Source organism: Sus scrofa, chromosome 2, assembly GCF_000003025.6.
Source record: "Sus scrofa isolate TJ Tabasco breed Duroc chromosome 2, Sscrofa11.1, whole genome shotgun sequence".
Taxonomy (NCBI): Eukaryota; Metazoa; Chordata; class Mammalia; order Artiodactyla; family Suidae; genus Sus; species Sus scrofa.
The window spans coordinates 151,724,814-151,796,272 of NC_010444.4; the positions used below are offsets into that span (position 1 = coordinate 151,724,814).

Genomic DNA, 71,459 nt, shown 5'->3' on the forward strand with positions numbered 1-71,459 from the left:
TCAAGAGTGGGGTCTCTGTTTCCACCAGTCCCATGGAGCTCCTGTACACAAGCCCCACTGGCCTTCAACGCCAGATGCTCCAGGGGCTCTTTCTCCCAGTGCCAGATCCCCAGGCGTGAGGATTTGGCGTGGGGTTCAGAACTCTCACTTCTGTGAACCAGTTGCTTTCCAGTCTGTGGGGCTTCCCACCCGGGAGGTGTGAAGGTTGCTTATATTGTGTAATCACCCCTCCTAACTCTTGATGTGGCCTCCTCTTTGTCTTCTGGAGTAGGATGTCTTTTTGAAAGTTTCCAGTCCATTTGGTTGAAGGTTGCTCAGCATTTGGTTATAATTTTGTTACTTTTAGGAGAGAAGTTGAGCTCCAGTCCTTCTATTCTGCCATCTTAATCCCATCTCAAAGGACAGAATTTCTGTCTTCCTTTTTTTCAACCGTTTTTCTCTTCTCTGTTTCATGTCATTGATTTCCACCAATCTGTCCTCTACCTCGCTTATTCATTCTTCTGCCTCCTGTATTCTCCTTTTGTTTGCTTCTGGTGAATTTTTTTCAGTTAATGTATTTTGCATCTCTGCTTGCTTAATCCTTTGATCTGTATTTCTTTGTTCAATGCTTCTTGTAATTTATCAGTCTTTGCCTTCAGTTTATTTCCTGGATCTTGAATCATCTTTACTATCACCAGTCTAAATCTTTTTCATGGAGCTTGGTAATCTCCAGATCGCTTCGCTGTTTTTCTGTAGTTTTTTCCTTGCTCCCTTATCTGAGTCATAATTCCTCTGCCTTTTCATTTTGTGAAGACTTTTTGGTGTGGTCTCCTTCTTGCTTCTGATGTCTGCACCCCTTGTGGCTGAAGTTGGTATGGTGCCTTGCTGTGGGCCTCCTGTTGGGAGGGATTGGTGCATTGAGAACCACTGTTTTTTTTGGTAATCAGGCGTCCCACTGTCTTTGGCCTAGAACTGAACATGGTGGGCCTCGTCTGCCGTGTGACCTTTATCACACTGCCCAGCAGGATGTCCGATGTTCAGCGCCCCTTGTGCTGTGGAAAGTCTCACATGGCAGGACACTAAACACCCTGCTATCTCTTGCCAGGCCTTTGTCCCACCCTCAGGGGCCCTGGATTCCACTGTCCATATTCCAGTTCCTCAGAGCCCTATACATTTTGGAGGACTGTTTTTCAGATTCTGAAAATTAGACTAGCTTGTGGAGCTCTGTGTCCAGTGCAAACTCCAATCCCCAGGTTCAAACACTCCCCAGTTCTTTTAGCTTTTTAACTGTATGATTAACACTGAACACATTCTTGGCATACCTCTGGGAATCCACGTGGCAAACCTGAAAGTGTAAGAGTTAGCATTCTGTGGGACAATCCTTGATCAGTGTAGAGTGGGAACCTATGAATGAATGACCCCTTTCCTTCTCCTGGGCATTCTCTGTGGGTCTGTAGAAGGCTGCAGCGGGACTGAACCTTAGTTGCATACAGTGGTGTCCAGCTGGATAACGTACCCTTGACTGACTTTCCTTCCATCTGTTTGACTCTGGCTGGCTCCCTGCCTCCCAGCTCTCATGTAGTCTCTGCCTCCTAGGGCGAGATCCAAAAGTTGAATTGCCAGATCAACTGGTACCCACATTTAATAATTATTGGCAATGAGGCCTGGTGGGAAGCCGACCAATCTGCACTCTCACCGTAAGTGTCTGAGACTTCCATTTCCCCACTGTTTTGCCGACATGGAATACTATCAAATCTGGCTCAAGAGTTTTGTCCTCTTCAACTGTGTGATCGTGAAACGGCAATTTTCACCTCTGAGCCTTGTTTCATAACACGGAAGGGTAAAAATAATCTGTCTTGATGAAAGTCAAAAGTCAACATGGCTGTGAAGGCACTTTGTAAGCCATGAAGTTCCAGGCACATAAGCAGGGATACAGTCCCTGACTAGCCCAAGTATTCCTCTGGGGAATACGTCAGAGTAAAGTCACAATGACAACTAAAAAGACTGGAATGAGGCAGACTAGTTGGTCAAGTAGTCAGTGATCAGCTCGTTAGCTAGTCCAATGAGGTCTTGTGGAGAGGGCCTGGGGTTGGGCCCTCGGGTCAAAGCTTCAGGGTCCCCGCCCGCCCCGCTAGCTTCAGACCCTGTAGAACTAGTCTGACCAGTTCTGGCCTTCTGCCTTGTTTGGGTTTCCTGCTTGAAAACTCCATCTGTCAGATGGTAGGTGAACAGGGAGGGAGGAAAAAGGCCCTGTTTCCGCAAAGCCATCCTGGCCCGGCTGAGGGCCGTGCCCAGGAAACGCGGGGGACGTGCGGGCCGAGGCTTGGTTCCCAGGTGTAAGCATGGCAGTGGGCTGACGGCCTTCCCTCCGGGGACTCTGTGCCCAGACTCAGCTCGGGCTGTTCCCACATGGCTTAGCCTCTCCCCTGTTCCTGCCTCTTCAATCACAGCCCTGCCCCTACGCTCACCCCGCGGCCCCAGCCAGCCGCCTGGGCACTTCCTGGGGCGCCTTCCTTTCCGCTCTTCCTCTTGAAGATCTCGAACCCCTGCCTCTCTCCGTCCTCACGGCCACGGCCTTAGTTCAGGGTTTCAGGGAGGAGGCCGCGTCTTATGCCCCGCCCTGCAGCTCTCTCGCCAGCTCCAGGTTAACTTCCTGCGTGAAACCTCGCCCAGCCCTGCAAAGCGGGAACGGGCTGTGCTGGCCTGTGTCCCACAGTGTGTCCCGTTAAAGCAATCTGCCTTCGTTTTTAACAGTCTGTCCTCCCTGCCAGACTGTGGCCTGGCAGAGGGCCTGGCCCAGAGTAGGTTTCAATACATTTTGTTTGTTTGATGACTTTTACGTCTGGAAATACTTACTACACGCACAGATGCTAAAACTTGCTAACATTACCTTGTAGGTATTACTGGTAAATCACCTTACATACAACCACCCTGTAAAGCAGGTGCTATAGTTATCAACCCAGTATTACAGGTGAGGAAACAGGCTCAGGGAGGTCAAATAATTTGCCCAAGGTCACATCAATAGGACGTGGATGAGCCCGGGTTACCTCTGTATCCTCCTGTCTTAAAGACTCTGTTACGTCCCATTGGTTGGCAGACTTGTTCTCTAAAAGGTGAAGCAGAAGATACCTTAGGCTTCGCTGGCCAAGAGGCAAAAATCAAGGATATTATGTAGCTGGATAACGAGAGGGGAAACTTCTGTTCCACCCTCTGGATTGCCCGCTGCTGGATAGTGGGCACCCTTGGTTCCATGCTAGACACCTTCTCCCAGCAAAGAAGAAAGGCCAGTGGTAAACGGGTGGCAACAGTGGGAGAGGACAGAGAGGTCCCCACCATGGTCGGTCTGCCTTTCTTCCCCAGTGACCCTTCTCCCCCCACCCGCCATGAAAGCCTGGCCATCTCAACTGGGGCAGACTCAGATTCTCCGGCTCTGTGGCTGGTGTCACAACCAGCGGAATCCCCAGTGTGTCAGTAGTGACTAGCCTGGGCCCCAGGCAGCAGCGAGGCCTAGGCACTGGTCTGGGAGACAGGACCTGGGAGCAGAGGGAGAAGGTGGGGCACGGGAGGATACCTGGCTTGGTTTCCAAGGCCCACAGGGCCAGCCTGCCTCAGTGGTGCGTGCAGGCTTTACCAAAAGAGACCGTGGCCGCGGGTCGGCATTTGCTGACGCCTACTATAGCCTCCTGGGGTAGTAGACTGGATAACTGAGCATTATCATGTACTAGAAAGATCCTAGTTCAATTCTTGTATTTCCCAATGGAGCACATGAGCTGTTGAGCATCAAAGGAGCACGCTCCCAGGTTTTCTCACGCCTGCACAGTATTCTGTTTTCTGCTTCCATAAATGCAGTTCCCTGCACAAGACATCCGTTCATTTCTGTTCACAGCCAAGGAAGAAATTAGTTCCTCATCTAACAACACTTAAAGAGAGAAGAAAGCAAATGCAAGGGCAGGTGGGACATGAACGGCAGCCTGTTCGTTCTTTGCCCTGGAAGTCTGGGGAATCGCGTCCTTCCCATTTTGGGCATGTGAGTGTCACATCTGTAGAATGCTCTCTCTTTGGCTTCAACAGGAGTTCCCCAAGAGGACCGCAAGCCTAACCAAAGCTTACACCCCACTCCTACTCTCTCTTCCCTTGCTTAGTAGATGAACGGGAAGCTGGAGATAAATTCTGTGGCACCATAGACCGCGTCCTCTGTGCTCTGCCGGGAATGCAGGGAGAGGCGAGATGGGCGTCCTCTTTCAGCTGGGGAGGCACCGGGTGACCTCAGCTGAGCCGCTGCGGCTCTTTCTCAGCTGCTGCCAGTGCTCGTGGCTGCTGCCAGTGCTCGTGGCAGACCCCGGGTGCCTGAGGTGCTGGCTCACGAGCGACCGCTCGTGGCCATGGGCTCTCTGCGCCATCATCCCTTCGTCCCAGGCGCCGGCCCCCTCACCCCAAGAACCTGCAACCAGTGCGAGAGACCACAGCTGTCAGTGAGCTAAGGGGAAAGCCTCGGAACTGCAGAGCCGAAGGAGAGCTTCGAGGTTAACTGGTCCCTCCTGTCACTCGAGAGATGGAGAAGGAGGCCAGACACTGTGCAAGACCTAGAGGAAAGCACAGGCGGATGGCTCTTCGATGTAAATCGCAGCAGCGTCTTGTGTGAGCCACCTCCTAGATGATGACAATAAAGACAAAAATAAACCAGTGGGACCTAATTAAACTCAAAGGCTTTTGCACAGCAAAGGAAACCAAACGAAAAGAAACCCGCAGAAGAGGAGAAACTCTTTGCAAACGAAGCGACAGACAAGGGCCTAATCTCCAAGATATACAAACAACTCACGCAACTCAGGAGCAAAAAACCCCCAAACAACCCAAGTGAAAAATGGGCAGAAGACCTAAATAGACGTTTCTCCAAAGAAGACATACGGAGGCAACAGGCGCCTGAAAAAATGCTCAACATCACTAATTATTAGAGAAATGCAAATCAAAACTACCGTGAGGGCCACTTCGCACCGGTCAGCATGGCCATCCTTAATAAGTTACACATAACACATGCTGGAGAGGGTGTGGAGAAGAGGGAAGCCTCCTCCTGGGGGGAATGGCAGTTGGCACAACCACTGTGGAAAACAGCATGGAGGCACCTCGGAAAACTAAACACGGAATAACCACATGACCCAGCAATTGCACTCCTGGGCACACGTCCAGACAAAAAATTCATTTAAAAAGATACATGCACCCCTGTGTTCATCACGGCACTGTTCACAAGAGCCAAGATGTGGAAACAACCTAAATGGCCACTGACAGAGGAATGGCTTAAGAAGATGTCCATGTATGCAGTGGAATACTACCCAGCCTTAAGAAGGACAGACTGGGAGTTCCTGTCGTGGCGCAGTGGAAACAAATCTAACAAGGAACCATGAAGTTGTGGGTTCGATCCCTGGCCTCCCTCAGTGGGTTAAGGATCCAGCGTTGCCGTGAGCTGTGGTGTAGGGCGAAGACATGGCTCAGATCTGGCGTTGCTGTGGCCAGCAGGTGTAGCTCCGATTGGATCCCCAGCCTGGGAACTTCCATATGCTGTGGGTGCGGCCCTAAAAAAAAAAAAAGGCAAAAAAAAAAAAAAAAAGGACAAACGAATGCCATTTGTAGCAACATAGATTGAACTAGAGATTCTCATACTAAGTCAAGTCAGTCAGAAGGAGAAAGGCAAATACCATATGATATCACTTATTTGTGGAATCTAAAATATGGCACAGATGATCCTATGTACAAAACAGAAACAGATCACGGCCAAGGAGAATTGACGTGTGGTTGGGGGGTGGGGGAGGGAGGGGGATGCGGAGGCCTCTGGGGCTGGGGGATACAAACTGTTGCATTGGGAGCGGATGGGCCATGGGGTCCTACTGGGCAGCACAGGGAGCTGTGGGGGGTGGGTCACTCTGCGGTACCACGGAAATTGGAAAAACATTGTAAATAACCACACTTGAATAAAAAATATTGTGGAGCTTTGATTCCTGAATGACTTACGATTGAAACAAAATTCACCTAGAAAATGGAAGTTCAGCAAAGTTGTGATTTATACCATGTCCACTACTGAATTTCTATCAAAATCAAATTCAACCTCCAAGAGAAAAACAATCAAGCTGGAGAACTGAAGCTCGGAGGCGGGACGGGACTGGCCCAGGTTTCCGAGGACGTGGGAGTGAAGCTCAGGTTGGAACGCACGTCTTCCTTCCAGGTTTGTGGCCTTTGCTACACTTAGCTGGACCTCCAGCTCTGTACGGCTCACCACCCAACCCCAAAGCTTGCTCCTGGGAGACCGCAAGCGCTCTGCTTGTTGGAGTGAATGGAACCAGTGAAATCTGAATTCCGGCCTAACTCAAGCCTGTCAAAGAGCAGGAGACCAGCAAGGACCTGCTGGGTGGGCGGACATTACCTTCAGCTCTCCGGAACCGAGGGCAGAAGGAAGCCAGTAGCTAAAAAACATTTTTTTTCTTTTGATCCTTAAGCAATTCCTTCTGTTAGAAGGTACAGGAAGAAATAAGGGAAGGAGACTGGTCACACTTTTAAATGGGGCGATGGGATCAGCCTGGTGAAAAGCCAGGACGCGAGCAAAGATTTGAAGGTGGCAGGGCCTGGGCCGGATCTGGGGGGAGGGCCTTCCAACCAGAGTCTCAGGCCTAACGAAGGAACAGCAGGGAGGCAGCGGGGCCACGAAGGAACGAGCAAGAGGGACGGGCACAGGGCAAGGGGGTCACATGCAGGATTGTGACAGCGGTAAGACATTGGATTCAGCGGCGCTGAACGAGGTGGGGGAGCCGCCGCAGAGAGGGGCACGATCTAACCTACATTTGACAGGGGTCGCTCTGGACACCGTTTGGGGAGAGGACTGCAGAGAGACAAGGACAGAAGCAGGCGCTCAGTCCGCCGTGGCCCAGGTCACAGGCAGCGGCGCCACGGACCAGGGATCCTGACTGTGCGTTGAGGCAGAGGTCCCGGGACGGCCCCATCCCCAGCTCTGGGAAGACGGACACGCGGATGGTGGCGTGAAGGGTCGCTGGAGTCGCCCAGAGATGCTCTCGTTGGTCTGGGGGTGAGTCCTTTCATGGTTTGGCCAAATGCAGCCACGGGGAGTTTATTTCCTCAGGTGCCACCAAGAGCGTGTCTCCTCTGGGAGGTCGAAGTAAAAACAGGGCAGAAAGGGTGCGACGCGTTTGTGTTTAAAGGAAGGGGATGAAGCGAGCTTGGTCAGGCTCTGGTTTACTTTGGGCTGAGTCTCAGAGCTCGGTGATTGCCACACAGGAAACACATTTCGCAAGCGGCCCATGAGTCAGATCCCAGCGCTTGGGCTCGAGCCGAGAAGGGGCAGCTGGGGTGGGAGCACCCAACCGATGGGCAGTGGTGCCCAGGGCTCCTGCAAACAAGCTTTGCCCTTTGCTGTGCCGGTTAAACAGGTTAAAGTGGGTGGAGCACAGAAGGTCGTAAGGGGCCAGGTATTTGATATCAGGCCTCGGCGTTTAGTGCGGTCTTGTCGTTTGCAAGTGGGAACAGGTTCAGGGAGCGGGGGTGTTGGTCTGGAGGGGCACTGCATCTCCAGCTTCCTCGGCGGGCACCGGGCTGATGGCGTTTCTGATCCTGGGGTGGTTGGACGCTCCAGGCCTGCCCACACTCCCGCCAGTGCCTCTCAGAGCTCATTTCTGGGAAAAGCTCTCCTAGACGTGAGCTGTCGGCTCCCCAGAGAACACTTCCGCCTCCCAGGGAAGCTCAATGGGCAGTTTTGTTACTCTTGAGCACCTGTAGAAGCCAGCCTTCAAACTGGCCGTCACCGGTGTTCTCACTCTTGTGGACTCCCTGCCACGTTGCACCAGGGCTGGACTGTGTGCCCACAGCATACACCGCAAGTGGTGGTGTGTCGCTTCCGAGATTAGATGATGAAAGTATGGTTTCTTTCTTTCTTTTTTTTTTTTAGGGCCACACCTGCAGCACATGGAAGTTCCCTGGCTAGGGATCAAACTGAGCTACAGCTGCTGGCCTATGTCACAGCCACAGCAACGCTGGATCCTTTAACCCACTAAGCAAGGCCAGGGATTGAACCTGCATCCTCTGCAAACTATTTGGGCTTGTTACTGCTGAGCCACAACGGGAGCTCCAAAAGTCTGTGGTTTGTATGCCGAGTGCTCTCCTGCTGCGTTGGCTGCTTTCTGGGATTACTCGTGGGGAGAAGCAAGATGCCATTTCACTGAGCAGCCCTACGGAGAGGCTTATGTGGTAGGAAAGTGACCAACGGGCAGCGAGGACCAACGCCTGCCAAAAACCAGTGCCTGGACTTGGAAGTGGACTCGCCCATTCCCGGCAAGTAGCGACATGATGCCACTGGCTGACAGCCCGACTGCAGTCTCCTGAGAGATCCTGACTTCGGAGCACCTGCCTAACCAGCTCCTCGTCTCAGAAACTATGAGATAATAAATGCTTGTTTTGAGCTGTTCATTTTTTTTTGAGACAGGGTTTGGTATCAGTTTTATTTCAGTTCTTGCACTTTACAAAATGTAAATGCTAAGACGTTTTGTTCGTATAAACAGGAGAAGAACAGGCATGGTTTTTCTCCTAACACTGTCACGCAGTTCTTTGTATTTCCTTTATGAGTTATGTACCAAAAATCCCATCATCATTCTTCATCAAAAATTAATTTTCATGATTTACCAGCTGACAATTCCATTAGTTCCTTTTGCAAGTTTGTTGAGAGCAAAGAATTCAAGGGAGTTCCCATTGTGGCTCAGCAGGTTGAGAACCTGACATAATGACATGGTGTCCGAGAGGATGTGGCTACGATTCCTGGCCTTGCTCAGTGGGCTAAGGATCCGGTGTTGCTGAAAGCTGTGGCAGAGGCCTGCAGCTGCAGCTCTGATTCAACCCCTAGCCCAGGAACTTCCATGTGCTACAGACGTGGATATAAAAAGAAAAAGGAATTAGAAGCTACCTGTGTTACGAAAGGTCTTGTTAAGCCGTGATTTGGGCCGTTCCTTTTTCCATTCCAACACCCTTATTTTGGCTGGTCCTGCCGTGTGGTACCCAGAGGTTTCTGTCCCCACCCCAGGCAATGCACCAAGGTCAGATTAGCCACATAGGGAGGTGGGGGCAGAAGGGGGTTGTCTTTCTTCTCTAAAGTGGGAGAAGAGCTGTCAAGAAAGAGGAGGTGGGAAAGGCAAGCCCACCTGCCAGAGCCTCAGTATTCTTGGGCCCATCATCTTAGGAAGCTGAGACTAGAAACTGGCTTTTCTCTACAACTGAGCGTGTCCATGGACTCCTGGTCAGTCTTCTTGTGTCCCCAGTGATATGCCTAACCTAGTGGGACCTCACTCATCTCCCCCAGTTTGGGACTGACATTATCCAAATCACAGACTAGTGTGAGGCTGGAATGAAATTACAGGCCACATGTAAAGCACCGAGCACCATGTCAGGCACAGAGCAGGTGCTCAGCAAATGAGATTCCTCCCACCTTTCCCAACGGACACGCCCCTTCTCACACAAGTACAATTGATAATCTTTTTTCCTTTAACATCTTAAAAAGCATGTATAAAAGGTTATGATGGGACCTAATTGAACTGAAAAGCTTTTGCAAAGCAAAGGAAACCATCAGCAAAACGAAAAGACAGCCTACAGAATGGGAGAAAACATTTGCAAACGATGTGACTGATAAGGGGTTCGTTTCCAAAACATGCAAACAGCTCACACAAATCAGTATCAGAGAAACAAACAGCCCCATCAAAACATGGACAGAGGAGGAGTCCCCGTTGTGGCTCAGGGGAAACAAATCTCACTAGTATCCATGGGGGCACAGGTTCAATCCCTGGCCTTGCTCAGTGGGTGAAGGATGTGGCATTTCTGTGGCTGTGGTGTAGGTCAGCAGCTGCGGCTCTGATTCAGCTCCCAGCCTGAGAACCTCCATGTGCCATGGTGCGGCCCTAAAAAGACAAAAAAAAAAAAAAAAAAAAAAAAAAAAAGGACAAAAGACCTAAATTGACCTTTCCTCAAAGAAAAGAAGATGGCCAACAGGCATATGAAAAGATGCCACCATCACTGATTATTAGAGAACTGCAAATCAAAATCAGAATTAGGTATAGTGCCTCATACCAGTCAGAATGGTCGTCATCAAAAAACCTTCAAAAAGTAAAGGCTGGAGAGGGTGCAGAGACAAGGGTACCTTCTTACACTGTTGGTGGGACGGGAATTGGTACAGGCGCCACGGTACAGAGATTCCTGAGAAGACTAAAAATTGAGCTACCAGCAAGCCCACTCCTGGGCATATATCCAGAAAAGACAAAAAGTTTACTTTGCAAGATAAGTCACCCCAGTGTTCACAGCAGCTCTATTTACAATAGCAAAGACGGAAAGAAACCCAAATGCCCATCAACAGATGACTGGTTTAAGAAGAGTGGTATGTAGGTGCATACACACACACACACACACACACACACACACACACACACACACACGCACCACGCTGGAATATTACTCAGCCATAAAAAAGAATGAAATATTGCTGTTTGCAGCAACATGGATGGACCTAGAGGTTATGATATTAAGTGAAGTAAGTCAGACACATATTGTATGTTAACATATATATGTAGAATCTAAAAAATAATACAAATGAATCTATATACAAAACAGACTCACAGACTTAAAAAACAAACCTGGAGTTTCCATCATGGTGCAGCAGAAACGAATTCGACTAGGAACCATGAGGTTGCGGGTTCAATCCCTGGCCTCTCTCAGTGGGTTAAAGATCTGGCGTTGCTGTGGCTGTGGTGTAGGCCAGCTGTATCTCCAGTTGTAGCTCCAATGGGACCCCTAACCGGGGAACCTCCATATGCCGCCGGTGCGACCCTAAAAAGCCAAAAACAGAAAAAACAAACTTAGGCTTACCGAAGGGGAAAGGGGAAGATAAATTAGGAGTATGGGATTATTAGCTACGAACAACATACATACATAGATAAGCAACAAGGATCAACTGTACAGTGCAGGGAACAATATTATTTTGTAATAACCTATAATGCAAAATAATCTGAAAAACTATGTGTTTAACTGAGTCACTTTTCTATAAACCTGAAACTTACACAATATTGTAAATCGACTATACTTCAATTTAAAGAAAGGTTATGTGATTTGGCCACGATTACGTGAAACCCAGGAAAGTGTGTCCTATACCACAACTAAGGCAATGCCGGACCCTTAACGCACTGAGTGAGTCCAGGGATGGAACCCGCATCCTCATGGGTGCTACTCGCAGAGACGCTCAAGGAAACGGTGTAAACAGACTCTTTAAAATGACTCCACAGCAGCTGAGGGAGTGGGGGTGTTTGTCCCCTCGAGTCCTTGGCGTTGGTCCCTGGGTACATGGGGCAGCCAGCCTGGCAGACTGGCCTTTCACGGTCCTGGGAGAGCCTTCCGACGCAAAGATGCGGACGAGCAGGTGCAGGTCTGCGGAGCACACAGGGGGCTGAGGGTCAAAGGATGTGGTGGGCACTGACAGCGTCCCCTCCAGGGCCTGCTGGTGTGGGCTGGGGGTGGCACAGATGCTCGGCCGCGCGTGCCATGCAGAATGAAGTGTGTGGACGGTGAATCTGGAGGGACAGCTACTCCTGAGGTGCACCTCTAAAGTTATTTAGCATTACTTACCAACATCTGGAAAATTTAGTAGAACTATTTTTCCTTCTCTCTCTCTTTTTTTTTTTTATAGGGCTGCACTCGCAGCACATGGACGTTCCCAGGCTGGGGTCGAATCGGAGCTGTAGCTGCCGGCCTACACCACAGCCACAGCAGTGGCAGATCCGAGCTGCATCTGTGACCTACACCACAGCTCCTGGCAACGCTGGATCCTTAATCCACGGAGCCAGGCCAGGGATCGAACCGCATCCTCATGGATCCTAGTTGGGTTCACTATTGCTGAGCCACAGTGGGAACTCCAACAATTTTCCCTCTTGAATCTCACAATTACTGTCCCCCACCCTTTATCACTGTCCTGCATCTAATGGTCTGACTGTCACTACCTAGAGCAGGAATGACTCCATTTCATGGACTAGAAAACAGAGGCACAGAGAGGGTTTAACACAGGCGCATGTGCCATTTGGCCTCATCTCGGCCGTTGTCGGTTGGATAATCTTAGACACGTTAATTTATCCTCTTTGGAGGTGAAGGTAATAGCCCCGGGGAGAACAACATTTTCACGGAGAACTAACGCCAGGACTAATGCAGTGCTATGATGCATGTAAAATCCTTGCTACGTGCTAAGTGCTCTTAAAGAATGCTTTTTAAGTAAGCAAGCTTTTTTGGGGGGAAAAATGGGCACAGGCTTTTGTATATATTTTTTTCTTGAGCTCACAGTTTGCTTACAAATTAGACTGCGCTGAGGTATGTTCCAGTAACAGGCATTCTTTCTGTTTCAGCTACGTGACTGTGTGATAATTGAACACTCTGGAATTAAGCCATGAGAATTGATCTGAATAATTATAACCACATTAACAAGACCACGTGACCATCACTCCACTTGAAAGCTATAAAACGGAATCTTTCATTTCCTTTTCTTTCTTCCTGCCTTCTCAGAAACTTGTTTATCTCAAATTTCACATGTTCAGAGTTCTATCATTTCACTTCTTGCCTAATCAGCTACAGTAAAAAAAAAAAAAAAAGGTAATTAAAATAAAAACGTCCTGCTTCCAGTTTTTAGGCTAAAAGTATATTTCTTTTGAGAGTTCGCAAGCAGGTGGGGCCTCCCTAAAAAGTCAGAAAGCATGTGGCCCTAGGTTCTGAAGAGCAAAGCAACCTTGGAGTGTCTCCAGGTTGAAGGAGAGGGAGCACAGCGCCTGCAGAGCTCTGAGGCCAGGGCCTGACTCCCTGGGCAGAGCTGAGCTGTTCGGACACCTGCGAAGAGGGAGCTGCTGCACATCCTAAAAGGGAACAAGATGGATCAGCCTGCACGGATGTGCTTTAAACTCAAAACTGCAGTCGTTCTACGATCTGCGAGTCTTAGCTTTGAAAAGACCTTGGAGGTGCGAGTGGCTTCAAAGAGAATCTGAGTGCACTCCCTTCTTTTCACGTTTGGGGCCAAAAGACTTAGAGAGGGGTAGGGGCTGACCAACGCTCACACGGCAGACTAGTGACAAAGCCGGCGGGGCAGCCACGGTGCAGCCTGTTTCCTGCCAGTTTCGTGCCCGTGACCTTGGGCCGCCGTGTGCTTGCTCCCTCTGTCTCCTCGGCCCACCTCCTTTCCAGCAGAAGCCTCTGCGAGGTCTCTCTGCTTGTTCACCTCCCTCGTGACACTCCAAGAAAGCTCATTCTCTTCCACTCTCAGAGAAGCTCTCAAAAAATCGTTTCTTAGAATAAACTAGGAGCTTCTTCTCCTTGGGCAAAACGCTTCAGATCGGCCCTTAGAATGGCTCCCTCTGTCCCAGAGCAGCTCAGAGCTTTGTGCAGCATCCACACAGCCGCCACGAGCCCCCATCTCTACATCACACATCTTGCTTTCTTGGCAATTCTGTTTTTGTGTGTTTGTTTGTTTTTGGCCTGCTTTAGAAGCTGGGAGGAATGTTAGATTCTATATACACACAATTAACTAGTTAAGGTTTCCTTAAGACTTCGGTGGCCAGAAGGGAACGCAAATGTGATGGTTAATTTTGTGTCAACTTAGCGGGGCTATGGTAACGAGGTACTGGGTCAAACATTTCTGGGTGTTGCTGTGAAGATATGTTTTCAATGAGATTGACTTTTTTTCTTTTTTTTTTTGGCCAAGCCTGTGGCACACAGAAATTCCTGGGCCAGGGATCAAATCCATGCCACAGCAGTGACAATGCTGGATCTTCAACCGTGAGACCGTGGTGGGGGGACTCCTGAGATGGACATTTTAATAAGTAGACTCCGTAAAGCAGATAACCCTCCACAATGTGGTGGGCCTTACACAATCAGTTGAAGGCCTTAAGAGCAAGACTATCTCTGAGGAAGAAGAAATTCCACCAGCAGAGGGACTTTAGGTTTGAGCTGAACCATCTACACTTCCCTGAGCCTCTAGCCTGCTGGTAGATTCTTTGCTTGTTTGATTTTTTGCTTTTTAGGGCCACACCTATGGCATGTGGAGTTTCCCAGGCTCGGGGCTGAATCCGAGCTGTAGCTGTCAGCCTACACCTCAGCTCAAGGCAACGCCAGATTCCCAACCCACTGAGCAGGCCAGGGATAGAGCCCACATCCTCGTGGATACTAGCCAGGTTCGTTACTACTGAGCCACGACAGGAACTCCCTGGCAGGTTCTGAACGTGTCAGCCTCCACAATTATGTGAGCCAACTCCTCCAAATCAATCGGTCTCCCTCCCCCATCTTTTCTCAGCACACACGGACTCCAGAGGGTCCTGAATAATGCAGTGCTATCAGGTATAACCTTTAGGCACAACGCAGACCTGGAAAGACGAGTCTTGGTCGACCTCTTGGCGACCATCGTCCAACAGAGGAAGCTCTACTCTGCCCCGGGTGCTGGTGATAGAAAGGCGAACACGGCAGTGAGAGCTCTGAACCCAAGGCCTTAATACAATCAGACCCTCGCCAAGCCTTCTACAGGTTCGCATCTGGTTTTACAGAGTTGTAAGATGCCTGAACCCTTATTCGCAGTGAATAGCACATCAAAGTTATATATTTCTGGGGAATCAGGATCTTCAGGTGGGTTTGTCAAGTCACGCTCTCTTGTGATGCTGACAAGACATCTAGTTATCCTTTTGGCTTCGTTCTGGGTAAGCTTTCTTATCAGCACACCTGTGATCACAAACTTCAAAAACTACCGATGATCTTGAAAATGGCTGATTTCATTATATATTGGGGTTATTTGACCTGATTCGTTTGCACAGAAGCCTCGTTGTTGTCTGGTCAGCAAATCCAGAGCACGTGGTGCTGAAGAGCTACTACAGCCAGAGGATTCCTTTATGTCTGGAGATTTCGCAAGGCGCTAGGATGGAATGTTCATTTCCCACTATAATTCTGAAGTTGTCTTGGGATAATTTGGTTGAGATGTAATTCGCATATCATGCGATCCATTCGTTCAAAGAGCGCAACGCATGGTTGCTCAGCATGTTCACAGAGCTGTGCCACTGTCGCGACCTCAACTTTAGAAGATTTTCATCATCCCCAAAAGAAATCCCTGCTCTTGAGACGTTGCCCCCAATCTCCTTACTACCCCCAGCCCTGGGAAACCATGAGTCTTTTCAGCTCTACTGATTTGCCTTGTTTTGATATTTTATGTAAATGGAATCATATCATATATGATCCTTTGTGGCTTCTCCCATTTGGTGTGAAAGTTCCGAGTGCACGTTGAAGTCTGCGTCAGGCTCCATTTTATTGCTGAGTCATAGTCCACTGCATGGGCGTGAAGATTCACTCCTAGGACGGCCTCTCGGAGCTTTAGGGTTTTCACTCTTGCGTCAGTGTCTTTGATCCATCTTGAGTTTCTGTTTCTATGTGTCGTGAGCTAGGAATCCACCTTTATTCTCTGGCACTTGGATAACCAGTTGTCCCACCGCTGTTTGTTGAAGGGACTCTTCTTTCCCCACTCAATTGTTTGGACACCCTTGTAATCAATTGACCATAAATGTGAGGATTCAGTTCTGGACTCAGTTTCATTCCACTGTTCTATGCCTCCTCTCATTCCAGGGCTGCAATGTCTGGATTCTTGTATCTTTGTATGCTTTGAAATTGGAAAGTGAGACTACTCCAACTTTGTTTCTCTTTTTATTTTTATTTTTTTGTTTCTCTTTTTTAAAGACTGTTTTGGCTACTTTAAGTCCCACGCATTTTCATGTGAATTTAATTTATGAGTTTGTCCATTTCTGCAAAAAAAGACACAGGGTTTTGACAGAAATTGCATCAGATCTGTGTCTGTTGAGATGATCAAGTTATTTTGTCCTTTACTCTCCCAATGTGGCATATTACATTGACTTTTGGATGTCAAACAGCCTTGCATTCCTGGGGTAGGTCCCACTTGGTCATGCTGTGTGTGTGGCCTTGTTGCTAGATTCACATATGTTCATAATTTCCTGATCCACTGACCCATTATAAAACACGCCTCTTTATAATAGTTAGGTTTATAGCTGCTATTTCTTCTTTGTTTTTTATGTATCTCATATGTATTTTTTTGTTCTTTTATCTCCTCTAGTGTCCTTTTTTTGTTTGTTTGTTTTTGTTTTTGTCTTTTTGCCATTTCTTGGGCCCCTCCTGTGGCATACGGAGGTTCCCAGGCTAGGGGTCGAATTGGAGCTGTAGCTGCTGGCCTTCACCACAGCAACGCAGGATCTGAGGCTCGTCTGCAACCTACACCACAGCTCACAGCAACGCTGGATCCTTAACCCACTGAGGAAGGCCAGGGATCGAACCTGCAACCTCATGGTTCCTAGTCGGATTCGTTAACCACTGCGCCACGACGGGAAATCCTGTCTTCTTTTGTATCAAGTAATATTTTATAGGGTTCCTATTTCAGTCATTTAAGGATTGCTATTTTAAAACTGTTCTCTTTGCTCATCTATTCCAGTACAAGGAAACCAAAGCTAAGAAATTAACTTCCATCAGGCTTTATATGCAGTCTCTAAAAGTAAGTGGCTTCACTTTTCCTCAAGGTTCCCAACATTTGCTGAGGTTGCTGACCTGCCAGCAGCTGCCATTCTTCTTGTCTCCCTAGCACAATGCCTGCACGCTGGAGAACATGCCAACCAGACAAGACTCCCTGAAGGGTTTCATAGCTTTACCAGGATTGACAACTTTGTTCCGTAGCAGTATTGATCATGTTTTCTCAAATATTAAAAAAAAAACTCTTTGGATGGATTTGTTTGTATAATATACTTGTCCAAGTGCATCCCGATGAAGCTTAAGAGTAATTTCTTTGAATCGTGGCAATTACTCTTTGCAAATAATTACATTGCTGGGGGCTCCGTGAAAGTATTTGCTCAAATTCCGAAGGATCATTGGGAACAAAATGTCATTTAAAAATATTTCCATGGAGTTCCCGTCATGGCACAGTGGTTGACGAGTCTGACTGGGAACCATGAGGTTGCGGGTTCGGTCCCTGCCCTTGCTCAGTGGGTTGACGATCCGGCGTTGCCATGAGCTGTGGTGTGGGTTGCAGACACGGCTCGAATCCTGCGTTGCTGTGGCTCTGGCATAGGCTGGCGGCCGCAGTTCCGATTGGACCCCTGGCCTGGGAACCTCCATATGCCGCGGGAGCGGCCCAAGAAATAGCAAAAAGACAAAAAAAAAATAATAATAATAAAATAAAAATATTTCCTTTTAGGAGTTCTCTTGTGGCGCAGCGGGTTAAGGATCAGCTTTGTCACTGCAGGGGCTTGGGTCACTGCCATGGCAGGGGTGTCATCCCTAGCCCAGGAATTCTCATGTGCTGTGGGTGGAGCCTCCAGACAAATTCCTGTTAGTCTGCATAAGCACAGCTTGCTAAACTAGCGCTAGATCAAGAAGAAAGCAGAAAAGAATAAAAGCACATCCTCAGAGGCACAGCAAATATAAAACCGTGAACAGAACAATAGTCTCAACAAATAACCAGAGTCCACAACCACGTTCCCTCACTAATGTACTCGCTGGTGCGGTTTACTCCCGACTCGCACATCCCAGGTCAGTAACGTCCTCCCGTAAAGCGTCCTGCCAATCCTGACTCCGTACTCCGCATAGTGACGCCTGGATTCCGGGTCAGCTTGAGCAGCCCAGCCCAGGGGACCATGCCAGGTAAAGCTACTGGGGGGGGGCCTTCCCAAGTCCCTGGGACTGTCCTTTGTTGAAGTCTTGAGGCGAGCATGCGGGCAAGTAAAACTACCTGATGCTGATGAGAAAGAAGCCTCTGTTAATTTACGAAACAACTACATCAGAATAAAGGAGAGTGAAATCCTATCGGGTTGTGGGTTTTGTCAGCGTGGCCTCAAGGCTAAGAATATGCTGTGGACATGGGGATACTGACAAGGCTATGTTAAAAGAGGAACATAGGGAAGATGGAACATTATTTTTTGATAGGACAGCCTGTCCTATTTTGTGAGCTTAATATAAATGCATATCTTACAATACTATTAAGCCAATTAAGAAATACGGAGCATGGCAGACACACCGAATCAATCTACTGTCCCTCCTGAATTTGAAGGACAATGGGTGATCAGGTAAGAAACCAAACCTTTGGTATTTTAGGCATCCAGGAAGCAATAAAGATGGTTTGACATTTAACTGCACAGTAACAGTCACATTTTTAGAAACCACAGACAGATCTGGAAGGTGGTATCAAAAAAAAGTTTTCGAAAAACCATCAGTAGTTTAAGAAGACAGCACCGCTCTTTGCTGCATCTCCTGCGAGGAGGAAGAGCACTTGGAAAATGCCGACCCGGCTCTGAAAGGACAGGGCCCAGAGGCACCGAGGAGGGACCTCAGCCACGTCACGCGGAACTCAGTCTCCTTGGCAAGGAGGAGAAGGGCTGCGCTGGACGAGAGGCGGGAAACAAAGGAACGGGCTCCGCTTGGCAGCGTCTGAGGCCAGGAGCAGAGTCGGACGGAGGCGTCGCAGGGCTCCGCTCCCGGGGGAGGCCCTGTGCGCTCACTTCCCCATCAACGGCGTTCCTCAGGAGAGTGGTTCTCTGATTGAAATCCGAGTTTGGGGTGAAAATACACCCACAGGGTTCGGATGAGGCCAGGGGTTTCTCGTTCGGCATGTCAAGGCCAGAAAGAGGAGCTGATCTGAGAAGGAAGCGGCATTGAACTTGTATCAAATCAACTGCTTTGATTGAGCAAACCACAACAGTCAAGAACAAGGATATCAGAAAAATTTTGGATGGTATCTGTTTCTGAAAAAGGAACAGTTCAGCAGGCTGATGAGTAAGATCGGAGTGGTCCCAGCTACAGAAACAGCAAGATGCCAGATGATTCTTCAGCTTCATCATGATGTTTTATGATACAATAAAAAGTCTATTGACTTAGGGAAAAAACCCCAAAAACAAACCCCAAAAAACAGCAAAAAAAGAAGCAAGCACAGATGCCTGGGAACAATGAATGGTTATAGCTCAGCTACCTATTAACGACAAGCGGTAACACACTATACTAAACAAACATAACTATAGGTATAATTATAAGGAACTTCAGCTATTTAAGAAATGAGGAACTTTTGCTATTGTTTTGTTTTGAAATAATCAAAAGCATGACAAAATCAGCAGAAAATACAGACAGTTCTTCTGCTCAGATGTATAATATCTGCTGTTTGGGCAAATTACACAGAGGTTAAGAATAACTTTACTCGCTCCTGCTAAAGAACAAACTGAATATTCCAAGACTAGTTTGTCATTTTAACATTTAAAAAACCCCCAAATTCTACTCTTGCATTAATACAACACGTGGCAGCAAAGACCTTTTTGACAAGTCTTATGAGTAAGCCCATAGAAGCAGAGCTAACTTTGTCAGATTTTTATTTTATTTTATTTTATTTTTTGCTTTTTAGGGCCACACATGTGGCAGATGGAAGTTCCCAGGCTAGGGGTCGAAGTGGAGCTACAGCTGCTGGCCTACACCACGGCCACAGCAATGCCAAATCCAAGCCGGGCCTGTGACCGACACCACGGCTCATGGCAATGCCGGATCTTAAACCCACTGAGCGAGGCCAGGGACGGAACCTGTGTCCTCATGGATACTAGTTGGGTTTGTTAGCGCTGAGCCACAATGGGGACCCCCAATTTTGCCTAAAACTTTAACACATTTCATTGCGTCTTTAAGGCCTATTATTTCGTAGGATTATAAGTCAAAGAAGACAAAGTTTTGTTTTCTACAACCTTCTACAACTTACGCACTCAAATTTTGCCTCTTTTTAATCTCTCACGTTCTGGCACGGTCAGTCATTTATTTTACTTCCAGATAAAATTGCTCTTTTTACCTTGACGACAAAACCACACTCATAATCCTACATACGCATTTATGTTTCTTTGCTACTTCAATTCTTAGCATAGTCTCCAAGGCCCATGCAAAGTAAAACTCTTTAAAGTGTACACATTTATTGGAAGAGAATTGGCACTGTCACTAGCTTTTTCTTCTAGAAAAGTTATAGGTCCACGCATTTGTTCATATCTTATTTCACGTAGCTCAAAAAGATTTTTCTAGTTTACACCTCACTGAACAAAGTCGAGAACCCAGAAACCCATGCACATACCTACGATCAAGTGCTGTTTGACAAAGGAGGCGGAAGACGCCACGGAGACAAGGCCGGCTCTTCAGCAAGTGGTGTCAGGGGGCTGGTCGGCCTCTTGTAAACCAGTGAAAGTAGACCACTCCTCACTCCAGACACAAAAGTAAACTTAAAATGGCTTGAAGACTTAAACATAAGCCGCGACACCATAGCACTCCTAGAAGAGAACACAGGCCAAATATTCTCCAACGCAAATCGTAGCAATGTTTTTTTTTAGGTTGGCCTCCAGAAGCAATAGAAACAAAAGCAAAAATACACACACGGGACCTAATCAAACTTTAAGGCTTTGGCACAGCAAAAGAAACCTTCAACAAAATGAAAAGATAACCTACAGAAATGGAAAAAAATATTTGCAAATGACGTGACAATTAAGGGCTTCATTTCTAAAATATACAAACAGCTCATACAACTGAATATTAAAAAAACCCAATCAAAAAATGGGCAGAAAATCTAAATAGACATTTCTCCAAAGAAGACATACAGATGGCAAAAAAGCACAAGAAGAGATGCTCAACATTGCTAATTATTAGAGAAAGGCAAATCGGAACCACAATTAGGTATCACCTCACACTGGTGAGAATGGCCATCATTAAAATTTCTACAGATAACAGGGACTTCCTGTGCGGCTCAGCCAGAGCGAACCCAACTAGTATCCATGAGGATGCGGGATCAATCCCTGACCCCGCTCACTGCATCAAGGATCTGACGTTGCGGTGAGCTGTGGTGTAGGTCGAAGACGCGGCTCGGATCCTGCGTTGCTGTGGCCGTGGTGTAGGCCCGCAGCTGTGGCAACAATTTGACCCCTGGCCTGGGAACTTCCTTATGCCGCAGGCGCAGCCCTGAAACACAAACAACAAAGTCTACAAATAACAAATGCTGGAGGGGGTGCCCAGGAAAGAGAACCCTCTCACCCTGTTGATGGGAATGTAAACTGGAGCAACCACTACGGAAAACAGTGTGGAGTTCCTCAGAAAACTAAACATAGAACGACCCCATGACCCAGCTGGATCCAACCCAATATGCCACATTCTTTCCCACAACTAAGTAAATGGACATATGCAAATGAAACACATACGACAGGAGATATATCGAAGAGGAAAACTCTTCCGCAGATGTGATTCACAGAGAGGGCACCTGAGACTGGGCGCATCCTAGTGGGGGCCGTTTAGACGGTGATTTAGCCTGGAAGCCACATGTCGTTAGACTTACGACCCCTTTGATTCGACTTCCCCCGCTCTCGGGGGAATCGCGCAGTAAATATTCCTCATTTCTTTCAGTGTCTCAGTGTTCCCTTTGGCATACTTGTAATGGAGGAGCAAGAAAGTGAACTGTGAATTGTGCCCTGATTTTTTTTTTTTTTTTTTTTCCCTTTCTTGGGCCGCTCCCTCGGCATATGGAGGTTCCCAGGCTGGGGTCGAATTGGAGCTGTAGCCGAGAGCCACAGCAACTCAGGATCCAAGCCGCGTCTGCAACCTACACCACAGCTCACGGCAACGATGGATCCTTAACCCACTGAGCAAGGCCAGGGATCGAACCCACAACCTCATGGTTCCTTGTCGGATTCGTTAACCACTGAGCCACGACGGGAACTCCTTGTGCCCTGATTTTTGTTCTAACAAAAGCTTGTCGCTGAAATTGGCTATTTGCCTCCTCCTGATGCCCGACAGCATCCGCTATTCTTCCTGCCCAAAGCCCTCTTGGCCAAGTCAGCCCAGCTGGGACACCAGACCTGAGTGGGACCTCTCCCACAGGCTATTCAAATTTCCTCTTCGGCCTTGCTTTTGGGGTGCCAGGGCAAGCTGGTGCTAAAGAGAGACAGAGAGCCTCTCAGTGGGAAAGCCAGCTGGCTCCACCCAGGGCCTCGGCGATCCTGCCGAAGGAAGCCAGTGTTCACAGGACGCGTGGCGTTGATGTGATGCATTTGTAAACTGTAAAATGATTACACCACACGGAGAGGTAGGCCTGGGTCTTACTGTACCTGCCTGGTGGGCAAAGGAAAAACCGAGGCACGAATGGTCTCCCCAAGGCTACACTGACCCTCAGGGCCACGCTCCTATATTTCTGAGTAGTTGAAAGAACACTGGGCCATTGAATACATTTTGCAGGGGCCAAGACGGGGCCAGGAGTGGTGGGTCACAGAGGTGCGCAGGGGACTGCAGAGCAGGCACTGATCTGTGGAAACCTGGCTGGGGACTAGCAGGGCCTGGGAGGCCTCTCCCAGGCGGGCCTCCAATGGGCCTTCGACTGGGTCCTTTCACCACCATCGCGAAACCAACGGGAGGCTTAGTAGAGGCGCGTTACAGCCAAGCAGCTGCAACTTCACGCGGGCCCTCAGGACAGGACGTGGAGGCGGGAGTCAGGGCCCTGGTCTGCAGAGAGGCGCGGCCAGCAAGGCCAAGCCTCTGGAGAAGCATCCTGGGCCCCGGGCACCCGGAGTCGGGCTCCTCCGTTTGAGCCTCCTTCCAAACCAAACTCCATCCTAACGAAAGACCGGACTCTCCCACGTGCAGGGCTGCCTCTGGGAAGCATCGCGGAGGGCACACTTTAGGTCACCTCTCTCGGTCTGCTAACACAGGAAGGTGGGGACCCTGAACTGGGGCAGGGGTGGCTCCAGGGTCACGGGGCGAGCGCGTGAGGACACGCCCGCCCGGGGATTCCAAGACTCGGTGTCTTCTTTCCGCCGGAGGCTCCTGCCCCCGCGGCCCGGGGGAGGGGGCGGGGAGGAGCCGAGCGGGGCTGGGCGGCCGGGCCGGCGTCCCGGTGGCGGTGCCTGGCGGCCGCGCCCTCCAGAGCCACCCGTGTGGAGCCGCGCGTCCCGGCCGCTGCGGGCACTCCCTCCCGCCTCCGGCCCCGGGGGCCCGGCACGTTCCGGGCCGCGATCTCCGGTTTGCCGGCCGTCCCGCCGCCGGACCCGTGCCATCCCGGACCCGAGGACGCGCTCCGGCCGCCGCCGTCTCCGCCCGCGGGAACTTTCCGCAGACCCGACACGAGCCCGCGGCGGTGCGGGCAGCGGGTGTTCAGAGCAGCCGTGCGGACCCGGGGTGAGTGGGGTCTTCGGGCGCCGCCGGCTTACGCGCTGCCGCTGCCCAGATTCCTCCCAGCTGCCCTGCCGTCATCCCCTCTCCTTCCTCCTTTCCCCGCCGCCAGCGCTTGGGCATCTCGCTCTTCTCCCTCTGGCCGCCCCTGGGCTCTGGGGGCCTCCGGCGCTCGGTCCCGGGCCGCGGGGAAGCCAGAGCTCGGAGGACGGGGCTTCTCGCCGCGTCCCTGCTCGCGCCGTCGGCCTCTGCCGCCCCTCCGCTCTCCAGGGCAGCGGTCAGGCCCGGGGCCGGGCCACCGCGCCCCGCCGCGCGGGAGCAGCGGGTTATCTGTCCAACTTGGCAAAGCCTCGCGGGGAAGACCGCCAGGAGCTGGAGTTGGGGGGTTGGGGGGTCCAGCCTGGTCTGTCACCAGCAGTTTCTCCAACTGTGAAGACAAACAACCTTTGCCTACACATCAAATGGAAAAAGGCATCTGCGCAGAGTAGCCCGGAGCCAGGCCGCCTTTCCAGGCTCCCTCCTCCTCCTTCTGAGGACTTGGAGGTTTCAAAGGCCAGTCCTCTTGCACCCCTCGCTCCCTCCACAAGCCCCTTCCGGTTAGAGGTTGTCCCTCACCCTTGCGCCTGGCTCCGCTTACTGAGCCCAAGAGGGAGCCGTTTGAACCATAAAAACCCCAACCCCGACGACTCTCGAGGTTGTTTTCGGATCGAGTGGCCAGGCTGGGTGGGCTCTTGTTCGCGCGGATCCCCTGGTTCCTTCCTGATTCTTTCTCGTCCTGGTGGCGCCTGGGGGCGCTTCAGTCTCCCGTTTGTTATATAGAGTCCCTTAGAGCTCTACGCTGCAGGGCTGAGAGCCCTCGGTCCCTCAGGCATGGCAGAGGCTCCCGGTCATCTGCTGGGATCCCTGGTCCCACACGGTAGGTAAGTGGGCTGCAGGCCTGAAGGAGGTGAGCGCCTGAATGGTGAGTTACCTTGAGGATTTCGCTAATGGATCCTGCCTTCCCTGCCAGCAAAATGAGGAGGTGGTGGTGGAACATTTGGGTGTCTGAGCTTGAGTGAGAAGTGCTTTTGGGGTCATTCAGGCCACTCAGCAATCCTCTGAGCACATGGGAGCCGGGCCAGCTGAGCATCAGGACATCATGTGCTTCCGTAGAAACAACCAAAAAAAAAAAAAAAAAAAAAAAAAAAGCAAGAAAACGTGCTTCTCTGCTGCAGCCAGGGCCTCCTGTTCCCAGCTGTCTTGGGGTTTAGGGTTCTGAGTCACGCCGGCAAGGCTGCAAGTCATACCCCGTTAGCCACACTGACCTCTCAGAGCGTCAGCACTGCGGGCTCCGCTGCACAAAAGGTCTGGGGACTCCCCGTCTCTGGCCCAGCCCGAGAGTCACTGAGCTGCAGGGAGGTGTCTGGGATGTAGCACAAACCAGAGACTCCGCAGGCTGAGCGTGGGGCGCCAGGCCAAGGGGGTAAAGAGAAGCTACGGCCTCAGAGCTTCCCAGCCATATCCTGATCCTTCTAAGAAAAGTGCTCCAGCTTCCTCTCCAGGGATTAAAACATACAAACACAGGAGCTACTTCCATGGAAAGAGGCTCCCGGCCTTGACTGGTCTTACACTGCCTCCACTAGCAGTGGTGTGAAAGACACACACGTGCACTCACACGTGAGCTGCTAGGAGCAAATGCTGGTGCTGCCGCATCCCGCTGCCCCCGCGCTGATGGGCTGGTGCCTGAATGATGCCATAACAAGCGCACCTGACACTGACTCGCTCTTAGCCAGGCGTTATTCTAAGCATTTTACATGTATTAACTCGTTTAACCTTTACCACAGTCCTTTGAGGTAGGGACCATCATTGCACCTGTTTTATAGATGAGGAAACTGAGGTCTGGACCGAGTAAGTCACACAGGATCACACAGGGAGTGGCAGAGCTGCCGTGTGAAACGAGGCCATGTGGCTGCAGGGCCTATGCTCTGAACCTCGCTGGATTTGAGGGGATCTGGGTTCAGATCTGGCCTCTGTCACCTACTTAGTGACCTGAGGGCATTCGACGAGAATTTGCCAGCCCCTAAACTAGTGAATCACCAGGGTCCCTAGCACCTTCCAGCTCAAAGGAAACCGGCGAGGATGGAGCAGAGCCAGGAGGAGGCTAAGCCTTAGGGAGTCGGGAAGGGCAGCAGGCCAGAAGTACAGGTGTCTGGCATATTAAATAACAGACAGACTCAGTGGCTAAATCGTGTCCTCTCAACGGCTTAGTTACGTAGAGATGCAGCTTCCTTATTTTTGCTGAGTTGGCCTCCGGTTGGCAGATTGGGCACATGGATTGCTGGTGACACGCTATGCAGGACCAGGGAAAAAGAAATGGAGGAGGGGAGGAGAGGCAGAGAGAGTGGAACTCGGCTCCCAAATCAGATCCCGTTAATGACAACACATATCTGGACACACGTCACTCGTTCTAATTCCCCGCCCCAGGCTGACACGGCTCATCAGGACTCCTCGAGGGACCTCCTCAAGAAGGGGGATCCGTCTTGACTCAGGGCTCTCGGCAGCCTCTGCTGACGGCTGCACCTGTCCAGCCCTCCCAGAGTCCCCACTTCGTCCCTCTGGGGTATGGCCAAGGACTAATGGACCCCAACAGGGGACTTTCCTTTTGAGTGCTCTGGGTGGCATCTTAGGAGACACCCTGGAGCCTTTTAAAGATTAATTTTCTCTTTCCCTCACTCTCTTCTGTGTTTTCTTTAACGGTTTGCAACCCAGCACCATCTGGACGTGGGGCAGGGCCCTAGAGAGGTAGGGCGTCAGAAGGGCAGAGTCCGTGTTTGAGAGCTGGCGGCTCCTGAGAGGCCCCCTTGCCCATGCTCCCGGGCTGGCGCATGGGAAGCCAAAGCCCAGCTGGAAAGAGGAACTTGGGCTGGCACCAGGCCTTGGTTTCTAAAGCCGTAACAAATGTCCACAAACTTAGTGGCTTTACAAATGATTACAGGTATTGTGTTATGATTCCAGCCATCAGCAATCTAGCGCGGGTCTCCCTAGAATCGAAGCCAGGCGGCATCAGCTTAGGCTGCACATGTCTGTGGGGTCCTCAAGGGAGAAGTGGTTCCCTGCCTATTTGAGTTGCTGGCGGAACTCGGTTCGTGTGGTTGTAGGTCCAAGGTCAGTTTTCCTGCCGGCTGCTGCGTTCCTTGGCTCACAGCCTCCTTCCTTCATCTTCAAAAGAAACAACAGTGAGTCACATCCTTTCCTGTCATATTTCCCCAGCTCTTCTGCGTCCTCTTCACTTGAAGGACTCATGTGATGAGTCCGGCTCACCTGGATAACCCAGGCGATCACCCATCTCAAAGTCCTTAACTGTGACCACATCGGCAAAGCCCCCGCGCCTCCCTCTCTCGGCTCCGCCCTGAGTCCTGCTTCCTTTCTCACATTCAGGGATCCGAGCACAGACGTGGACGTCTGTGAGGGCCGTTACTCTGCCCAGCACGCAGTGCGATGCCCACTGTGGGAGAGTGACTGGTTCTGGACCACAGAGCCGGGCAGAGGAGTGGCACCACGGTGATGCCCTTGCAGCTCCGTCACTGATGCTGTGACACCCCTGCCCCCGACAGCCCGCCACATGGAGAGTCTCCTTTGTCAGCCCAGCAGTGGCAGGCGCTCAGTCACTGGCACATACCGATGATGGAGAGTAGAGGCTGACGCAGGATGCGGGGGATTCGGCCCAGGCTCTGTGGCTCCCTCTCTGCGTCTCAGACTCCGCGACTGGCCAGGTCACATGGTACGTGCAGTCTGGAACAGCTCTGGCTGCTTTCTGATCTCTGAAACATCCTGGTGTTTTTCCATTTTTCCAACCACAGAGGCGTAGAGAGACACTCAGGCAGGGAAGGCGTTTCTAGGCTGCTGGGAAGTTTTGAGGAGGCAGAAGCCAGTTGCGCTTCAAGGAGGACAGGGAGCTTCCTCAGGGACCTCGGGTCATTGCGGAAAGTCCTCTGATTGGACTTATTTCACATTTTTGATAGCTGTAGGCCCTTTCCTTCCTCTGCCCTCCTCTTTGGAACAAAGTCCCTGATGAAGGGGCTCCTTGCGAGCTGGGGAATGCTCACGGCCTACTAATGCGTGATTCTGCTGCTGAGAGTAAAAGCGAGGCGGGGGCGGCCCACAGCGGACTTGGCACGAGAAACCCCTTTGCTTCCGCTGCCTCTCCGGCCTCTTCTGAGACCAGAGAAAGGAGGGTTCCTCCTCTGGGCAGCACCTCCTCCAGCCCCGCACCCACCCCGGGGCCCAGCTCCTGGGCACAGGGAGTCAAAACTCTGTTTGAACTCAGTGGCCCAAGCCGACAGCAGGAGGCAATCTCGGAGGACGAGGAGGCAGCGTCCTCTGCCCGGTACGCTCGGGGCTGGGAGGGACCAGGGCCATAACCTCCACGCGTGAACAGAGGTCGGGTCAGAGGAGGCCGCTTTATCCTCGAGGTAAGGTTCCGACTTTAGGGTCCTCAGACTTCTTCGAGGGTGAGGAGCCTCTCTGGACCTCCCCCACCACTAAGTTCCAGGAGCCAAGCTCAAATCTAAAGTTCCCCCGTCCGGGAGTCGGGGGTTAGCAGATGCAGACGGTTGCCTTGGGAGCGGATAAGCAGTGAGGTCCTGCTGTACAGCACGGGGCACTGCATCCAGTCACTCGGGATGGAACGTGATGCAGGATGAAGTGAGAAACAGAATGGACACATATGTGCGACTGGGTCACTTTGCTGGACAGCAGAAACTGACAGAACACTGTAAACCAACTGTCACAGAGAAATAAAAATCTGTCAAAGATCAGTGGAGTCCCCCAGTCCATCCCTGCTCATTTCTTCATGAAGCTAATGGCCACGGGGCACTTAGTCGGTGCCAAGGCCCGTGACGGATGCTCAGGGAACAGCAGTGGGCAGGGAGGACGCCTTGTCCTTGCGCTGGAGTGGGCAGAGAGGGCCACCGGAAACAAGCAAGCAAACAAAAAAGCTCGGTTTCGATTGCGGAGGATGCATGAGGAAAAGACGTCAAGGCCGAGGTGGAGGCTGGCTGGTGGGCGCGGGCGGGAGTTTACCCGGGCGGGTCTGTAAAGGCTTTTCCAAAGAGCGGCCGTGGAAGGTGCCATCAGGGCTACTGCGGCCCCGGATGCTGCAGGAAGGTCTGGGGGAGGAACATTCTGAGAGGAGCGAGCGCAAAGGTCTTGAAGTGTGACCCGCCCCTGGGACAGAGGTCATCAGGTGCCCCAGCCTACGGGGTGGCCACTGGGGTCCCTTTTTGTACCTTGAGCTGCCCTCTCTGTCTGGCCTTCGTGCTCCATTCTTTTCTGACAACCTCGCTGGCGCTTTCTGAGCCTAGACCCTTAGGAAGAGGTGCCGTAAACGGGGCCATGCCGGTGAACCCCCGAGCCTGCTGCCTGTGGCCCATCGCCTCCTTACTCACACTCTGCAAGGTGCTTCAAGAGACAGCCCTTCCTCGGCGGCTCAGCGCTGGTTCCGGCTGCCTCCTCCCTGCCTCCACGTCCCCCGCTCAGAGCTCTGGCAGTGCGGGCCTAAGGCCACGCCTGCAGGAAGCCAGCAGCCTTTATCAGCCTTTTCCCCCACTCTGGCGTAACTAGCTTGCCTGCCACCAGAAGTCATTTCTTTTATTGCATTCTTCCTCCAAGAACTCCCTGGTGGTAAGACCGGTTAGATAACCACTGGCCGTCTCTGGAAAGTTAGCTGTTAGCTGCAGCTCAGATGTGGCGAGTGTGCATGTCTGGGGGAGATCAGAGGCTGTTTGTTTATGCAACTATCACTGTGGTTTCTTGGGTCAGACGCAGAGCGGTTCTGGTGCGCAAACAAATGGTTGGGCCTCTGAACTTTGCGTGACTGGCGGAGCTATGCTGTGTTCACTAGAGTGACTGGTGGAGCTATGCTGCATTCACTAGATCCGGAACAGTAACATTTATGAAGCTGCTACTGTGTGCCAGGCATTGTACTCAGGGGTTCTAAGTAACTGCTTTGTGTGCATTGGCTCATTCAACTTCCATGGCATCCCAATGAAGAGGTTACTCTATGAGCGATCACGCGTCCCATGTCACAAACGAAACTAGAGCTTTAAATGCTTAAGCTTCTTAGAAACAGACTCATAGACTTCAAAAACAAGCTTTCGGTCACCAAAGGGGAAAGGCTGGCGGGTGAGGCACGGATTGGGGGTTTGGGACTGGCACATGCACACTGTGCTACATGGAACATGTGGCCAGCAGGGACCTGCCACATGGCACCAGGAACTCTAATCAACATCCATGGTGACCCATAGGGGAAAGAATCTGAAAGAATGGCTGTGTGTGTATGTATAGCTGACTCACTTTCTCGTACAGCAGAAATTAACACAACACTGTAAATCAACCACCACACAACTTTTAAAAATGAAAAAAAAAAAGGGCTAAGCTTCTTACCAAAGCCACCAAGACAACCTATGCTTCCAATACACCAAGGACCTCTTGGCCTCTGGGCTTTGCTGATGGTGTCTCCTCTAATAATTTCTCCCTTTTGAACCGCTGTGTATCGCCAAAGCTCGTATCAAAGGCCCTCTTTTTGGGGTAAAACCTTCTAGGTAGAAAACAAAGGGTTGAGGATTAGAATTGGAGCGTGTGCTGTTTTCCACGCTCCGTACACATGACCTCACTTCGGCCTCACGATGTGGTGATGCTGCGTGGTGCTTTCGGTGCCCCTGTTTTAGAGATGCGAAGACTGAGGTTTAGAGAGTTTCAAGAACCTGTCCAGAGTCACACTTCGAAGCGGGGAAAGCGGGATTCGAACTGAGTCCTTGCCGTACTCCTCCCCCTTTGTGGTCGGCCCCTCCAGGCACTTCTCCGCCTGGTGTCTTATTGCCACTGCAGGTAAGGCCTTTTCCTCCAGAAGAGCCTGAGCTCCTTCAGGGCAGACACGGTGTGTAGCTGTCTCCACACCCACTCCCCAGTGGCAATCACGGTGCCATAAATGTTTATGGAATCAGGCTGAATTGCTAGTCCACCAGTTTCATAGTTGGACTAGAGGAAGAGGTCAGGTTAATCAATCCTGCTGCGGGTTGATTTTTTAAAAATCATTAATATGGATGAAGCATCTATCATTTTTGTTGATGAAATGAAGACAGAGCCCAAGTGAGGGCATCCCCACGTTTCCTGTAAACATCTGCACATTTATATTTTGTTTTTAATTTTGTGTGTACTCTGATACTCTTTGTTAGTGTGGGTTTAAATCCACTATCTTTTTTTTTTTTTTTTGGCCATGCCTATAGGATGTGGAAGTTCCTGAGCCTGTGCCACAGCAGTAAGCAACCCACAGCAGTGGCAATGCTGGATCCTAGCCTGCTGAGCCACCAGGGAACTCCCTAAATCTACTGTCTTTTTATGTGGTTTCTGTTTGCCCCACTGGTTCCATTTCCCCGCCTCCTTTCCCTGTTTTCTCTGGAAATTACGTGCCCTTTCACTACTTTTAAATGGCTGGAGATTGCAGTATACGTCTTGGATTTAACAAAGTCCAGTGTTACTTAGTTCTTTCGCCCTTTCTCAGACAATGCCAGAAAATCAGAGCACTTTAATTCTGTTTCTTCTGCTATTTATTTACTGTTTTTAAATATTTAAATTCTGTATTTTTGCCTGAAATTTTTTTCATCTTAATTCTTGTCCGTTATTTTTGTTCACTTTAAAGACAGTCCACTTTCGAGACTCCATTGTTTCTGTTGAGAAGTTAGCTGTCAGTCTAAGTGGTCCTCATTTGAAGATAGTTTTTTTTTTTTCTCTTCTCTTTGGTTTTCAAAAGATTTACTATTATGTACCTGACTATGGATTTTCACTTTATTTATCTCACTAGGATTTCGCAGGGCTTCTTTAGTTTGTGAATTGATATCTTTCATCAGCTTTGGAAAATTCTCAGTTACTTCTTATTCTAGTGATTGCTGCCCCATTCTGTCTTCTTTCTTTCTGGGGTGCCAGTTGTTGCATGTTGCATCATGCCACTGTTTCCTCTATGTCCCTATCCAGTTGCTTGTACTGTCATCCTTTTATTTCTCTCTGCTTCATTCTAACTTTTTTCTCTTGGATTAATACTCCAATTCACTAATTCTTTTTTCAACTATATTTAATGTGCTGTTAGACCATCCACTGAATTTTTAACGCCAATTGTTATATTCTTCAGTTCTAGAATGTCTATCTGGTTCTTTTAAAAAATCTTTTGTGGGGGTTCCCGTTGTAGCACAGTGGAAACGAATCCAACTAGGAACCATGAGGTTTCAGTTCGCTCAGTGGGTTGAGGATCTGGCATTGCCACGAGCTCTGGTGTAGGTTGCAAACCAGCTTGGATCTGGTGTTGCTGTGGCTGTGGTGTCGGCCAGCAGCTGAAGCTCCAATTGGACCCCTAGCCTGGCAATCTCCATATGCTGCTGGTGCGGCCCTAAAAAGCAAAAAACAACAACAAAACCAAATCTTCTGTGTTTTCTTAGAGTTTCCAGTTCTTTCTCAAAATTCTCCATCTTTTTTTTTTTTTTTTCCTCTTTTAACATGTTAATCAAGGTGACTTAAAGTGTGTGTCCATCTGGCCACTCTGACGTCTGGATCCCCTCTAAATCTTTTTCTACTGTCTGTTGTTTCGGATGGTTTCATTCTTGTCATCTTGCTTTTTTTCCACTGCTGCTTGCTTTTGGTTATGATTGGACATTATATTTGAATAAAAAAATTGAAATATGAATAAAAGTTTGAGATGTGATGCTGTCACCTTCAGAGAAGATGTAGGTAGCTCCTGCCAGGCACCTGGAGTCACTGGCGATCTGGAGCAACCTTATTTCAATTTCAGGGTCTGTGATGATTCACGGCTGGGGCCCAGCCTCTGGGACTGGTATGCTTCCAGTTCACTCTTAGCACTAAGGACGCTCTTTGAAGTCCAAACTCAAAAATGTGGGGGTTTGACTGTGTCCTGGCAGACATGTACTCCGAGTCTATCAGAAACACTGCTAAGCCTCCATCCTCCACTAGCCTCTAAGGGAAATGCTGCCTCAGTGCCAGGCTCCCCTCCCTGGATTTCTGTCTCCTAGATCTCAGTCTGGGGATTCTTCAGCGTTTTACTTCTTAGTGCCTTTGGGGAGATTATTTGGGGTTTAGTTTTTAGCCGTCCTCAACAGAAGATGGTCAAAATGACTTAGTCTGCCGTTACCCGAAGCGGAAGTCTGGACTTGGTAGACTGCGTCTCTCTTTACTGAGGTGCAGTGGGCACATAACCTTATGCTCATTTCAGGTGTCCAACACAGTGACTCAGTATTTGTATTTGTTGCAAAATGAGCACCACAACAGGTCCTGTTATCATCTGTAACAAAGTTACGTGTTTTTCTTGTGAAGAGAAACCTCTGATCTACCGAGCACCCTTCAGCCATGCAGTCCAGTAGGTGGTCCCCATGCTCCACCTTAGAGCCCCCCGACCTATCTTGTTACTGGAGGTTTGGACCCCTTGACCCCGTAGCCCATGTTGCCCACTCCCGGACCCTCCTTCCCCTCTGGTGACCACCCTCTGTTCTCAGTACCTATTGGCTTGGTTTGGTTTGGTTTGACTTGTTCACTTGTTTTGTTTTTCGTCTTCCACACACAAGGGAACGTCTGTGCTACTTGTCTTGATCTGGCTTGTTTCACTGAGCAAAAGGCCCTCAAGGTCCTTCTGTGTTTTCACAAACGGCAGAATGTCATTCTCTTCACGGCTGAGTAGGATTCTGCTGCACACACCCCTCCTTTGTTCATTGAGCCACGGAGGGATACTTAGGTTATTTTCGTATCTCGGCTGTTGAAATGCTGCAGTGAACACAGGGCTGCATGTGTCTTTTCAAATTCGTGTTTTTGTTTTTTTAGGACAAAGACCCGGAAGAAGAATTGCTGGGTCACAGGGTAGTTCTGTTTGCAATTTTCTGAGGAAATTCCACACTGCTTTCCACAGTGGCTGCACCAGTTTATATGCCCATCAACAGGGTACAAGGGTTCCCTTTGCTCCACATTCTGGCCACTACTTATTTCTTATCTCTCCCTCCCTCCCTTCCTTCCCTTCTTTTTTCTTTTCCTCTCCTTTCCCTTCCCTTCCCTTCCCTTCCCTTCCCCTTCTTTCTTGCCACACCTGTAGCATATGGAATTTCCTGGGCGAGGGGTCAAACTGGAGCTGCAGCTGCAGCCTACGCCACACTTACGGCCTCATAGGATCCAAGCCACATCTGCGACCTGTGCTGCAGCTTGGGGCAACTCCAGATCCTTAACCCACTGAGCAAGGCCAGGGATTGAACCTACATCCTCAGAGAGACAGTGTTGAGTCCTTAACCCGCTAAGCCACAACAAGTACTCCTGTTTCTTATCTTTTTTTTTTTTTTCTTTTTAGGGCTGCACCTGCAGCATACAGAAGTTCCCAGGTTAGGACGAATGGGAGCCACAGCTGCTGGCCTACACCACAGCCATAGCAATGCCAGATCTGAGCCCCGTGTGTTGCCTACATGACAGCTCAGGGCAATGCTGGATCCTTAACCCATTGAGCCAGGTGAGGGATCGGACCTGCATCCTCATGGATACTAGTCGGGTTCATTACAACCTCCTCAGGATGATTTTAACGTAGTTTCTTAGACAAACTTCTACAGAACATATGTTAAAGTTCATTATTCATTAATGAAGTAACCAGCAGATAAAGTATGCCAGTTTAAAGTATGCCAGTATGACAAGAATTGGGGCCTGACGGCTGTCCTAACCTCCCACGGTCATAAAAACATCGTATTTCTTATCAGTAACAAGGTTAAATTTGTGACATGAATGGCTTGTACTGTATTCCAACAGGACCCATTAACCAGAAATCACAAGTAATAACCCTGCAAAGCAAACAATAAGCTGATTGTTCTACAGCTTACTGTTATTAATTCGCTGGGCAGAGGAACAGAGTTTGATGCTCTCACAAGGAGCCCGTCACCCAGCTGCCAGATGGAGGTCAAACGGAGGTCAGGGGCCGCAGCTTCCCGTTCTGCTTTTTCTCTCGGGCGGATTCTCCCAGGGCTCCGTGATGGGTGCTGGACATGTGGCTTGAGCGGCACTTACGTGGGGGAAATTTTCCCTTTCGCCGCGGAGAGGTGGATGTGACTGGAACCTCTGCTCCCCGGGAAAGAGCAGCCTCGGAGCACACCCCGAGGACCTGGATGGGTGGCCCCCTGGTGCTTGGCAACGGCCGGCTGGCCCGCGAGGCCTGGGACAGCCGCTGCCTGAGGCCCTGGGAGAGCATCACAGCTGATGGTTTTCAGCCTGTGTTTTGTGGAGCTGAGCAGCTGTGCTGTAGGAAGCGAGGCTGTGCTAAGTGGGGACACCAGGAAAACAGCTGGGACAGGTGACGACCCCAGATTTCCTCAGTCAGAAGGAAAAAGAGTCTTGAATGGCACCATGGCACGTCCATTTGGGGGCTGCGGTTCGGTGCTGCTCTGAGTTTGAACCGAAAGAATGAAGGCGCCGGGGCCCCTGTGCTGTGTCCTCAGGCCGCCTTCGAGACTGACTCCAGCTGGATCTGTCCTTGTGACCGGGCCTTTAAACAACCTCCGGTGTGAGACGAACGGCGGGCGGTCTGGAGCCCACGGTCCAGGCCACGCTTTACTTATGCATCTGCTTGTCCGGTTTTGTTTCCGTCTGGGCCAGTGACCTGGTCCGACTGATGTCCCCGACTGATCATTCTGGAGGGGGCTGGGCTTGAAGACGGGGGAGACCTTTGGCCCCCGTTTTGCCACCTGTCAAACGGGGCTAGTTCTGCTTCACTGTTCCACGGCTGGACTGTGGATGAGCCCGGGGCCTGACTGCTGGTAAATGACAGGGTTGCCTTCTGAAGGCCAGCCAGGGGGATTATGTATTCCTAGCAGTGGAGCCACAGAGGCGGTTTCATGTTAATGGGTTTACGGAAAGGGCTTTTGTGGGGTTCTTTCTGGCCCTGGTGAGCTAGCTATTGATGTAATCAGGAGACCACAAAGCCTGACTTCCCCGCCCCCGTCAGCATGTGTCCCCTGTGACTCATGCTTCCGTGCCTGAGGCCTTGGAGAAAGTGACCAAGTTTCCGGGGCTGAGCCCCCGCCCCCCACTGCCTGATAATCCTGTGACCCTGGGGGTCCTTCCGGTCACAGAGAAACAGAGGAAGAGGCCCCTTCCCCTCCTTTCTTGAGTCAGATTTGCTGAGTCTGTAATGGGGCCTAGAACCGCACTTTGTAAGGAGGTGACTCTCAGCACAGCGTGTGGCGTCTGGTGACCACGCATCTGCTCTCCCCCTTTATTTCTGATTTGGCTTCGAAACTGTATGTGTGCGCATTTAGTCTTTTTTAATGTAGAGAAGTATAAAGAAAAACAGAACAAAAAGCCCATTTTTCCCATCAACTGGTTGACTTAAAAAAATTAAGACATGTTCATGTTCAGAAAACTCAAGCATATAAAAAAAATGAAGACTGAAAACCAAAACCTTCTCCCGCTCCTAGTCCAGCTCCCACAGGTTAATTAACACTTTCCTCGGATCCTGCCCATAAACGGCTTCCCATTTATACGTTTCTTCACCCATCTACCTACTTGATGCAACAAAACCTGAACCAAAGGGCTTACCCTGTACTCGCTTTGCTGCACTGTGTTTATTTTTCCCACTCCCACTATTTTGGAGCTCACCGCCGATCGTCATTCTTTTAATACTAACTATTAAGTCAGCTAATGTTTGGAACACACTCAGAACAACGCTTGGTGTGTCACAAGCCCTTACTGTCTGTTAGAGAAATGGGTGACACCTGCGGCGTGGTGTACGCCATTCCATGCACACACTATCCTATGTTTCGGCGCGTCTGTGTGTTGGTGCTGGAGCTAACAGTGCACAAACAAGCACCCCTGCGGTACCCCCTGCAGACTGTGCCTCAGGTATGGGAGCCAGGAAATGTGCCACGCTGGACGTGGCACCAAAGGCATTAAAATGAAAAGTTACTGACTGAGGCAAAAGCAGGAAACAGGACAGGAACTGGGAATTTGGCTGGGACCTAGACTCACAGAATAACAGATCTTAGCTTTGGAAGGAGCCACGGAGGAGTGTGCAGTCCAGCCTCCTGGCTTCCGGGCAGGGAGGCTGTTACACCTGGGGTTCCCTGGGGAGCCACGGTGAGCTCACTAGGAAAGGGGGTGTCTGGCGGCTGTGGGGGTCCTTAACAGTTTGGACAGGACTTTTGAGAAGTGACATCTCTCAGACACGGTGCAAACTACTATCGCAGGACAGCTTACAGTGTAGCATTAATCAGACCACGTCCCCCTTGGAGATGCTGTGTTTCGTGGCCATGAGGCAGCAAGCCCTGCGAGCACATGGACCGGGCGCGACAAGGGAGCACGGCATCAGCCCAGCTGCCGCCAGACTCGGAGGAGTTGTGCCCTGCCTCACAGCGGCACGTGCCCCCAGGACGTAACTGGCTAAGAGGGAAATGCACATTTTTTCTTTGGACCTTTATGTGTTAGTTTTTCAAACAGCTACTAACTTGTTGGGACATACATGCTTATTAAACCTAATGACGTAATAAATGAAACTGCTAGATGGTTCTTTCCGCTTGGAGTGCCGTGAAAAAAGTTCTGAGACACCAAGGGAGCTGGGCATCATAAAAGTTTGGGAACAATCCGTTTGTATCTTTATCCATCAGAAGTCTTTTAGCTGCCAGTGAGAGAAACCAAACTGACACTGGCCTCAGCGAAGCCAGAGGGGTAGTCGCCTCTGTCCCTGGAATGTCCAGGCTGCAGATGGCATCAGACTGGCTGCGTTCGGCGCTCACACGAGAGTGTCAGCGCTCTAATTCTCTTTCCGTCTTTGGGGCAGGCTCTCCCAGGTGGGCGGGGCAGCCCCACGCCCACCCTCTCCAGGCCTTCTTCCTTTCGGTTTAGCAATCCCAGCAGAAAGAGCCATCTCTCCCAACGCCGGTGCGTAAAAGCCCTGGGAGGACTCTGGCTGACCTGGCTTGGGTCTCCTGCCTGTCTGGGAACGGAGGCTAAGGAGACTTCTAACGGCCAAGCCTAGGTCACACGGCCCTCCCTGTGCTCGAGTGAAGTAAGGGAGGTTCTCCAGCAAAGAGGAGATTCTGTTACCAGGAAGATGGGAGAACGGCTGCAGGACCAAAACCAAGGAATTCCCATTTTACAGACGCTGTGATAGTTGAACAGTTAAGCACGGAGGCTCTGGCTTCCCTTCCTTGGGCAAAACAACTCCATCTCCATTTTTTAAAGTCTTAGAACCCTCCTCTCTAAAATGGACACAACTGTAGATAAAGGCCAAGAAATAAAAACCCTGACCACGGCCGCCCCTGTCGGCGGCTGAAGTGAGGGCTGAGTGGGTACAAGTGCTTAGCCCAGGGCCTGGCACGGAGGAAGCCCTCAGTAAATGAGGCCGTTATAACTGTTAATCCAGCAACCTTGACCAGTACCCAGCTGCTAAATGACCCACCTTCTGACTCCTGGGGCAGGTTTCCGTCCAGCCAGGGCGCAGGTGGCAGAGGGCCCAGCGGTGACATCCTCTTTGCTGTGTGTTGCAGAGCGAAGCAGCATGGACGCCGTCAGCCAGGTCCCCGTGGAAGTGGCGCTCCCCAAGCACATCCTGGACGTCTGGGTCATCGTCCTCATCATCCTGGCCACCATCGTCGTCATGACCTCCTTGCTGCTGTGCCCGGCCACGGCCGTCATCCTCTACCGCATGCGGACTCATCCTGTGCTCAGTGGGGCCGCCTGAGGCCTCGCGCGCGGGGAGGTGAGGGATGAGGCCCGCACCCCCGCCCCCGGCCCCGTCCCTTTCTCAGAAAAGCAAAGCAGGGACTTGGGAACGTGGACTCTGGAGCTTGATGTGTGAGGGAATCGGAGTTCTGCTTCTGATTCTGCCACCGGCCAGCGCTGGGAATTCAGTCAAGTGACCTAATGCCGCGAGTTCCTGGTTCCTCGTCGTCCGGGGGGATCACGATCCTGCCCGTCCTACCTCATGGGGCCGCAAGAACCGGTGACCTAGGGGAGGTGACCGCTGTTAACGAGCAGGTGCAGGTGTTGCTGCTGAAAGCTGGGGCGCTTTGGAGAACCCAGGACCCAGATGGCTGGTGAGGCCCTCAAGGCGGAGGGGGAGGGGAGACGCGGGGGCAAAGCAGCCTCTGCCAGGGCGCCTCAGGAGAAACCCAGCAAAGGCATCCTGTCCTCATGCCAAGGGACCAACAGCAGTGGCTCAGGGTTATTTTCCTTGAGGTGCCACTCCTCGAGGTCACTAATTTGGGAGGGAATTGAGCATGGCATGGGGAGGGAGATGGGTGGGTCTTCCCAGAACCTTCTCTGCATCAGAATCTGTGCCCCTGTGCTGTCTGGGAGGGGCCCCCATTTCTTGGCGGTGCGAAGGGACCTGGGGCGATAGGCTACCTTCTGCATGGGCGTCCCATGGCTTGGACACTCAGGCACTGTTGGCAGAGGCAGGGTGGCTGAGTTCCCTGGCCAGCTCTCGGCATCTCCAGCCTCTGCCCCCCGCCCACCCGTGCCCCTGTGCCCCTGCTCCTGCTATAACTAGCTTCACCGCCTGTGTATCCCCTCCTGCCCTCCCCCCGGTGCTGCGACCATTCCAAGGTACAGACTTAGATGTTAAAAGATGTTCCTGGCACTTCTGGAACTGACTCAAACAACAACGTTTGTTTTAAATGCTATGATTTATATTTATATGTAGAAAGATTTCTGGACCACTTAAGCTCTTTGAGCAAAATCAGGAGCATCTGGGGATTTGTTAAATTATGTAAGAAGATGGCACAGATATCAAGATATTATTGTGTAAAAACAATGCTTTTACTCTGATCTAATTTCACTGATGTACTCAAATAATTTCCAATAAAGTGCTAGAATGAGCGTGTCTGAAGCCTTTCTTTAAAGAGCACCTCTGGAGTTCCCATCGTGGCGCAGTGGTTAGCGAATCCGACAAGGAACCATGAGGTTGCGGGTTCGATCCCTGGCCTTGCTCAGTGGGTTAAGCATCCGGTGTTGCCGTAGGTCGCAGACACGGCTTGGATCCCGCGTTGCTGTGCCTGTGGTGTAGGCCAGTGGCTATAGCTCCCATTCGACCCCTAGCCTGGGAAGCTCCATATGCCATGGGAGTGGCTCAAGAAAAGGCAAAAAGACAAAAAAAAAAAAAAATAAGAGCATCTCTTGGAGTTCCCGTCGTGGCTCAGTAGTTAACAAATCCGACGAGGAACCATGAAGTTGCGGATTCGATCCCTGGCCTCGTTCAGTGGGTTAAGGATCTAGGGTTGCTGTGAGCTGTGGTGTAGGTCGTAGACGAGGCTTCGATCCCACATGGCTGTGGCTGTGGTGTAGGCCAGAGGCTACAGCTCCGATTGGACCCCTGACCTGGGAACCTCCATATGCCACAGGCGCGGCCCTAAAAAGACAATAAATAAATAAAGTAAGTAAATGAATAAATGACGAGCACCTCTTAAACTCAGGAAGAGAGTTCCACTGAACCTGTGGCCTTAGGAACGTATCAACTGCAGGAGAAAAAAGAGACGATTATCAAACCTACTTCCAGGGGGTTAAGTTCAGCAAGCGGGTGACTCCTGTGCAGTTTACACAGGCACTGAACATGCAGGGAAGAGCTGAGCTGGAAATAAGATGCGGCTTTGCGGTGCGGGCTTTTATGTTGGGTCTGAGGTGCTCTGCCGGTGGGCAGCTTCAGGATGCGGCTGCTCCTTGGGAAGGATTTTACGGTCCTCTGCAAGCGGCATCACGGGCCGGGGCGGGAGCACCCAGGCAGGCGTACGGAGCGGGAGGAGTGAGGTGCTAACGCAACGTGGGGAAGCCTTAGAGGAGTGGAAGCGGGGAGGGACGAGGCGAGGAGGCCGGAGAGGTCATGTGACGTGGACGGCTGATGAGAAGGATGCACGTGCGCTCTGTGCGAGAAGGAGGGACGGAGTGGAGTGGAGGCAGTGGAAGCAGACGCCTGTCCAGGGACAGAACTAAGAATTAGAAGAGGGTTCAGAAAAAAATGGCCAAAGGAGAAGCATACATGATGTGATTCTGATTGGTTTGCTGGGTGTCTATTCCATTTTTTTTTTTTTTTTTTAAGATGACATCCTAGGTGGCAGAGGCTGGAAAGTGAAAAACTGCTGAATATTGAAAATGCCCACTGTCCCAAATAAACTTCGGCCAGAGATTCAGATGTGGCTTAGGCTTTGCTCGTTGGAGGCACGCACTGGAGGCTGGGTTTGGGAGACACTGCAAGGGGAGGGCATTCCCGGTGCTGGTGTGGCTCCAATTAAAAGCAGGGGACGGGACGTCTGGACGTAGGGCCGAGGCCGAGCGTGCTGCCCAGCCTTCCAGAGCCGGATTCCTGGTCTGTAAGGTGGAGGGTGTCAGAAGGAAATGAGAAAACATGTCCACGGGTTTAGAGTGGGAAAAGGGGGAGACTGAGGCAGCCCACGAGATGGTGACCCAGCTCTTTTTGACACGGAGCAAGCCCTTAACTCCCAGAAGTTCCCAGAGTCAATCCTACCACAGTGCCAGCAGCCCAAGAGTTTATGTTCAGTTCTGGTTTCAGAGACTCTGGAGGAAACCCAAGGACCACCCAGTCCAGCCTCCCCTGTGATGAAGAAAAAGCCCCTCTTTAACAGTGAGGGGGGCCACTTGTTGCCACTTTGGTGGTTCCCGGTTAATTTAGGTGTAATAAACATACAGTAGCAGAGACTTTAGGTGTTCAGTTTGATGAGTCTGATAATTGTATAGGCCTGTGTAAATACCATCTGGGAAAAGACAGCAAACATTTCTTAGCACCCCAGAAAGTTCCTTGGGGCTACTTTCCGGGGAGTCTCCCTGCCATCTCCCCAGCTGGCCACCTTTTTATTTCTATCACCATAGATTAGTTTGGTCTGGATTTCAAGTGGAATTACGTTGTAGATTCTCTTCTCTGTCTGGCTTCCGTCTTTGAGATGTGTCCATGGTATTGCATGTACCGGTGGTTTGTTCTCTTCTATGTTGTGAGAAATATTCTCCTGTGGGAACATGCAATCATTTGTTTAGCCGCATCACTGTTTATAGACATTTAGGTTGGTTCCCACTGGGGGCTATTATGAACTGGGCTGCTAACGTTTGAATCTTTTGTGAACGCGCTTTCTCTTGGATAAATGCCTGAGTGGAACTGTTTGGTCAAAGGGTAAGACGTAAATTTAATCAGGTGCCAGACATACCTTCAAAGTGGCCGGTACATTTTAGACGCGCAGCAGCCACGCACGGGGTTGCAGCTGAGTTACAGCCTCGTCAGTGTTTGGTATGACGAGACTTTTACTGTAGCCACTGTGTTCTGTTCATTAGTGTTACCATTTTTGTGAAATGACATCTCTGCGATTTCAACGTGCATTTTTCTCTGTTGCTCGAAGATACTGAGCACTTCTTCACGAGTTGATCAGTAAAGTGCTGAGGTTCTTTTCTGAAGTATCTGTTCAAGGCTTTTGCCTATTTTTAAAAATTGGGCTTTTTGTTGATGTCTGGGGATTCTTTTTATAGTCTGTGCAAGTTCTTTGTTAGCTAAGTGTTTTGCAAATATTTTCTCTCCGCCTTGGCTGGTGGCTTTATCTTTTAGCTTTTAAGTGGTGTTTGGATTGGTGGACAGCTCCAATTTCGATCAAGCCTAACTGAATAATTTTCCTTTTACGGTTCGTGCTTTTTGTGTTCTGTCCAAGAATTCTCTTCTGTCCCAAGGCTGTGAAGATATTCTGCTGTTTCCTCTTGCAAGGTTTTTGGTTATGACTTTCCCCTGAGGTCTGTGATCCATCTCAAATTGTATCTTGAAGTCAAGTTGTGTACATCTTCCAACTTCTTTTTCAAAACTGTTCTGGCTTTTCTACATCTTTTGCATTTTTACATAAAATTAGAAATCAACACATGAAAACACCCAGCCAGGATTTTGATGGGGATGACACTCGCCCCTGCTTTTCTCCCTGGTCCCTCTCATGGCGTGTGAGATGGGCAGGCCCCTCTGCCTCCAGCAACAGAATCCTGGATTCTGTAGAGATGGGGGCCTGGCGATTGGGGGCATTTGTCCTTTTGTGTCAGTGGAGAACATTTTCACAGAATGGAAATTGTTTAAGCAACATCCACACAAGGCCTGTCTTGTTTATAAGCAAGTGCCTCTCTCTGGTATTGTGTTTGAATGGGCTGGTTTTCTTCACTGGGCTTGGGGACCCGAGGAAACACGCTGTCCCCACCCTGTCATCTCTAAGTGTCCATAGATGTCTCTGTATCAAATTAAACCTGCAGACTGAAGACACAAACTGGCCTGTGCCCAGCCTGGTCTTCTCCCAGGGCTCTCTTCTGAGCTTAGGGCCTAACCCCGGGGACATCTGTGCCTCCCTGAGCCCAGCACTGGAGGGGCTTCAGGCAGTCCCTGCTGTTCAAAGTCTGGGCCTGAGGGCAGCGAGTTCTGCAGCAGGAAGCTGCTGGAGCTTTTCTGCAAAAGGCCCCAAAGTCCAAGCCGCTCCTTATTCCTCCGCCTGTGGGGGTGGGGGACCTGCTTCTCTTTTCGCTGGCTGTGTCCTGGCACTTTGGACCAGAGCGGCTGCCTGCAAAGTGGCTGCTGTTGCGCTGTCTCCCTGAGCCTGTGCGCTCAGCTCAGCGACCTGCGTCCTTCAGTCCCAGGTCACAAAGGACCGCAGGGGTCAATGCTGTCCTTGTCTCGGGACAGGGAAGCGCAGGGACTCCTGCGTGATGACCTGGGGAAAGTGGCCTTTGCTGAGTCCCCGAACGTGCGAGCTTTCAGATACTGAGTCTGCTGCGGCGGGGGCACTCAGAGGAAGGCCCCGGACCAGCCCCTGAACGAAGCAGAGCTGATGAAGGGACGGCTTCGGCCGGGCCTGCAGCCAGGACTGCTGTTTCTTGGATCGCACGAGGCTACGTGGCGAATTCTGTGGATAATCATGCAACACAGAGAGCTCTTAATGCAGCAGGTTCCCCAGATGTGACCAGACCGGACCGTCCGGCCCCTCACAGGAGGGTGGGGTGGGGGCTCACAGCCCTGTGACATGGAGGTGGCTCTTAAAATAGAGACAATTCAACTGCAGCCAGCCTCCCAGATGGTAGCGGCTGAGGGGAACCACCACAGTGTCCACCTCTGAGAGAGGATGGGATGCAGGCACCTGTCGATCTAAAATAAAAGCGATGGTACGAATAGGATGAGACTCTAGAGGGCGCCTGTGAACATACTTCATGAGACAGTCACATAAGAGGATTTAGGAGAACGACTTGCATGGAGTCCCTGTGCCAGCATCCGAGGTTTTCTCTGCCACACCCGACCCGTCCTTTTCCAGGAGCTCAGACAGGTCCGGCTGTATTATTATTTGGTTCGGTCACTGCAGACAAAGAATACTTTGCTGTTTGTTGGTTGTCTTCATCAAAGGAAGCACCCCAGGGGAGCAATTTTGGTTGCAATGTTAAAACAGAAGTGGCCGGATCAAAAATAGAAGAAGGAAGTTTCAGAATTGATTTTGATCTTGCCTCGTGAAGCACAGTCCCCTTGCCCCTGATGCCAACAAGCCTTCCTCAGCCAGCATCGTGGAACGACTGTCCTTGGACCAGGGAGTTCTTCTTCCTCAAAAGCAGAGACTGGGAGGAGGGCGAGGACCAGGCGGTGGCATAGACGGACTCAATCTCGCGTCTTCTGGCAAGAATTACTTGGCCCTTAAACCGCTGCAGAGAAACTAGAGCGAACAGAGCGCACGGTGCGCCCACGACCACGTCCTGGCTTCGCCCCTTTGCTCTCCGTCTTTCTCCCACTGCCTCTCCTCCGACTCTGTTCCTCTCTTCTCTCTGTTATCTTCTGCTTTATCTGCGCTTTCCCCATCTTTGCTGTTAAACTTCTGGAATTCCTAAGTCAATGAAAACTCATTCATTTGAGCAAGGTACTGAGCATTAACCACGTGGAAGGAGCCGAGCAAATGCAGCGCTTGATACGTAATCACGAATGAGGCCCAGCCTTTGTGCTCCTCTCCCGCTCCCGCTCAAGAAAAGACTCTAGGGCGTTCCCTCCGTGGCTCCGCGGTTAACGACCCTGACTAGGATCCATGAGGATCTGGGTTCCATCCCCGGCCTCGCTCAGTGGGTTAAGGATCCGGCATTGCCGTGAGCTGTGGTGTAGGTCACAGAGGTGGCTCAGATCCCGCATTGCTGTGCCTGTGGTATAGGCCGACAGCTGTGGCTCAGATTTAACCCTAGCCTGGGAACCTCCTAATGCCTTGGATGCAGCCCTAAAAAGCAAAAAAAAAAAAAAAAAAAAAAAAAAAAGAATCTAAAGAGGGAGGACAGGTAAGCGCGTCACCAATGGTGACGCGGGGTCTGTGCCTCACGCTATGAACAGGTGTGTGCGAGCTTCTGCAGGGAGACAGAGGCAACGTCTTTGCATGCAATGGGCCACGTGTGGGAACGCTTTCCAGAAAAAAATGACTGGACTCGAATTTTTAAAACTGAGTAGTAATTAACTAGATAGAGACAAGTGGGAAGGGCCTTCTAGGCAGAAGAGACAGCAAGTCTGAAGGCCTAAAGGTATCCAACATTATGGCATGTTTACACAAAAAGTTACTTTTTGGCTAGAGATAGAGGAAAACATGAAACTGGGGTAGTCATGGCTCAAGTTAGGAAGCATCAATACTACCAAGGACTTCATGTTATAAATCACAGAGTTTGGTTTTAATATTTAAATCAGAAACTACTTATTCAGTGACGTGCAAGCTCAGTGAAACCTGGGCAGCTGCTGGTCCAGGTCAGCCAAATGGTGCCAGGTAGGGCTGCCAGGCCACCGGGAAGGAACTCCGGAAGGAAAGTAAGACAGAATTGTCAAATGCTGGTCACTAAAGTGATATGCCGATTATCAAGAGATCTGTACCCCACTTCATCTCTGTTAGGCAGCAGGAGCCACGGAAAAGCCTAAGGTTCTAGAAGATCAGGGGGGGTGCAGTGCGCCGGGCGCCCGCCCTCTGCAGCCTGCTTGGCAGCAGGCAGGTCAGTGAGGAGAGGCTGCTGGCACCCTGGGCGGAGGGCGGCGGCGGCGGGGATGAGGCGGAAGCACTCAACTGTGACGACCGAGCAGAATATGATGACGTAGCGCCCCGTACTTGAGAGAGGATGTGGGTTATTCTCAAGACGATGGGACGCTCAGTCAGACGGGTCAGGGTGTGGTGTATACTGCGGTAAGGAACAGCAGCAGAGTTTGGTCGGAACGCGTTCGGTTGTGAAAACGGACGCTCTGGTGGCTCTCATTAATCCGAATGGAAAGGCCTTGAACATACTTAAGCCGGGTCTTATCAAAGAGATCCCGGCTAAGGATACAGTTTCCGATTTATTAACATGTTACTTAAAACTTTCCATTTTAAGGAGTTCCCTGGTGGCCTAGTGGTTAAGGATTCAGCATTGTCACTGCTGTGCCTCAGGTTTGATCCCAGGCCTGGGAACTTCTGTGCACCATGGTGCAGCCAAAAAAAAAAAAAAAGCTTTTATTTTTTTAAAGTTTTATTAGGGGGTACATATTATATTTGTTTCAGGAAGAAAAAGAGATCCTAGGCTAGAAGACCCAGGGTTTGAGGGGAATATATGGAATAGCAGAAGCATTACACAAAACTAAAGACTGACTGAAAAGGATCCATGAAAATCAAGTGAGAGCTGACACACAGAATCCAATGACAGCTGGTCTTAAAGGAAGTAGAAGCATGAAATATCTAAAAAAGATAGAGCAACATATGAGGAAAAGGCTCAGGGCTTTTGTGCTACTAAGGTAAGTGGCGAACTTAGAATGTTTATAACAACTACAATTAGGAGTATAGAAGAACTTTGAGAGAGGTGGAATTCTCTAAATCCACGGAACAATGTAGAAACTGCCCTGCAGGGAGTTGGGCAATGAGCCTAGAAGGATGTATCGGCTGTGAAAACCATAAACGGGCAAATAGGTTGAAACGCCTAACGGAAAGCTCTTCAGGTAACAGCGGTATCATCATCTCAATACAACAGAAATAAACCCGCACACCTACCGTGAACTAATCTACAACAAAGGAGGCAAAAATACACCGCGCAGAAAACAAAGTCTCTTCACCGAGTGGTGCTGGGAACACTGGACAGCTACATGTAAAAGAATGAAATTAGAACAGTCTCTTACACCACACTCAAAAGTAAACGCAAAGTGGATTAAAGACATCTTGGTAGGAACGTCGATACTGTAAAACTCGTGCAGTTCTCCTACAGGCAGAACACTCTGAGATCAATCACGGCAATATTATTTTTGATCCCTTCTGAGAATAATAAAAATAACAGCAAAAATAGGAGTTCCCGTCGTGGCGCAGTGGTTAACGAATCCACTAGGAACCATGAGGTCGCAGGTTCGGTCCCTGCCCTTGCTCAGTGGGTTGACGATCCGGCATTGCCGTGAGCTGTGGTGTAGGTTGCAGACACGGCTTGGATCCCGTGTTGCTGTGGCACTGGCGTAGGCCGGTGGCTACAGCTCTGATTGGACCCCTAGCCTGGGAACCTCCATATGCTGCGGGAGCGGCCCAAGAAATAGTTAAAAAGACAAAAAAAAAAAAAAAAAAAAAAAAAAAAAAAAAGAATGACTTAACAGATTAAAAACCAATTACATAAAAAAACTAAAAAAAAAAACAGCAAAAATAAACAAATGAGACCTAATTAAACTTAAAAGCTTTTGAACAGCAAAGGAAGTATCAGTAAAACGAAAAGACAATCCACAGAATGGGAGAAAATATTTGCAAATGAAGTGACTGACAAGGACTAATCTCCAAACTATACAAACATCTCATATAGATTTATATATTTAAAAAAATTCAAAAAATGGGCAGAATATCTAAATAGACATTTTTCCAAAGACAGGCAGATGGCCAAAACACACATGAAAAGATGCTCAAATCACTCATTATTAGAGAAATGCAAATCAAAACTATAATGAGGTATCACCTCACACCAGTCAGAATGGTCATGGACAGAAAGTCTACAAACAATAAATGCTGGAGAAGCTGTGGGGAAAAGGGAACCCTCCTACACTGTTGGAGGGAATGGACAGTGGCGCAGCCACCATGGAGAACAGTATGGAGATTCCTTTAAAAACTAAATATAGAACTACCATTCGATGCAGCAGTCCCACTCCTGGGCATCTCTCTGGAGAAAACCAAAACTCGTAAAGACACATGCACCCCAGTGTTCATTGCAGCACCATTTATAACAGTCAAGACAAGGAAGCAACCTAAATGTCCATCAACAGAGGACTGGATAAAGAAGACATGGTATGTATATACAACAAAATAATGCTGAGCCATAAAGAAAGAATAAAAAAATGCTATCTGCAGCAACATGGATGCAACTAGGGAGTCTCATATTGAGTGAAGTAAGTCAGAGAAAGATAAATACCATATGATATCACTTACATGTGTAATCTAAAATATGGCACAAGTGAACCTACCTACAGAACAGAGACAGACTCACAGACACAGACAACAGACTTGTGGTTGTCAAGGGGGACTGGGGAGGGAGTGGATAAGGAATGAGAGCCTGCTGTGCAGCACTGGGAACTACATCTAATCACTTATGATGGAGCATGATAATGAGAGAAAAAGAATGTATATATGTATGTGTGACTGGGTCACCTTACCGTACGGCAGAAAATCGACAGAACACTGTCAACCAGTTATGATGGAAAAAATAAAAAAATCATTTAAAAAAATAAACATGAACAAACTGAAGAATAAAAACCCTATGGTCCTCTCAGTAGATGCGGAAAAAGCCTTTGATGAAATCCAACACCAATTTCTGATAAAAACCCTTCAGAAAGTGGGCATAGAGGGAAGCTGCCTCAACATAATAAAGGCCATATACGACAAACGCACAGCGAACATCATTCTCAGTGGTGAAAAGCTGAGAGGATTCCCACGGAGATCAGGTACAAGACAAGGATGTCTGCTCTCACCACTACCCTTCAACATGGTTTTGGAAGTCCCAGCCACGGCAATCAGAGAAGTAAAAGAGATAAAAGGAATCGAAATTGGAAAGGAAGAAGTAAAACGATCACCATTTGCAGATGATACTCTATCTAGAGAATCCTAAAGACTCTACCAGAAAACTGTTAGAGCTCATACATGAATTTGGCAAAGTCGCAGGATACAAAATTAATACACAGAAATCAACGGCATTTCTATACACCAACAATGAAAGATCAGAAAGAGAAATTAGGGAAGCAATCCCGTTTACCACCACATCCAAAAGAATAAAATACCTAGGAATAAACCTACCTAAAGAGACAAAAGACCTGTACTCTGAAAACTATAAGACACTGATGAAAGAAATCAAAGAGGACACAAATAGATGGAAAGACATAACATGCTCTTGGATTGTAAGAGTTAATACTATCTTAGTGGAAATTACAAATGCAGAACAGAAAAGAGAAAAAAGATTGAAAACAAATGAAGAGAGTCTCAGAGAACTCTGGGACAATGTTAAATACGGATACCAATATCCGTATTATAGGGGTGCCAGAAGGAGAAGAGAGAGAGAAGGGGACAGAAAAAATGTTCCAAGAGATAATAGCCAAAAATGTCCCTAACATGGGAAAGGAACCACTCACTCAAATCCAGGAAGCACAACGAGTACCATATAAAATAAACCCAAGGAGGAACACACCAAGACACATACTAATCAAACTGACCAAAATTAAAGACAAAGAGAAAATCTTTTTTTTTTTTTTTGTCTTTTTGCTATTTCTTTGGGCCGCTCCCACGGCATATGGAGGTTCCCAGGCTAGGGGTCAAATCGGAGCTGTGGCCACTGTCAACGTGGGATCTGAGCTGCGTCTGCAACCTATACCACAGCTCACAGCAACGCCAGATCCTTAACCCACTGAGCAAGGGCAGGGACCGAACCCGCAACCTCATGGTTCCTAGTCAGATTCGTTGACCACTGCGCCACGATGGGAACTCCAAAGAGAAAATCTTGAAAGCAGCTAGGGAAAAGAAGCAAGTAACATACAAGGGAACCCCAATAAGGTTATTGGCAGATTTTTCAGCAGAAACTCTGCAGGCCAGAAGGGAGTGCCATGATATACTTCACGTGATGAAAGGAAAAAACCTCCAACCAAGATTACTTTACCCAGCAAGGCTCTCATTCAGATTTGAAGGAGAAATCAAAAGCTTCACAGAGAAGCAAAAGCTGAGAGAATTCAGCAACACTAAACCAGCCTCACAACAAATACTAAAGGAACTTCTCTAGGCAGAAAAGAAAAGACAGCAACAGGAAACAAAAATTCCACAAATGACAAGGCCCACCAGTAAAGGTATATATACAGTAAATATACGAAATCATCCCTGCACAATTATACCACCAAAATCAGAAATCATGAGAAGAGGTGGGTACAAATGCAGGACACTGGAGATGAACTTGAAATTAAGAGACCAACAACTTAAAACAACCTCATATACATATAGACTCATATCAAAACTTCAGAATGACTGCAAACCAAAAATCTACAATTGATACACAAAGAATCTCTGGAGAAGAAATATATCTCATAGTAAATAAGTGCATAATCCACCATAAAGGGAGTCATTTGTCATCATTCTTAGAGTGCTGAAGTCTTCTTAGATCTGATTCTGATTTCCTCTCCATCAAAGAATTTATGATAATTATAATTAAATAATGCAACTGTACAATTAATATAGTTCTACAATTGTATTATTACTAACCATTTCTCTCCATGGTACAATGTAAGGTCTATAATGTCTTGTTTATCACATCACTTAGAATGGTGTAATGCCTATACTGAAGAATCAATAGAATGTAACAAATTGTGAGGACATATTTATATAGTTACACTGTTTTTTAACCAATTTATGCATTTTATATTTTACTTATTTTCAGAGGGTATGTTATTTTTGTTATTCTTACCAGTTAAGTTATTCTTTTTATTATGCTATATAAAATATTTAATGGTATATAAGGCTTTCTTCTTTATAAATTTTAGTTGCATAATATAACAATTTTAATATAATGCTAATTGTTAAAGAAAAATTGAAATGTACTAGATAATACTAAATAGTAAGAATGAAAGCCATACAAAATGGGATAAATTATAGAATAAATTTCCTATTTGTCTCAGCATATTTTCCATTCCACTTCTCCAGAGGGAGTCATTTAATCTGTTTCTTTTTCTTTTTCTTTTTTTTTTTGTCTTTTTGCTATTTCTTGGGCCACTCCCGTGGCATATGGAGGTTCCCAGGCTAGGGGTCGAATCGGAGCTGTAGCCACCGGCCTACACCAGAGCCACAGCAACACAGCAACGCGGGATCCGAGCCACGTCTGCAACCTACACCACAGCTCATGGCAACACCGGATTGTTAACCCACTGACCAAGGGCAGGGACCAAACCCACAACCTCATGATTCCTAGTCGGATTCGTTAACCACTGCGCCACGATGGGAACTCCTAATCTGTTTCTTAAGATCCATGATATAATAATCTGTGTGAACATAATTGTGTTTAAATGTATGTATTTTATTCTGTAAAAGAATAAAATAAAATAAAATTTCAAAAAAAAGAGTTAATATTATCAAAATGACCATATTACCCAAGGCAATCTACAGATTCAATGCAATCCCTATCAAATTACCAAGGACATTTTCCACAGAACTTGAACAAAATATCTTAAAGTTTGTTTGGAAGCACAACAGATCCAGAATAGCCAAAGACATCCTGAAAAAGAAAAATGGAGCTGGAGGAATCAGGCTCCCTGACTTCAGACTATACTACAAAGCAACAATCATCAGAACTGTATGGTACTTGCACAAAGACAGAAATATAAATCAGTGGAACAGGATAGAAAACCCAGAATTAAACCCACGCACCTACAGCCAACTAATCTGTGACAAAGGAGGCAAGAATATACAATGGAGAAAAGACAGCCTGTTCAACAAGTGGTGCTGGGAAAACTGGACAGCCACATGTAAAAGAATGAAATTAGAACCCTTCCTAACACCATACACAAAAATAAACTCAAAATGGATTAAAGACCTAGATATAAGACCACATACTATGAAACTCTTAGAGGAAAACATAGGCCAAACACTCTCTGACATAAAGGACAGCAACATCTTCTCAGATCCACCCCTTATAGTAATGACAGTAAAAACAAAAATAAACAAATGGGACTTAATTAAACTTAAAGGTTTCTGCACAGCAAAGGAAACCCTAAACAAAACGAAAAGACAACCCACAGAATGGAAGAAAATCTTTGCAAATGAATCGACTGACAAGGGATTAATCTCCAAAATTTATAAACATGTCCTACCACTCAATACCAAAAAAACAAACAACCCCATCGAAAAACGGGCAGAAGATCTAAACAGACAGTTCTGCAAAGAAGACATACAGATGGCCAAAAAACACATGAAAAGATGTTCAACATCACTCATTATTAGAGAAATGCAAATCAAAACCACGATGAGGTACCACCTTACACCAGCCAGAATGGCCATCATCAAAAAGTCTACAAACAATAAGTGCTGGAGAGGGTATAGAGAAAAAGGAACCATATTACAATGTTGGTGGGATTGGAAATTGGCGCAACCACTGTGGAAAACAGTGTGGAGATTCCTCAGAAAACTAAACATAGAACTACCATTTGATCCGGCAATCCCACTCCTGGGCATCGATCCAGAGAAAACCATGACTCACAAAGACACATGTACTCCGATGTTCACTGCGGCACTACTTGCAATAGTCAAGACATGGAAACAACCTAAATGTCCATTGACAGAGGAGTGGATCAAGAAGATGTGGTCCATACACACAATGGAATATTACTCAGGCATTAGGAGGAATGAAATGCCAGCATTTTTAGCATCATGGATGGACCTAGAAATTATCATGCTAAGTGAAGTGAGTCAGACAGTGAGACACCAACATCAAATGCTTCCACTGACATGTGAAATCTGAAAAAAGGACAGAATGAACTTCTTTGCAGAACAGATGCTGACTCACAGACTTTGAAAAACGTATGGTTTCCAAAGGAGACAGTTTGGGGGGTGGGGAGATGAGCTGGGGTTGTGGGATGGAAATCCTATAAAATTGGATTGTGATGATCATTGTAAAACTATAAATGTAATAAATTCATTGAGTAAGAAAAATAAATATATAAAAAATAAACAAACATATCTTCCAATTATTGACAAGTCAAGAAGATTAGAACCACAGAAATAATCTTATTTTGATCTAATAAAGATATATAGACATCTGTAACTAGCAATTAAAGAACACACATTCTACTCAAGGCTATAAAATGCATTTGCAAAAATTGATTTTGTACTAACTAGGTCATATAACTCATCTTCACAAATTTAAAAAAACAGCCATCATTACAGATCATGTTTATTGCCCACCACGCAACTGGAAGTTAAGATGAGTTTAATCCCTAATATATCTGCAAGTGAAAGGCACATTTAATAATAACCCATGGGTCAAAGAAAAAACTCATAATGATTAAAATATTAATTAATGACTATAAATGAATCATATATCAAAAAATTGGGGGGTTTGTAGATTTTAACATATACTTACGGGTTATTACATTAGGAGTAGAGACTGCAGAGTAAGTTCAAATAAAGATGGTAAGAAACATACAACAAAATTACGCCAGATAAAGTAGTGGGAAGGCACTGAGAGTAGATTAAGAAAACAAGGGAGACCAATGAAAATGATTAAGAAAACAAAGGTAGGAGTTCCCGTTGTGGCTCAGTGGTTAACGAATCCGACAAGGAACCATGAGGTTGCGGGTTCGATCCTTGGCCTTGCTCAGTGGGTTAAGGATCCAGTGTTGCCGTGAGCTGTGGTGTAGGTTGCAGGTGAGGCTTGGATCCCGAGGTGCTGTGGCTCTGGCGTAGGCCGGCGGCTACAGCTCCGATTGGACCCCCAGCCTGGGAACCTTCATATGCCGTGGGAGCGGCCCAAGAAATCGCAAAAAGACAAAAAACAAAACAAAACAAAACAAAACAAACAAACCCAGAAAGAAAACAAAGGTAAAATGGCGAGAATCAAAGTCAAAAGACAGTTCTTGGAGAAGAGAATTTTACAAATACACATGTACTAATCCAGTAGAAATTAAAACATAATGTGAGACTACCAGCAGGTAATTTATATTCAATATCTTAGATGAAATGAATGTTTGAGAAATATATCAAGAGTATATCAAGATTAGTAGTTCCCATCATGGTTCAGTGGAAACAGATCTGACTAGCATCCATAAGGACACAGGTTCAATCCCTGGCTTTGCTCGGTGGGTTAAGGATCCAGAATTGCTGTGGGCTATGGTGTAGCTTGCAGACACGGCTTGGATCTGGCAGCTGCTGTGTCTGTGGTGTAGGCTGATGGCTATAGCTCTGATTCCCCCTGGGAACCTCCATGTGCTGCAAGTATGGCCTTAAAAAGACAAAAAAAAAAAGCAACAACTATATCAAGAATGAACAAAAACTAACTAATCCTATAATGGTTAATGAAACTTCAAAAATATCATCTCTTAGAGGAAACACAAGTACAATAAGTTATATAGGCAATTCACCAATAAATTCAGAGTAGAATTAATTCCAATCCTTTACACAATGTTTCAATATAGAAAGAAGGGAACCACATCTCGATTTATCCTGTGAAGATAGTTTAACTTGACAACAGAGCCGGATAAAGCCAGGATAAGAAAGGCACATTAGAGTGACTTTTCACCCATGAATGTAGATATAAGAATTAAAACAAAATATTGGCACAATAACTTCAGCAGCCATTAGATTTTTTTTTCATTATGACAAACAAATGTAAGTGGAATCCCACAATGAGAAGAAATAGAGAACAAGCTAGAGGAAACACTTGAAAAGCTAATGATTGAGAATTTTCCAAAAACAATGAAAGATTATCACACTGAAGGTCCGTGTTTGGAAAAGTTCAGGCAGAATAAATAATGATCAGTACAGACAACAAAGCCCCAACTAACCAACCAAACAACAACTCTGCAGATCCAAAGTCATCATGCTTGAACAGTGGACAGTCAACGATAAAATCCTGACGACCTCCAGAAAGCAAAGACATTAAATCAGAGGACTAAAGATAAGGACTGTGTGTCACAAAGCACAAGCTGGAAGATAAAGGTGTAACATCTTTCCAGTTGTGAATCTCAAAACTGTCAGCCCAGAATTCTATTCATAATAAACATACCTTTCAAAGTCAAGGTGTCAGGAGCGCAGCTGAGCTAGGCAGGGCTGAGCTGCCAGATGTTGCCGTGTCTATTACGACAGCAAAGCAAAATGAGAAGAGCAATCAAGTCTTTAATCACTTACTGTCATAGCACAAGCAAGAAGCTAACAGGAGAAAGCCTTGATTCCTCCATTCCCTTTTCTTGTGTGGAACAGTGCATTGGTTACGGGTCAGGTGGCTTAGCACAGATGCAGGGGTTGTCTCCCTGCTGAAGGAGCCCTGATCAGAAAGCTCCTGCAAGTTTAACGATCTGGAAGCTAGGGGCAGGAGTAGGAGGGCTGGTCCCGAGTGCTGAGTCAGTGTGTGGCCTCAAGGCTCCCTCCCCTCTTCCCAACAAAGGGGTTTCCGTGCAAATGGCTGAGGAAGGCCTCTGCCAAGACTCCCCCATAAAGAGGCCCCACAGGTAAGTGAACTAGGAATGCAGATACACAAAAGAGCACAGGCAGCCTGTGTCATCAAATGCAATTCCCTTCAGAGACTGCAATGCACCGGCTGTACACCAAGTCTGGTGTGGGGAGGGCGGCCAGATAAAGCTATAAAAAAATTAATGAACAGAAACCTCAACTAGATGGAGGTGGGAGACCAGCAGGGGGAGCTCTCATGTCCAGTGACAACTGCAAAGCCCAATAGGAAGAAAACTCTTCTTCTTTCCTGGCAAGGACTCAGCCAATGAAAAGCCATGGACTCTTGGTTACCCACACCCTCCCAACGTCCTTCTTCTCCCTTTCTTTTGCTGTGTGGATATTTGCATGTGGCTCCCATGGTTGCAGATCCCAAATTGTAATTCTCTGCTGACCCTGAATAAACCCACCTTTGCTGGAGAAATATCTGGCAGCCTCTTTGTTTCAGGTCAAACTCTTTGTAATTGCCATGGCCAGATCTGGAAAAAAAAACATTGTACATAGGTTTTTAGTCAGGAGCAGGTCTCCTTGCAAGATAAAATGGAGCTCTACAGACAAAGGAAAGCCGAGAGAATTCACTACCAGCAGAATGTGCTACAAAAATGTCAAGGGCATATTCTTTAGGAATCAACACAAAAGAGGGAGGAGCCCTGGGAAGGGTGAGAATACATGTAAATACGGAAACCTACTTTTTCTTTTTAAAAATTGATCAAAAATATAATTAACTGTTTAAAGGGAAAATGGTAACATGTGGGGTTTATAACGTGTATAAAAATATCATGAAGCAGTGACAGCACAAAGGATGGGACGGAGGAGGTGGAAGATGCTGTTGCAAGGCTCCTGCTTCATGTGTGAAGCTACCCAAGTCCTTAAAATAAGCCTCTCTCTCTACATATGCATATATATATACTATTTGTTCTCTCTCTCTCTCTACAGTATATATACTGTACTATTTGCGCTCTCTCTCTATATGTATATATAGACTGTTTTCTCTCACTCTATATATATACTATATACTATTTGCACTCTTTCTCTCACTCTATATACTGAACTTATTTCTCCATATGTCTTATCAGTTGTTGAGAGAGAAGGATGAAAACCTCAAGCGTAATTGTAAGATTGTCTACGTCTCTAATTTTGCACGTGTCGGCTTTCTACATTTTGCAGCTATTTTACGAGCGCATATGCACTTAGACTGCCAGTTGCTTTCCTATATGAACAATATGCAACTGATAAACAAGTAAACTGGAAATTACAAACACAGCACTATTTATGTTAGAACTCCAAAAGTCAAATAGCTAAGTATAAATCTAACGAAACCATGTTTAAGATCTATATGAGAGATCCAGCAGTCCCACTCCTGGGCATCGATCCAGAGAAAACCATGACTCACAAAGACACATGTACTCCGATGTTCATTGCAGCACTATTTGCAATAGCCAAGACATGGAAACAACCTAAATGTCCATTGACGGAGGAGTAGATCAAGAAGATGTGGTCCATACACACAATGGAGTATTACTCAGGCATTAGGAGGAATGAAATGCCAGCATTTTTAGCATCATGGATGGACCTAGAAATTATCATGCTAAGTGAAGTGAGTCAGACGTGAGACACCAACATCAAATGCTTTCACTGACATGTGAAATCTGAAAAAAGGACAGAATGAACTTCTTTGCAGAACAGATGCTGACTCACAGACTTTGAAAAACGTATGGTTTCCAAAGGAGACAGTTTGGGGGGTGGGGGGATGAGCTGGGGGTTTGGGATGGACATGCTGTAAAATTGGTTGTGATGATCATTGTACAGCTACACATGTAATAAAATTCATTGTGTCTTGTAAAATAAATAAATAAATTTTAAAAAAGATCTATATGAGAAAGATCAAGAAACGCTGACAAATAAATCAAAGAACTAAATAAATGGAGAGACAGTCCATGTGCATGAACAGAGAGGCCACAGACTGGGAGGAATATTTGCAAAAGACACACCTGACAAAGGACTGTTACTCAAAATACACTGAAAAAGCTTAAGACTTAACAATAAGAACACACACCTCTCACTTAAAAAAAAAAAGGCCAAAGACCTGAGGAGACACCTGACTAAAGAAGATGTACAGAGGGCAAATAAGCACATGAAAAGATGTCCCACATCCTATGTCACCAGGGAAAGGCAAAATCAATCAGGTACCACCGCATACCTGACGGGCGGCCAAAGGCTGTAACTCCCACAACACCCGAGGCTGACAGGCAGGTGGAGCAATGGCAACGCTCAGTCACTGCTAAAGCTGCTTTGGAAGACAGTCTGTCAGTGTCTTACAAAACTAAACTTATCCCCCCTTTTTTTTTTGGCTGTGCTCATCGCATGCGGAAGTTCCCAGGTCAGGGACTGATCCCGAGACACAGCAGTGACAACACCAAATCCTGAACCGCTAGGGCACCAGGGCACTCCCCCTAAGCATAGTCTTAACAGAGTCCAGCAGTTGGGCTCCTTAGTATTCGCCCAAAGGAGCTGAAACATGTCTACACCAAAGCATGCACATGGATGTTTATAGCATGTTTATTAATAACCGTCAAAACGCGGAAGCAACCAAGATGCCCTCAGCGGGTGCATGAATAAACCATGGTGCATCCAGACAATGGAATATTATTCAGCGCTAAAAAAAAGAAATGAGCTACAAAGCCATGAAGAGACATGGGAGATAGTTAAATGCATACTACAAAGTGAAAGAGGTCAATATGAAAGGACTGTTTACTGTATGATTCCCACAGTATAACATTCTGGAAACCAAGGAGACAAAAAAAAAATTTGTGTTGTCAGGGCCGGGTTTCAGGGATAGGATGCATAGACAGAGCACAGAGGATTTTTAGGGCAGTGAAAACGCTTCTATGACACTACAATGATGGGTGAACGTCACACGTTTGCTCAAACTCACAGAAAGAACAAACCAAGAGGGAACAGTAACGTCAACTATGCACCTGGGGCGACCACGATGTTCCATGTCGGCTCCTCAATCGCAACAACCGTGTCCCTCTGATGGGACATGTTGTTAACGGGGGGCTATGCGTGTGTGGGTGGGGGGGTCTGCGCGAGATTGCTCTACCTTCTCTTCGTTTGGCTTCAAACATATAACTACCTTAAAAAAATAAAGTCTCACCACCCCCCCCCCAACCCAAACCACAGCTCTGGTCCTCGTTTACATTGTCATGGTCTTGAGTCGCTGAGCCTCGGCCGTCCCGCACACAGGCTCTCTGGCATCCTGCTTCCCGAGCCCGGGGGCCCCGCTGGCAGCATACTGACACCCTCGTTAGACTCCGCTGCTCACTTATGAGCCGAGCGTTACTGCACAGAAAGCACAAGCTTAGCTCTCCTTGCACAAACACAACTTGAGCACCTGCTGTGCGCCAGGCACTGTGCTGTCGACTTTTCACAAATTGTCTGATTTAATTCCCACCACCAGATGATCAGGCCGTAGGTTCTATTATTTTCCTAAATCAGAGCTGAAAAACCTGAAAGACAGTGTTTAAGTTCGTTCAAGCAAGGAGAATCAGCGCCGGGGTTCCGCAGGCCTACGCTCTGTGCCCCAGCTACACGGGTGCCTGAAAATGTGGGAATAACAGCAAAATACAGAGAGGAAACTAAAGCAATAAAAAGAGAAGAGCAGAAAACTGGAGCTTTTTCCACCTGGAAAAAATATTAAACATGATTCACCTTATTTCAGGACTAGCTACCTTTAAATATTTCCGGCTTCTGGAAGGGAGAGCAGACGTGCTCTAGGTGGAGACCAGAGCTGATGGCGGCGGTCGCGTCCCTGGAGGTTTACTTGCCGTTTAAAGACGCGCAGAGGCCCCGGCATCTCAGTGGGCAGCTTTGGCGGGAGGTGGCCTCGTGGGCCAGGCTCACCGGAGTGTGCAGGGTGCCAAACAGAATCACTGCCAGTCAGGCGTGCAAAGGACTGTGAGTCAGAACTAGGTGAGTGCCTGCTTCCCCTGTAGCTCTGTTTTGATTTCAGGACTCTAATACTACGACCTTGGCGAAGAAAGGTGTGAACTTCTCAAGTGACAGCGGGGAACCAATGGTCTCGGGCTCCATTTGAAAAAAAGTCACACCGCCATCTGGTGGTCACAACAATTATTATTATTTTATTCCGGCTCTGAGTGTCTGGAAAAAAATCGCTTCACGTCCCTTAGTAATTAAGCTATAAAACTTCCCTCAGACCTCTCCTCCAAAGGTTAATCCCCGAGAAAGGGCCTGGCGGTGCCTGGGTGGGGGCTGGGCACTGAGACCTCTGCTCCAGAGGTTGGTCCCCGGGCTGGGGGGCGGGGCGGAGCGGAAACTGCTTGGGAGGTCTAGAGACCATTTGACGGGGCGGAGACTGCCTGGGAGACTAGAAAACAAAGCTGTCACAGAGGAAGGGAACAATACTCTAGGAGCGGGGAAGTGGAAAGCCGCATCAGAGGGAACCTGGGAGAAGAGCCTGGTCTGTGCCAGTGCTGGGGACGGGAGAGAAGAAGGGAATAGAATACCCCCCCACGCCACAGCAAGCTTACAGGCCCGCTAGCTAGCAAAAAGCTGTGCTTCCCAGGGCATCCCCTCCCCCCACCCCCTTCACGCCCTACGCTCTCACGGACCTGGGGCTGCCTGCCATCCAGGAGGGCTGGCCTCAACAAGTGCCTGAAGCCTACCACCGCAGGGGCTGTCCCTGCACAGACCTGCTTGCCCTTTGGAGGGGCTACACTTCCGCAGAGCAGCACCAAACACTACCAGCCCCCGAGAAAAGGCCTGCAGCCCAGAAAAGCTAGAACAAGCTTAGCCAGTCTGTGAATAGATCGGCCTAATTCTCGGAGGATTTTTCTGAGTCGGGTTGCTCCGGGGAGGAGCCTCCTGGGTTTCCAACGGCCTTGCTACCCGCCCAAGCCCCCAGGGGATGCTCTAGTGGACCAGCTGCATAGGACTGCCAGCTCCAGGCAGGACCCCCTGCAGCCCAGAAAAGCTGCAACAAGCTTGGCCAGACTGTGAAAAGATCCGCCTACATTCTCAGGCTGTCCTTCTGAGTTGGGCTGCCCTAGGGAAGAGCCTCTTAGGTTGTCAGTGACCCAGATAGCTGCTCCAGCCCCCAGGGGGTGCTGCACTCCTGAGGAACAGCTGCCCAACACCGCCAACCCCCTGCAAGAACCCCACAGCCTAAAAACACCAGAGCAAGCTCTGCATGACCAAGTGAAATCTGCTACCATCGTGGTGTGGACCTCCCAGTCCTGTCTGCCCTCAGGAAGTCCTCCTTTGCTTCAAAGAAACACTGTTAGCCCCATCAACACTCCAGAAAAGCCACACTGCCTCAAAAAAGATTGACCAACAACGCCAGCCCTCAGGAAATATTCCACGGCAGTGACAAGGCAAACACTGCCCGATAACGGAGAGTACAACTCCCTCAGGAGACAGAAAACAACAAGCAAGATGAAGAAGCTGAGAAACCACCCCCAGTCAAACCAACAGGAGAACTCACCTAAAACAGTCAACAATGAAACAGATCTCTGCAGTCAGACAGATCTCTGCAGTCAGACAGACCTGGAGTTCAAAAGAGAAATAGTGAAAATACTGAAGGAATTAAGAGAAGATATGAACAGTAATGCAGATACCCTCAGAAAGGAACTAGAAAATATAAGGAGGAGCCAAGAAAAACTAGAACATTCATTTGCAGAGATGCAAACTGAACTAGGGGCAGTAAAAACCAGAATGAATAATGCAGAAGAACGAATCAGTGATATGGAAGATAGAATAATGGAAATCACTCAATCCGGTCAACAGACAGAAAACTGAATCAAAAAACTGGAAAGCAATATAAGAGACCTATGGGATAATATAAAGCGGGCCAATCTACACATAATAGGAATTCCAGAAGGAGTAGAAAAAGATAAGGGAATGGAAAATATATTTGAAGAAATTATTGCTGGAAACTTCCCAAATCTAAAGGATACTGGGTTCAAGATACAAGAAGCACAGAGGGCCCCAAACAAACTGAACCCAAACAGACCCACACCAAGACACATCATAATAAAAATGGCAAAAGTTAGTGATAAAGAGAGGATCCTAAAGGCAGCAAGAGAAAAACAGAATGTTACCTACAAGGGAACCCCCATAAGAATATCAGCTGATTTCTCTACAGAAACACTACAGGCCAGGAGGGAATGGCAAGAGATATTTAAAGTGCTAAAAGGAAAAAATATGCAACCTAGAATACTCTATCCAGCAAGAATATCATTTAAAATAGAAGGGGAAATAAAAATTTTTTCCAACAAACAAAAACTTAAAGAATACAGCAACACAAAACCCAGGTTAAAGGAAATATTGAAAGGGCTTCTCTAAATCAAAAAGAAAGGAAGGAAAGGGAAGAAAAAAGAAAAGAAAAAAAAAAAGAAGAGGAAGAACTAGGACTGAGGAAACCGCAATCAGAGAGCAGTCACTCAAATAAGCCAGCATACAGATTTAATCATGAACATGCTTCAAACAAAATAAAATTAAAAAGAAAAAAATAAAAAAGAGTCATCAAAACCATAAAATGTGGGCAAGGGATGTTAGGAAGTAAATAACCCTTTTTGTTTTTTTGTATGTCTCTCTTCTTAATTTTAATATAGTAATGAAGTGTTTGAACTTACAGGACCATCAGGCTAAAATACACAATTATGGGAAGGGGTTAGCATACTTAAAAAACAGGGCAACCACAAGCCAAAACCAAATATTGCATTTGCAAAAAATGAAAAAAGAAATACACTCAAGCAGATAATAACAGGAGACCATCCAACCAAAAAAAAAAAAAAAAAAAAAGAAAGGAAGAATGGAGAACCATAGAATCAACTGGAACATGAAGTTCAAATGGCAATAAATAATCATCTATCAATTATCACCTTAAATGTCAATGGGCTGAATGCCCCAATCAAAAGACACAGAGTGGCTGAGTGGATAAAAAGGCAAAAACCTTCAATATGCTGCCTACAAGAAACTCACCTTAGGACAAAAGATACATATAGATTGAAAGTGAAAGGGTGGGGAAAAATATTTCACGCCAATAGACATGACAGAAAAGCAGGAGTCGCAACGCTCATATCAGACAAAATAGACTTTAAAACAAAAGACATAAAGAAAGACAAAGAAGGACACTATTTAATGATTAAGGGATCCATCCAAGGAGAGGATGTTACTATCATCAACATATATGCCCCAAATATAGGAGCACCCAGATACATACAACAAATATTAACAGACATAAAGGGAGATATTGATGAGAATACAATCATAGTAGGAGACCTAAATACCCCCCTCACATCAATGGACAGATCCTCTAGACAGAAAACCAATAAAGCAACAGAGATCCTAAAGGAAACAATAGAAAAGTTAGACTTAATGGATATCTTCAGGACACTACATCCAAAAAAATCAGAATACACATTCTTCTCAAATGCTCATGGAACATTCTCAAGAATCGACCACATATTGGGACACAAAGCGAATCTCAATAAATTTAGGAGCGTAGAAATTATCTCAAGTATCTTCTCTGACCACAATGCCATGAAATTAGAAATCAACCATGGGAAAAGCAAAGAGAAAAAACCTACTACATGGAGACTAAACAACATGCTACTAAAAAACCAATGGGTCAATGAGGAAATCAAGAAGGAAATTAAAAACTACCTTGAAACAAATGATAATGAAGACACAACCTCTCAAAATCTATGGGATGCTGTGAAAGCAGTGCTCAGAGGGAAATTTATAGCAATCCAGGCCTTTCTCAAAAAAGAAGAAAGATCCCAAATTGACAACTTAACCCTCCACCTAAACGAATTAGAAAAATAAGAACAAAAAAGTCCTAAAGTCAGCAGAAGGAAGGAAATTATAAAGATCAAAGAAGAAATCAATAAAATAGAGACTCAAAAAACAATAGAGAAAATTAATAAAACCAAGAGCTGGTTCTTTGAAAAGCTGAACAAAATTGACAAACCCCTGGCCAGACTCACTAAAAAGAGGAGAGAAAGAACCCAAATAACCAAAATCATAAATGAAAAAGGAGAAATCACAACGGATACAGCAGAAATACAAAAAACCATAAGAGAATACTATGAACAACTGTATGGCAACAAGTTTGACAATCTGGAAGAAATGGACAATTTTCTAGAATCTTACAGCCTGCCAAAACTGAATCAAGCAGAAACAGACCAACTGAACAGACGATCACTAGAAATGAAATTGAAGAGGTCATAAAATCACTCCCTACAAATAAAAGTCCAGGACCAGATGGCTCCACAGGTGAATTCTATCAAACATATAAAGAGGAATTGGTGCCCATCCTCCTTAAACTCTTTCAAAAGGTTGAAGAAGAAGGAATACTCCCAAAGACATTCTATGAGGCCACCATCACCCTCATTCCAAAACCAGACAGAGATACCACCAAAAAAGAAAACTATCGGCCAATATCATTGATGAATATAGATGCAAAAATTCTCAACAAAATCTTAGCCAACCGAATCCAACAACATACCAAAAAAATTATACACCATGACCAGGTTGGGTTCATCCCAGGTTCACAAGGATGGTTCAACATACGCAAATCAATCAGCATCATACACCACATTAACAAAAAAAAAAAAGTCAGAAATCATATGATCATCTCAATAGACGCAGAAAAAGCATTTGACAAAGTCCAACATCCATTCATGATCAAGACCCTCGCCAAAGTGGGTATAGAGGGAACATTCCTGAATATAATCAAAGCCACTTATGATAAACCCACAGCAAATATAATACTCAATGGAGAAAAACTGAAAGCCTTCTCACTCAAATCTGGAACAAGACAGGGATGCCCACTCTCACCACTGCTCTTCAACATAGTTTTGGAAGTCTTAGCCACAGCAATTAGACAAACAAAAGAAATCAAAGGCATCCATATAGGAAGAGAAGAGATCAAACTGTCACTGTATGCAGATGACATGATACTATACCTAGAAAACCCTAAGGACTCAACCCCAAAACTCCTTGAACTGATTAATAAATTCAGCAAAGTGGCAGGATATAAGATTAACATTCAGAAGTCAGTTGCATTTCTGTATACCAGCAATGAAACATTAGAAAAGGAATACAAAAATACGATACCTTTTAAAATTGTACCTCACAAAATCAAATACCTCGGAATACACCTGACCAAGGAGGTAAAGGACCTATATGCCGAGAACTATAAAACTTCAATCAAAGAAATCAAAGAAGATAGAAAGAAATGGAAAGATATTCCATGTTCCTGGATTGGGAAAATCAATATTGTAAAAATGGCCATACTACCCAAAGCAATCTACAGATTCAATGCAATCCCTATCAAATTACCCATGACATTTTTCACAGAACTAGAACAAACAATCCAAACATTTATATGGAACAACAAAAGACCCAGAATCGCCAAAGCAATCCTGAGAAACAAAAACCAAGCAGGAGGCATAACTCTCCCAGACTTCAAGAAATACTACAAAGCCACAGTCATCAAAACAGTGTGGTATTGGTACCAAAACAGACAGACAGACCAATGGAACAGAATAGAGAACCCAGAAATAAACCCAGACACCTATGGTCAATTAATCTTTGACAAGGGAGGCAAGAACATAAAATGGGAAAAGGAAAGTCTATTCAGCAAGCATTGCTGGGAAACCTGGACAGCTGCATGCAAAGCAATGAAACTAGAACACACCCTCACACCATGCACAAAAATAAACTCCAAATGGCTGAAAGACTTAAATATATGACAGGACACCATCAAACTCCTAGAAGAAAACATAGGCAAAACACTCTCTGACATCAACATCATGAACATTTTCTCAGGTCAGTCTCCCAAAGCAATAGAAATTAGAGCAAACATAAACCCATGGGACCTCATCAAACTGAAAAGCTTTTGCACAGCAAAGGAAACCCAAAAGAAAACAAAAAGACAACTTACAGAATGGGAGAAAATAGTTTCAAATGATGCAACTGACAAGGGCTTAATCTCTAGAATATATAAGCAACTTATACAACCCAACAGCAAAAAAGCCAATCAATCAATGGAAAAATGGGCAAAAGACCTGAATAGACATTTCTCCAAGGAAGATATACAGATGGCCAACAAACACATGAAAAAATGCTCAACATCGCTGATTATAAGAGAAATGCAAATCAAAACTACCATGAGATACCACCTCACACCAGTCAGAATGGCCATCATGAATAAATCCACAAATAACAAGTGCTGGAGGGGCTGTGGAGAAAAGGGAACCCTCCTGCACTACTGGTGGGAATGTAAACTGGTACAGTCACTATGGAGAACAGTTTGGAGATACCTTAGAAATCGATACATAGAACTTCCATATGACCCCACAATCCCACTCTTGGGCATCTATCCGGACAAAACTCTACTTAAAAGAGACACATGCACCCGCATGTTCATTGCAACACTATTCACAATAGCCAGGACATGGAAACAACCCAAATGTCCATCGACAGATGATTGGATTCGGAAGATGTGGTATATATACACAATGGAATACTACTCAGCCATAAAAATGATGACATAATGCCATTTGCAGCAACATGGATGGAACTAGAGAATCTCATCCTGAGTGAAATGAGCCAGAAAGACAAAGACAAATACCATATGATATCACTTATAACTGGAATCTAATATCCAGCACAAATGAACATCTCCTCAGAAAAGAAAATCATGGACTTGGAGAAGAGACTTGTGGCTGCCTGATGGGAGGGGGAGGGAGTGGGAGGGATCGGGAGCTTGGGCTTATCAGACACAACTTAGAATAGATTTACAAGGAGATCCTGCTGAATAGCATTGAGAACTGTCTAGATACTCATGTTGCAACAGAAGAAAGGGTGGGGGAAAAAACTGTAATTGCAATGTATACATGTAAGGATAACCTGACCCCCTTGCTGTACAGTGGGAAAATTAAAAAAAAAAATTCTCTTCCGCTGTAGCCCCTGAGGGGATGGACTCATCCTAATCTCATCATCCTGCACATGTGTATGGCATTTTTTTTTTAAAGGCTGCACCCATGGCATATGGAGGTTCCCAGGCCAGGGGTCCAGTAAGAGCTACAGCTGCCGGCCTACAGCACAGCCACAGTAATGTGGGATCCGACCTATACCATAGTTCATGGCAATGCTGGATCCTTAACTCACTGAGTGGGGCCAGGGATTGAACTGCCACTTCATGGTTCCTAGTCAGATTCATTTCCACTGCGCCATGATGGGAACTCCCCACCACTTTTAAATCAACCAGTAAAATAATCTAAATAACTTCCTTGGTATCTTAAGACAAAACAATCATTTCAATGATTTTAATATAATTCAACTATTTACTGTGTCATTGCCTAAATATTATGAATAAAAAAGATCATATGTAAGGATTAAGGAAATCTGGGAATTCACTGTGCTTCCAGTCAATTTACTGTTAATAATTATTATATTCATTATTTAAAAATCAAGAGTTTGCTGGTGGCCTAGTGGTTAAGGATTTGGCATGGTCCCTGCTGTGGCTTGAGTTCAACCCCTGGCCTGGGAACTTCTGCTTGCTCTGAGCGTGGCCAAAAAAAAAAAAAAAAAAAAAAAAAAATCAGACTCAGCTAAGAAACCTAAGCTCAGGAAAGAATATTGTAACTTTTGAATTTCATATCACATCTCACTTATCAATAGGCTGGCAATTCTAGCCCAAGTAGGATCCTTTGGGGTTTTTTGTTTTTTTGGACCCGCCGAGGCACGCAGAGGTTCCCAGGCCTAAGTAGGAACCTCTGAATATATTAATTCAATTTGGTACTGGAAGGCTGCCTAAAAAGTACAGTGCAGAAACTCAAACTGATTGTCCTTGCCATTAGAAATTCAACAATACCCAAGAAGCACAGCTTTTACAATTCTTCTCAAGGCAATGAGATGTAAAAATAAAGAGACTAACCTGCCAACAGAAAATTATTTTCTTCTTCTGGTTGAGCCTGGGGTTGATGACCAAAGAGGGTACAGTTACCAGGACTGAATACTCCATGGAGAACAGGTTATTTCCACCTGCTCTGTTGTTTTCAGTGTATGGCTTTAAATTCTGTCTTTAGAGATCTCCCCAGCTTGCTCAGGCTCTGGGTACCAGCCTGCAGCCTGACTAACCAGATAGACTGCTCCAGCATCACTGCTCTTGAGGACAAATTTGGGGGAACTCCCTAATCCTGTGAGATGTGAAGAGGGCAAGGATCTCAATTATGAAATCAATATCCAAACACTGTTTTGATCCTAGGTTTGAGTATATTTAACCAACGGAATGATTGTCCACCTTAGTGGACAAAGAAGATTCTTCGAACAATTTCCTCAGAATGAATGACAACCCTAAGTGATCAAAGGTAGCAGAAAAAGGCAAGAGCAAGAAACCCTGAAGCACTGAGATATTAACAAATAGTCAAGAAAAGAAGGTAATAATGAGAAGTTGAGTGTTAGGACTCACAGCAATCTCAGAAGCTTGTTGCAAGACACACTTGGATTAAGTCATTTCACTGTCATGGTTGAACTATCGAAGCAGATTCACAGCCAACACGTGCTGTACTTAACACCAAACCTGACTATGATTAGACAAAGACAGAAAAAGCAAGGACAGAGACGGCAACACCCACCTCTGAAATGGCCTAAAATCATCTGATGTACTTTAAAAAGTCATTTTTCCACCCTGGGATGTATTTTGGTTTTATAGTAAAAGATGAATGCTAACAACGTATGTAGCATGTGTGATTTAAAAGTTAGAGTCTGAGAAAGCCACTTTAGAGTCTTAGTTTTTAAACTCCATCAGTCACACGGAGCAAGCTGCATGACTGACTTTTACTCTCTAGTTGTGCCCTATAAACCCTAAGTTCCAGTTTTATGTACAGTAAGCAATATGGAAAGACTAAGTATCCAGAGGTGCTGTTTTAACTCTTTCCCAGTTATGAACGGGTGGCTCAATGCGCGGCCTTCCTTTTGGGACATGCATGAGCTGCAGCCCTGGGAGTGGCCGGGACTGATCTGCACGTGGAAGAGCATCATCTACTCCCTAGACACCCGGCTGGTCACGGGGACCAGGCCTCCCTCAGGACTCCCGATGGAAGCCCCTGACAGATTTCTGGTCATCCATGAGATGGATCTTTAGCTCCAATCAACGTGTCTCTGGCCTTCTTCTCAAACACTAAAGTTTGAGAACTATACGTCTAGATGAAAATCAAAATTTGACAACTTTAAAACAGAAATTACTGTGTATTACAATTCATTTGGCTCTTAACTATGAAATACTTTTATTCATGAAGTCATGATACTTGACTTAAGAAAAACCCACATATCATAGAATTCTATCAAAATACCAAAGAACTAATCTTACTCTTGGGACATTTGCAGCTTAAGAATTCATCTGGACTTTACACACTTTACAATTTGAGTCAGATGCCAAATTATTCTTTTAGAACCCCACGACTCGATGTACAGGCCCCAGTGTCCTAAGAGCCATCCCCTTAGGTCAGCAACTGCAGGTCTGATTCATGGACTTTTCTGGTCAACAAAGAGGGGAGGTAGCATGGACACAAATAAGTAATTATACAGGTAAATAAACCCTCCACAATTAGTGGGCACTTTATAGACTTTCACTGTTGCTGCTGATTTCATACAGAATTCACCTCTGAACCCCCAACCTCCACAGATGTTCACAGACAGACCACCTTCTTCCCCAAGGGCTGCCTCTGAGCTACGCGGAATCCCAGGTTTAGTTCCCTGCTCTGTCAAGACATATTTAAGTCACAGTAAGCTGAAGAGCTTCAGCTATCAAAATCTCCATATTCTCATGCTCAAATGCAAGAGATTTATTCAAATCATTTAGCAAATTATTTATTGGACACATATCCATAAAGTTTGTGCCCCCTCAAAATTCTTGTAAAAAATTTATTATAGTTGATTTACAATGTTCTGTCAATTTCTGCTGTACAGCAAGGTGACCCAGTTATACATATACATACATATACCTGTACTTTTTTCACATTATCCGCCATCATGTTCCATCACAAGTGACTAGATACAGTTCCCCATGCGTAATGTACAGCAGATCTCATTGCTTATCCACTCCAGATGCAATAGTTGGCATCTAACCCCAAACTCCCAGTCCATCCCATTCCCTCCCCAGCTAGCCCTCAATATGATGGCACTTAGAGGTGAGGCTATTGCAGGCTGATTGGGTCTTGGAGGCCTCATGGATGGAATTAGTGCCTTTATAGAGATGCCCCAGGGAGCTGCCACACCCTTTCTGCCATGTGAGGACACAGTGAGCAGACCACAGTCTGTGAACCAAGAAGAGGGATCACCAGACACTGACTCTGGCAGTGTGGTGATCTGGGACTTCCCAGCCTCTAGAGCTGTGAGGATCAGTTTTTAAGCCAGCAAATCTATGGTATTTTTGTTACAGCCACCGGAATGAATTCACACATCTATGTGATAAGCCTGTTCCAAGCCTTAGGGAAAGAGCAGTAAGGAGGCCCGTGTGGCTGGAGCACTGGGAGCAAAGTACGTTAGTCGTGGCTGTATTCCAGTTACCTTCCCTTCACATAAATCAAGTCACTGTCGCCGTCCTTCAAGTACAGCTGAAATATGACTGCGGCACACTCTGTCCTCTCTCCTGGACTCCAGTACAATTTAAATGTGTTTATCAGGAGGCTGTGCACTCACTATAACAGGTTTTACCTTTAAAAAGCTTTTAAAATCCAACTCAAGGATTTTCAATATTCAGTTCCCTCTCTCTGTACCACTTTTCTCCATGCAGGCTCGCTGCTTCACAACCCTCAATATCTGAAAGTCATTAAAAGGGAACTTTTTATAATGACAGTCCAGATAATGAGAGACCCTATATTTGCAGTGTGCAGCCCCCATGGACTGTCTATGTGCTTAAGAGTCCCAGGGTCACTAACACACACATTGCCGATTTGAAACTTTTATTTTGGTCTTTATTTGCCAGACATTTTTTTCTGAGCGGTTTTTTTTAATAGATTCCTCTCTAACACCATGAGAAAGGTGACTACTATCATCCTCACGTACAGTCGACAAAGCGGGGATGGGAGAGGCAAAGAGGCGTGCTTGCTGTCTTGGCAAAGAGTGGAAGAACAGGGATTTGGATGCCAGCTCTCAGCCAACAGATGGAAATAAATTGACTTCTACAGGAAAAACGACCAATCCAAACTGCCACCACCACCACCAAAAAACAAAACACCTAGAATTCTGGGATTCCATCATCATGAAAATAACTGGTTCTGGGGCTACTGAGTAGAGACTGACCATGGCTTCCATCACAAGTGGGTGGGGCCGCCCATGTCATTGTCGGCATGGACTTTGCCTACTCCTGGGTGCCACTCACAACGCAGTGTCATTTTCATGTTAAGTGGTAGAACTGCCATCAGAAAAGAGATGTGTCCCCTTGGAGGGAGAGTAGTGGAGAGTTGGGAGTGTGGGGGAAGTCTTTCCTGCGGTGGTGGTCCTTGGAGAGGAGGATCCCCACCCCAAATGAGTGGCCGATGAGAATTGTCTCTAGAATGCAGCAGACTATGAGCCTGGCAGCTCCAAGTGCATTCAGGCAATAAGCTCCCTCCCTGGTCACAAGACGGCTGCAGCAGTTCCAGCTGTCACAATCTCACACCAATATCCGGGTGAGAAAACTGAAGTGTAGAACATTTAAGGTCATAAAATTAGTAAATTAGGAAGCCAGGTTTTGAAATCAGTTGGACCCAATCTTGAACCCCAGTCTCTACCATTTCTAATTACTTGAAAAAGGTGTCCATTTTTCCCTTGGCAACACACAACAGTAGCAAGAACATGAGCATTTGAGGAGATGAGATTAAGATGGCGGAATAGAAGGACTGGAGCTCAACTTCTCTCCTAAAAGTAACAAAATTATAACCAAATGCTGAGCAACCTTCAACCAAATGGACTGGAAACTTTAAAAAAAAATATCCTACTCCAGGAGACAAAGAAGAGGCCACACCAAGAGTTAGGAGAGGTGATTACATGATGTAAGCAACCTTCACACCTCCCGGGTGGGAAGCCCCACAGACTGGAAAGCAGCTATCACAGGGACTCACGCCTGGTGATCTGGCACTGGGAGAAAGAGGCCCCGGATCATCTGGCGTTGAAGGCCAGTGGGGCTTGTGTACAGGAGCTCCATGGGACTGGGGGAAACAGAGACCCCACTCTTGAAAGGTGCACACAGGGTTTCATGTGCACTGGGTCCCAGGGCAAAGCAAAGGCTCCACAGGAATCTGGGTCAGACCTGACTGCAGTTCTTGCAGGATCTCCTGGGAAAACAGGGGGTGAATGTGGCTTGTTGTGGGGGAAGGGCATTGGAGGCAAAACTCTTGGGAATATTCATCAGCATGCTTTTCTCTGGAGGTGGCCATTTTGGGAAAATCTGGCCCCACCCTTCAGCACTGAGGAGCCCCAGGCCAAACAATCCAGTGGTATCACAACCCCACCCATCAGTAA

General features: G+C 47.3%; 2 protein-coding genes, 1 long non-coding RNA gene and 1 pseudogene across 6 annotated transcripts; 3 read left to right on the plus strand and 1 right to left on the minus strand.

Moving 5' to 3' along the window:
* LOC110259545 lies at positions 16,775–20,986 on the minus strand. Of its 2 annotated transcripts, none has more exons than XR_002342028.1 (2): positions 20,162–20,986; positions 16,775–18,705 (listed from the first exon to the last, which is right to left on the minus strand). It is a non-coding gene; the product is annotated as an uncharacterized LOC110259545 (long non-coding RNA). The 2 variants fall into 2 exon arrangements; XR_002342029.1 differs by having other exon boundaries at positions 16,775–18,864; positions 20,162–20,517.
* LOC110259674 (translation initiation factor IF-2-like) lies at positions 21,391–24,419 on the plus strand. The gene is made up of 2 exons (XM_021085170.1): positions 21,391–21,395; positions 22,773–24,419. The coding sequence occupies exons 1-2, from the start codon at positions 21,391–21,393 to the stop codon at positions 24,049–24,051; spliced, it is 1,284 nt and encodes a 427-aa protein (XP_020940829.1). The 3' UTR covers positions 24,052–24,419.
* SMIM3 (small integral membrane protein 3) lies at positions 22,937–39,111 on the plus strand. Of its 3 annotated transcripts, none has more exons than XM_021085034.1 (3): positions 23,152–23,238; positions 26,650–26,992; positions 37,779–39,111. In XM_021085034.1, exons 2-3 carry the CDS (start codon positions 26,920–26,922, stop codon positions 37,970–37,972), a joined length of 267 nt encoding a protein of 88 aa, XP_020940693.1. In that variant the 5' UTR covers positions 23,152–23,238; positions 26,650–26,919; the 3' UTR covers positions 37,973–39,111. The 3 variants fall into 3 exon arrangements, with proteins under 3 accessions (XP_020940694.1, XP_020940693.1, XP_020940692.1); XM_021085033.1 differs by lacking the exon at positions 23,152–23,238 and adding an exon at positions 24,466–26,447; XM_021085035.1 differs by lacking the exon at positions 26,650–26,992 and having other exon boundaries at positions 22,937–23,238.
* Positions 67,939–71,459, plus strand: part of LOC102166232 — a 14,420-nt pseudogene continuing 10,899 nt past the window's right edge.

Excerpts from the sequence above, each read along its gene's own strand:
- SMIM3 (XM_021085034.1), top strand. The coding sequence starts at position 26,920 with ATGCGGGGGATTCGGCCCAGGCTCTGTGGCTCCCTCTCTGCGTCTCAG. Across the intron at positions 26,993-37,778 it reads GCGACTGGCCAGGTCACATG|AGCGAAGCAGCATGGACGCC; the intron begins GTACGTGCAGTC and ends TGTGTGTTGCAG.